We start from the raw sequence: 72,089 nt of genomic DNA, 5'->3' as shown, positions 1-72,089 counted from the left end.
GTCCATTTTTGAATAAATTTTCTGAACTACATCCCCAAGACATTGACAATACCTGAAAAACCGGGCATTCAAATGTTTAATTAAGCTGTTTCACATTCTTCTCTCTCGAAATGTTGACCATACTCGCATCGTAATATGGATAAAATAGTCTCAGGAGGAAATTATTAGTAGTAAACATTAGACGTACACATACATCTAAACGAATAGACTGCAAAGTGGAAAGAAAAATATACATAGACACTGCTGACTTGAGTTGTGATTAAGCTTAGTCAAGTTAGATGAAAGAACACCACATTAATCTCAAGTGTTAGAACCTATTATGCATACAATTCCTGCATTAAGATGTTACAAAGTGTACACATTCTTTGGTGTTAAGATAATATTTAACAATAGCCATCAACTCCCCGGGAAAGAGTAGAAAGAGAGCTATTATGGGACATAAAATGCATTACAAACTTATGATCATTACACTTCAACCGGGTTATTCTATTTCAACCCTTGTAAAGAAAAGAACTTAAATCAAAATACTTAATAGCATGGGATACATTCCATCAAAAAAAAAAAAAAATAGCATGGGATACATTTTTATAAAACTTCTACCCCGAGCACACACAATGGAGACGTAGATAGTCAAGTGAAATCCAATAAACAAAATAATTTGATCTATGGACAGCATCACTGTGGACTGTGGTAAAGGTGATGAATATAATTACCGCAAGGCATGAAGGGGGAGGTCATAAGCGTCTATACTGTAGAATAGATTTTCAACAGAATGAAAAAGACATATTTGATAGAATCATAACCATAGAATACGATCCTAATCATAATGTATATATACCACGATTCTCACACAAATAATGATACTTTCCTCCAGCACTTGGCCTTCTGACAACAGCACAGATAGAACAATATGGTGTTTGTGAAAAGAATTGTGCAATAGCCGGGATGATGTCCATGAAATTGCAAATGAAAGAAATCAATTACAAACAACAATTGAGCACCTTCTACAGTTCAAAGGACGCTATGAAGTGCTCCGAAAAATGATGTCAAAAGTGAACTTTAAGGAGCTCTAGATACCTGCTTTTTATGACCTTCGCCACATATTTATCAAGGCTCCAATCACCAAAAAAGCCTCCCTGCAGCTGACATTGAATGTTCTCCAGCAGCAAGCAAATATGCTTGACAAATTTTTGTTTTGTGGACTCCCCAAAACTCGCTCCAACCTCTGACTGGAGCATTTCCAAGCGAAATAAGATCTGTAATTCATATCTTAAGCAAATTAAGGAAAATGGCATCACCAACAATGAGAACCTCATAAAACAAGTTAAAGGGCGGCCCGGTCGCACTACGCGTCCCTGCTGAGCGAGGGTCCGGGGAGGGGTCCCAGGGGTCCCACCACAAGGGTGTACTGGGGGCAAGCCTTTCCCTGCCAATTTATTTGGCAAGAGGCCGCTCCTAAGACTCGAACCCGTGACCTCTTGGTCACACAACAACAACGTTTACCGTTGCGCCAAGGCTCGCCCTCTCATAAAACAAGTTAAATGATTAAAATAATGATAGAGGAAAACATAATTAATAAATAAAATTAAGAGGAAAAAAAACAGAAAAAGTAGGATACTGTCTAACTATATCTTCTGAAGCAACATCAGTAGCACTTGGATTCGATGCCTTGCCATTTATGCACATAGCAGCCAAGTCCTTGGGATCTCTAAGTAAGAGTTTTGTTAGCTCAACACATATTGTACTAGAAGAATGACCATCAGATTTCATAACATGGTTTTGACTGTCTGACGTGGATACCATCTCAAACTTCCGGTATAACCAATAAATTGATGAGTTAACAAGTCGATGTGCCAAAGATTCCAGGTGAACTTCTTCAGATTCAAGACCTTGCTGGATTTTCTGGGGAAGGTTATTGAAGTAACTTTCCAAGGTTTCAGAGCGAAAATCAAGAGCAACTTCATCTTGTATTCTAGAAGCCCCAGTCAAAGAATCGTCTCCCACTGAGGAGCATGAAGCAATTGGTTGTTCAGATTCCTGGGGCAACTTGGTTAATCTATCATCTGTTTCTTTGGGGATTTTTTGATTTTGCTTTGATCCTTCTGGAGCAAACAGACTAAGGTTGCCAGATTTCTTGATCTGTTTCATCCAGCATTTCAGAAATTTCAATTTCTTTGACTTGTTGCATGCCCTTGCAAAGTAAACATCTTCCAAGTTTACCTGGAAGTTCTCGAATGCTGCCTTACAGAAAGCACTCCATGTCAATTCCAGAAGCATATTTAAATTCTTTCTATTCCTCTTCCTTGAACAATCACCAACATCGGTGCAATTAGCTACAGGTGAAGGACCAGATTGAGAACCCACAAGTCCAAAGTGGCCCAAACCAAATTCAGGTTTGGATTTCTCAGTATCTGTCTTGGGAACAGATTGATCTAAACATGTTCCACCAAACTCATTTATGATGCTGCTGGTTTGGGATGGATCCTCTACAATTGAGAGGAGTGCTGATGATACTGTAAAAGGCTTCAAGACTCCAGCAAGAGAATCACCATTGCTATTTGAAAGAGAAACCAAAGCCCAGTAATCTTCTCTACAGAGAAAACTTGAAAGAATTTGCCAAATGGGCACAGATTTTCTCAACACCATTTCACCCTTTTCCATGCTCAAAATTTCTAGAACCCTATCTTCAAAATATTCGCTGCAAGTTTCTTTTTGACCCTTTTCAGAATGCACTGAGGACTCACGCACAAGGATGGGATCCGCAAATTTGCCCTCAAATTTTACAAATTTATCGTATCTTCGAACTGCCTTAACATGTACATTCACAATTCCATGACTAAAGTCTCTCCAAATTCTTTTCTTTTGTTCAAAAGAACTAATTCCACAAAGCACGTCTAAATTAACTAATTCTAGATCGCAGCACTTGCATTCTAAAGGCTTTCCACTTACATCTGCTATCTCCAGACTCAGTTGCGCGCCAATTGACTCGCAACTTTTATCCAAATTCCCAAATCTAGGAGAAATGCCGATCCGTGGAAAGATTAATTCAAAAGGGATAAGCGCAGAGCCCAAAATTATAGACTCACTTGAACAAAAACCCCACCCCAAATCCCTAATCCCGCTTTCAAAAAAACCACATTCCAACTCGGTCTCAACAGAATTAGCTCGACATGTACCAGACTCCGTCTCATACTTCACATCAACCCAACTAAAATGAATGTCTCGGCTAACAAACGCATCATTGACACTCTCAAATAGGTCATGAAACTTTTGAACAAAGCAATCAACATTTATCAAACATTCATCATCCAATTCCACACTGAAGAAATCCGACAAGCAATTACGCGACCTGATAACTGGAGAAAGCAAAATAACTAAATTCGACTTAACAAAAGAATTGCAATTCGAAAGCGTACCCGCAGCAGTATCAGATATCAGCGAATCCCAAGCGTAATCATGAACAAGCTGTCGCATGGATGCAGCAAGGAGCGAAGCCCGAGAGAACGGAGACGAAATCGATGTTGTATCGATTGAAGAAACGACAGAATTGAGAACCTTAGTGAGAGACTCTAGGGTGGAGTCGGGGTGATTGAAAGAGAGTGAGAAAGAGGGAATTGAGAGCTTGGAAGAGGAAAGGAGAGGAGAAAGAGAAGAAAAGAAGGGCTTAAAGGAGAAGAGAGAGGATGAGAGTGGAGGGAAAGAGAGAATTGTTCTAGCAGTGGAAAGGAGAGATTTAAGGTAGCCATTTGGATTTTGAAGGTGGAGAATTGGGTTAAGGTCTATGAGGAGAACTAAGCGTTCCGTTTGGCTGTAATCTGTAACTGAGTCTATCGCCGTCATTGGCCGGAGAAGCGACGATCAGGTTTAGGAATTTCCAGATTTACAGATGATTTTGGCGGCCGAAGTGTGAAAGAGGAATAAAGGGTTGAAAAAAAACAATAACAAGGTAAACGATGACGTTTTGGGTCAAACGATTCTACATACTGGGCGGGAATGCAAAAACAGAGGGACATTTGGCGGGACATGTTCCGGATAGGATAGGACCACGTGGTTGTAACTTGTATACCAGCAGAGGCAAAATCGTCTATGAAATGGATAAGTTCAGCTAAACCCTCAACTCACTATGAAATTTCAAATTAGTCCAGTTTCAAAAGGATAAGGTACAAAAACATATCCCTAATGTTACCGGCAAAAAAAAAACAATTTAACCCTTAACATCGTAAACATTCCAATTGAGAGTTTGATATGGCAAGTTTGGTCAATTCTATATAATATTAATAGATTAGCATTGGATTAACAAATCATTGTAATTGAAATCACAGGATCCAATGATAAGTGTTGGACACGCATCTGTGATTATAATACCGTTCAGTTAATTGGATGAACTGTTTAAAGTTAAAATTGGATCAAAAGGTTTTGTTTTTAATGTTTTAAAATCACCAAAAACCTCGTTTTGTTATGAAATTGAGCTAGTACTATTTTAAGATACAAAATATTTTAGCGTCATATTTTCAGTTAATCTCATTAAATGAGGTGATCATTAGATAATAAAATAGAATTTAAAATTATGCAATTTCACAAACCGGTCATTATTACTTTGATTGGAAACTATGTGCTTGCTTTTTTTGTGTGATATACTTGTTTATTTGCTAATGCATTGAGTTTTAACTATCTAGTTTTATCTTCAAGGAATGTAATGTCTAAATACGGGTATGCGCACCATTTTCTTTATTTTGTATTTTAATTTTCTTAGAATAGGAAATTTTAATTTTATATGTAATTGTAGAAAGATTGAGTCCATATGTTGAGGCCTAAACTCACTTGACGATGGAGTCCCAATCTTAGAGATGAAACCTTCCTTTCGTAAAGTTTAGGATTTTATATTAGAATGTACTAGGAAAGCCTAATGTCATATCACATTTATATTTCGCTTTATAACATGTTTATTTCTGTATGTATATTTGATAGTACATTTTAATTAATGGCCGTATAAGCCGTTAATTAAAATAAATCCCTAAATAGTAAGTCGAACCATATATAAACCTTGTCAAGACATCGATCATCTGAATAAGGGTCGTACCAAAGTCAAGTGTGTTTGGGTTATCTTCGTGAGGCAAGGGTTAAGAGCATTGTATCTTAATATCGGGTTGGTGGTTTGACTTAACATAGACTCTAGACAAACCCTAACCCTAAGTATGGGATGAGATGTGCCATAATCTTAAAGACTAATCCCTCTAAACTAAGATGTGCACCAGGTTGCAATTGGAAGTGAGTTTCCTATATAACCAACCTAGACTTGGGTGTACAAAGCAACAATTGACCAAGTCGAAGTCATTTAAGGCTAAATCAACATGTATATAATAGACTTAATTGTTAGCATTTTAATATGTTTTTTTTTGCAACTGTGTTAGTAACATATTAAGTATCTTAAAAGTAATTAATATTTGGAAGGTCCGATGCAACAATTAAATAACAGTCAAACCAATTTTTTCAAATTTTCGGTAACGTAAGACTAAAATTGATCTGACTTAAAAACGTTAGATTAAATTTAAACAATTTTATATGTTAGAGCTAAATCAACACTTCACCGAAAAATATTAGAGTAAAATTTGACATTTATTCCATAAAAAAAGTTAAAAACATTCATTGAGGAAAAGTATTTAGTGGTTTTGTTAAAAAAGCATGATAAATTAGAGGATGAAAGGTGAATTTGGCCGGTATATAATACAGTACGACTGGACTTACCTGTTACTACCACGTTTAAAAGAACCAACGGAACAAGATTTGGTTGAACATAGGTACAGAAAGCAACAGAAAACTCGCCACGTGTCAAGATGGAGAGCATCAGCGCTTAACCAGTTGCCCCCAAACTCCAACATGAAGAAAAGATAATGGATGTCAGCCTGAGTTCCGTCGAATTTCTGGTCCCAAATTCAGCAAGAACCACGATTAGATGAATCTCTAACCCTAACAAGGACAACGAAAATGTCTTCAATTTCAGCTTCTGCAGTCTTTGGTAATCATTTGTTATCTTTAACGAATTTAAGACCGTCTCTTTTCCCCTCTTCTTATCCTTCACGATTTTCTAATTCTACCCCCTTTTATCTCCACCACCTCGGCTACATTCGGAGAAAAACCAGTGCGGTTGTGCCAATTAAATCCTCCGAGGCGGAGGAGGTGTCATCCACAGAAGATGAGTGGCTCAAGAGACTTCCCGACAAGAAGAAGCCTTTGTATTCTCACAGTTTGCCTTGTATTGAAGCTTGGCTAAGGGAATTAGGGTTTTACCTGATGTGATATCAAAAGCACAAAAGCATGGAACAAAGGAGCTTGGAGTTAAGGAGCCCAATAGAAGCACGAGGAATCTATTGGAGCTGTCAATTGGACCTATGACGAAGAATCGTGCAAAGAAAGACCAACAAATGCTTAATGGACTCATCTTGAGCTTCTTTAAGCAAGGAATGGATTCTAGCGAAGTCATTAAAGATGGTGTGTTTTTGTGTTGTATCCAAACCCAAGCCCATAATAGTGATATGTAAAAAGGTTGATCATGTTTTAAGAGAAGCTTTGGACTTACATGTGTTTGGCATGTGCAAAACCCATTGGGACTCATTAAAATTAATGCTATAACCTTATGGGTTTGATTGGGCTTATTATTAGCTAATTAAAAGGCCCAAATAATGTTAATTAGTGGGCTGAAATTTAATGTTTGCCCTTGTCTAATTAGGATTTCTTTTACCTTGGTGCATTAGGATTCAACTTCCTTTTTAGTTTAGGTTTATGTTTCTTTTGTAGCCTATATAAAGGCTTGTATTCTTCCTTATTTCATCAATCAGACATCAATATTTTTATGAACAAAAGTTCTTTTTTTCCTTTGGGAATTATTTTCAATCTGGGATTGAATTCTTTATTGTGAGCTTGAAAGACCGGGTCATCATTCTTGCAATATTATCTTGATCGTGAACAAGTATTTTGGTAAAGTACTTGTTAATCGCCAAACACTCAGGTTCCAATTTAATTATTCGAAGGTGTAAGGTTAGAGCTCCTTTCATTGTCTTTAATTCTTTGGGATTGGTTTGTTATCACCAATTTATGCTTGTTATTTGATGGTATTAATTCTTTAAGATAGATCGGGAAAAACTTGTTGATTTGGTTATTATTTATCTTTCATAACCAATATCACATCAATTGGTATCAGAGCTTTGGCTCTTAAGGAATTTGTTGTTTTTATTTTGTTTGTCGAAATAAAAAAAAAACAAAACCCCCAATCTATAGTCTTTAATTATTGATCGAGTTCCTCATACCTTGCATCTAGTTATTTAGGTTCTTAGTTGTAGCGAATTGATTTTTGAATTCTATTCTTACTAGCCAAACCTATTTATGTGTGTGAATTTATTCAATTTTTTTTGCATGCTAAATCATTAGTGCAAGTTTAATTTGTTAATCAATTTCAGCCTAGTTTTAGAAAAAAAAAAGAAAAAAAAATCGGCTCATTGTTTGTACTAAAGTTACAAGTTTTCTAGAATTTGCATGCTAAACACGCATTCTTAAAATTTCTTTCAAACCTTTGTCTTTTCTTCGAAAATCGTCTTTTATTCTATTCTTAGTGTGCTAAACTTTGGTTATCGTTACAATATTAGTCTTCTTTGCTTCTAGTTTCTGCCCTACTTTATTTTGTCATTCTTTTGCTTCATTGGCATTTATATTACCCGAGATAATCCTTGTGATCTATCAAGATAATATAAAAGAGTGATTGAACAGATTGTGAGGTACTTCTTTTACTTTCTTTTTCTTCTTTTCTTGCTTTAGACTAGATTTCACTTCTCTTTCATTCTTTATATATTTTGTTATGTCTAACGGACCTAAAGAGGACAACATTAACGACGTTGATTCTAAAGAATGGCAACAAGCTATTGTAGGTGAGATGAAGAGGTTAGGGGCTATTGTGGCTGATTTGGTTTCAAACCAAAAGAAATCAAGCCAAAAGAAAGGAGGGCGGGGGAGATTGAATTTTGATGATGAACTATCCGAGTCTGAAGAGGAGGAGCAGTTTGGATACCGAAAAAGGGGTAACGATCGAAAAGATAGTAATCTTAATGCTATCAAACTTAAAATGCCTACTTTTCGAGGAGCTAGTGACCCAGAGGCGTATCTTGATTGGGTACGAAAGGTTGAGACCATCTTTGACATACATGAGTATTCGGAGGAGAAAAAGGTGAAACTTGTAGTATCCGAACTAACTGAATATGCGGCTGTTTGGTGGGACCAATTAAAGCGCACAAGAAAAAGAGATGGTGATGAACCCATAAGAACATAGGGTGAATTGAAGAAGGTCATGAAAAAGAGATTTATGTCGGCTCACTATTATAAGGAGCTGTTGAAAGAACTCCAATCTATGTCTCAAGGTAACCAATCTGTTGAAAATTATCATAAACAATTGGAGATAACACTAATCCGAGCTGATATACAAGAAGATGAGGAAGCTACCATGGTTAGATTTCTCATGGGAATGAAGAGGGAGATTCGCAACCCTCTTGAGCTACAAACTTATTTCCACATGGAGGAGATGCTCCATAAAGCGATAAAAATTGAAAGACAACTTCAAGAGGTTGAGAAGGGGAGATCAAAGTTCAAATGCACTACTTCCACTCCATGGAAGTCAGATCCAAGAGGTAATTTCAAAACTAAATCCGAATTTAGCTCTAAAAGTGATCAAAAGCCTCAGGTTGATTCAAAAGCATTTGGAAAGTTGCAAATTGGTGGAACTACTCCAAAATACAAAAGTACTGAAAAACCCACGAGAACTCGTGAAATTGTCTATTTTAAGTGCCAAGGGAGAGGGCACTATGCAAGAGAGTGTTCGAATCAAAAGGTGATGGTTATGAAGCATGGTGAGTTAATATCCGAAAGTGAGTCTGAACATGAATCAGATGATATGCCCGTCTTGGAAGATTGTAGTGATATAGAAGAGGTGGATAGCAAAGGAGGACATGGAGTTAACTTAGTCACTCGTAGAACATTGAAGATGGGAGTGAGTAGTGACATTAAGCAACGGGAGCACATATTTCATGCTCATTGCAAGGTACTTGGAAAGACATGCTTACTAATTATTGATGGAGGAAGTTTTTGCAACGTGGTGAGCAACGTGTTAGCAAGCCGATTGGGAATATCAACAATTCCACATCCCAATCCTTATCGGTTACAATGGTTGAATGATAGTAACGAACTCAAAGTCATTAAACAGGTGCTTCTGAACTTTTCTATTGGTTCTTTTTCTGATGAAGTATTATGTGATGTAGTACCCATGCAAGCATGTCATGTGTTATTGGGGAGGCCTTGGCAATTCGATCGATCAGCACTACATCATGGTCGAACAAATAAATTTACTATTGCTAAGGATGGGAAGAAGTATATTTTACCACCTTTGTCACCTGCTGAAGTGTTTGAAGATCAACTCTATATGCAAAGAATGTTACAAGAACAATCTGTGAGAAGGGAAACGGTTAAGGCGAGAGAAAATAAGAGTGATAAAATCAGTGAGGGTGTGAAGAGAGAAGAGGTGAGTGAAAAGGCATTAGTGAGGTCGAGAAATGAGGGTGAGAGGAGAGAAAAAGATAGGAGCATTAACAAAAGCCAAAATCTATCTTTATATGCTAAATTGAGGGATGTAAATCAAGCTGATTTTGAAAACAAAAATTTATTACTATTTTATTGTAAGAGTTTTTGTTTATCATCTGTAAGCCAGTCTAACCTTCCTTCTAGTATTTCCCCTCTTTTGCAGGAGTTCAAGGATTTATTCCCCGAAGAGATGCCTAATAAGTTACCCCTGATTCGAGGAATTGAGCATCAAATTGACTTTGTTCCCGGAGCACAAATTCCAAATCGACCAGCCTATAGAAGTAACCCTGAGGAGACAAAAGAACTTCAAAGGCAAGTGGATGAGCTAATGGCAAAAGGGTTGATTCGTGAATCTATGAGTCCATGTGTTGTACCAATCATCCTAGTACCAAAGAAAGATGGAACTTGGTGGATGTGCATCGATTGTAGAGCCGTCAATAAAATCACGGTAAAGTATCGTCATCCTATCCCTAGGTTAGATGATATGTTGGATGAACTAAATGGGGCTGTTATTTTCACTAAAATGGATCTTAAGAGTGGTTACCATCAGATTCGCATGTCATTAGGAGATGAATGGAAAACGGCTTTTAAGACTAAGCATGGTTTATATGAGTGGTTAGTTATGCCTTTTGGTTTAACAAATGCACCTAGTACTTTCATGAGATTAATGAATCATGTTTTGAGAGAGTTTATAGGTAAATTTGTTGTTGTTTATTTCGATGACATTCTTATCTATTCTAAATCCGAGGCAGAACACATAGAACATGTTAAAGCTGTATTAAATGTTTTGAGAGAACAGAAATTATACGCTAACCTTTCTAAGTGCTCATTTTGCATGGAGAAAGTTGTGTTTTTGGGTTTTATTGTTTCAGCACAAGGAGTTTCTGTTGATGTTGAAAAGGTGAAAGCCATTCAAGAGTGGCCAACGCCAAATTCAGTTACCGAGGTGAGGAGCTTTCATGGCTTGGCAAGTTTCTATAGGAGGTTTGTGAAGAACTTCAGTACCATTGCCGCACCACTAATCGAGGTAATAAAAAAGAATGTTGGGTTTAAGTGGGGCAAAGCACAAGAGGATGCTTTTGAGATGCTTAAAGCAAGACTAACTTCTGCCCCCGTTTTAGCACTTCCAAACTTTGATAAATCGTTTGAAATTGAGTGTGATGCGTCGGGAGTAGGGATTGGTGCTGTTTTAATGCAAGAGGGTCGACCTATAGCCTTCTTTAGTGAAAAACTTAGTGGTGCAACCTTAAACTATCCCACTTATGATAAAGAACTATATGCATTAGTTAGGGCTTTGCAAATGTGGCAACATTATTTATGGCCTAAAGAGTTTGTGATCCACACCGATCATGAATCCTTGAAACATCTTAAGGGTCAACAAAAATTGAACCGAAGACATGCCAAGTGGGTGGAATTTATAGAGACGTTTCCTTATGTGATTAAGTATAAGCAAGGGAAGGAAAACGTAGTTGTTGATGCATTAAGTAGGAGAGTTAGCTTATTGAATGTGATGCATGCTAAATGTTTAGTATTTGAGTATATCAAAGAATTATATGTTGATGATCTAGACTTTGCATCTATTTATAAAGCTTGTGAACTTACTGCTTTTGGAAAATTTTATAGACCTGAGGGCTACTTATTTAGAGATAATCGATTATGCATGCCTAAATGTTCACATAGAGATTTTCTTGTGAGGGAAGCCCATGGTGGAGGCTTGATGGGGCATTTTGGAGTTGGTAAGACTTTGGAGATGATTTCTGAACATTTCTTTTGGCCTCATATGAAACGTGATGTGGAAAGAATATGTGCTAGTTGTATTAATTGTAAGAAAGCTAAGTCTAGAGTTATGCCTCATGGTTTATACACTCCATTACCTGTGCCGAATGAACCTTGGACTGATATATCCATGGATTTTGTGATGGCTTTACCTAGGTCTAAGAGAGGTAATGATTCCATATTCGTGGTTGTAGATCGCTTTTCTAAGATGGCACATTTCATACCATGCCATAAAACTGACGATGCTATTAATATTGCTAACTTGTTCTTTAGAGAGGTTATTCGTCTGCATGGGATGCCAAGGAGTATAGTTAATGATAGAGATCCTAAGTTTTTAAGCTATTTTTGGAAGACTTTGTGGAATAAATTGGGGACTAAACTGTTGTTTTCTACTTCTTGTCACCCCCAAACTGATGGTCAAACCGAAGTAGTAAATAGAACTTTAGGACAACTTCTTAGAGCAGTCATTCAAAAGAATCTTAAGTCATGGGAAGAATGCTTACCATTTATTGAGTTCGCTTATAATAGGGCTATGCATTCATCTACTAACTTTTCACCATTTGAAATTGTTTATGGTTTTAATCCTTTGACACCATTAGACTTGATCCCTTTGCCTGTTGATGAAAGGAAAAGTTTAGATGGAAAGAAAAAGGCAGAAATGGTGCTTAAGTTACATGAACAAGTGAAACAACAATTAGAGAAGAAGAATGAGCATTATGCAAAGCAAGCTAACAAGGGTCGACAATGTGTGCTATTTGAACCCGGTGATTGGGTGTGGTTGCATATGTGCAAGGAAAGGTTCCCCGCTCAGAGAAAATCAAAGCTACATCCTAGAGGCGATGGTCCATTTCAACTAGTCGCACGAATTGGGGATAATGCATACAAACTCGACTTGCCAGGTGAGTATAGTGTGCATGCAACTTTTAATGTGGCCGATTTATCTTTGTTTGATGTAGGAGATGAAGATTTGACGACAAATCCTTTTCAAGAGAGAGGGAATGATGTGATATCAAAAGCACAAGAGCATGGAACAAAGGAGCTTGGAGTTAAGGAGCCCAGTAGAAGCATGAGGAATCCATTGGAGCTGTCAATTGAACCTATGACGAAGAATCGTGCAAAGAAAGACCAACAAATGCTTAATGGACTCATCTTGAGCTTCTTTAAGCAAGGAATGGATTCTAGCGAAGTCATTAAAGATGGTGTGTTTTTGTGTTGTATCCAAACCCAAGCCCATAATAGTGATATATAAAAAGGTTGATCATGTTTTAAGAGAAGCTTTGGACTTGCATGTGTTTGGCATGTGCAAAACCCACTGGGACTCATTAAAATTAATGTTATAACCTTATAGGTTTGATTGGGCTTATTTCTAGCTAATTAAAAGGCCCAAATAATGTTAATTAGTGGGCTGAAATTTAATGTTTGTCCTTGTCTAATTAGGATTTCTTTTACCTTGGTGCACTAGGATTCAACTTCCTTTTTAGTTTAGGTTTATATTTCTTTTGTAGCCTATATAAAGGCTTGTATTCTTCCTTATTTCATCAATCAGACATCAATATTTTTATGAACAAAAGTTCTTTTTTTCCTTCGGGAATTATTTTCAATCCGGGATTGAATTCTTTATTGTGAGCTTGAGAGACCGGGTCATCATTCTTGCAATATTATCTTGATCGTGAACAAGTATTTTGGTAAGGTACTTGTTAATCGCCAAACACTCAGGTTCCAATTTAATTATTCGAAGGTGTAAGGTTAGAGCTCCTTTCATTGTCTTTAATTCTTTGGGATTGGTATGTTATCACCAATTTATGCTTGTTATTTGATGGTGTTAATTCTTTAAGATAGATCGGGAAAAACTTGTTGATTTGGCTATTCTTTCTCTTTCATAACCAATATCACATCATTACCAGAGCAACGACGACCGTTCGATTTGGTTGATCGAAAAGCCTGAATGGCACGCTCAATTGTCGCTTGACATCACTGATCTGTATATAAGGTAAAATTTTGTTCAAGCTTTGTGGATTCTGCTCTGATTTTGCACTTTGGTTAATGCGGTTTTCTTAATTTAATACAATCATTAAGCACCATAAGTAGCGTTAGCTATAATATGATGAGCCAATCAACGAATTGTCATATAGTTCAACAATTTTTGGGTATGTTCTAATTCCGAATGCGGTTTGCATACTGATATTCATCAGCCGGATAAAGTTCATGATTATAGTAATAGTATGATCCAATACCATATAGATACTTTCCCAAGACTCATTCCTTAGTACCATGTAGAAACTTATCTTACTAATACTGCCTAGTCACTCCATTTCTAATGCGGGATATAGTTCATTTCTGTCCCTATGGCTATCTTTTAGGTCATTCCTTGCTCAGACCTTCCACCCGGCGTCACCCCTCGGGACCAGGTTGTTAGACTTACTGTCTATGTGATTAGTAAATTGGTATTTCCTCCAGACTCCACACAGATCAAAGCTGCTTTTGTATTCCAGGCTACCAGCCCAAGACTGACTGACTCAAAAATGTTAGTCAATGTCTAAATTGTTTATTGTCTTAACTGTCACATTCATAAGATCTCGGTGGCAGAGATGCGTATGTTGAGATGGATGTGTGGTCATACCCGAAAGGATCGGGTGAGTAATGAAATAATTAGGACAAAAGTAGGGGTTACATCTATTGAGATTAAAATGATGGAAAACTGACTAAGGTGGTTTGGCCATGTAAGACGAAGAGCGCTTGATGTGCCGGTTAGGAGGAATGAAGAGTGGTAAAGGGATGTAGTGGTGAGGAGTAGGGGAAGATCTAAGCAAACTGTGAGGAGGGTGATCGAGAGTGATATGAGTAGTAAGTCGATCATTTGAATAAAGGTCGTACCAAAACTGAGTACGTTTGGGTTATCTTCGTGAGGTAAGACTTAAGGGTATTGTGCTTTAATATCAGGTTGGTGGTTTGACTATGGACTCTAAACAAACCCTAAGCATGGGATGGGAGGTACCATAATCCTAAAGATTAATCCCTCCAAACTAAGATGTGCACCACGTTGCAATTGGAAGTGAGTTTCCTACATAAGCAACCTAGACTTGTGTGTATAAAGCAACAATTGACTAAGTAGAAGTCATTTAAGGCTAAATCAATATGTATATGACAGAATTAATTGTTAGCATTTTAATATATTTTTTTTAACTGAGTTAGTGACATATTAAGTATCTTAAAGGTAATTGCTATTTGGAAGGTCCGATGCAACAATTAAATAACAATTAAACCAATTTTTTTTAAATTTTCGGTAACGTAAGACTAAAATTGATCTTACTTAAAAACATTAGATTAAATTTAAACAATTTTTTATGTTAGAGCAAAATCAACACTTCACTGAAACTATTAGGGTCAACTTTAACATTTATTCCATAAAAAAATTAAAAAACATTCATTGAGGAAAAGTATTTAGTGGTTTTGGTAAAAAGCATGATAATTAGAGGATGAAAGGTGAATTTGGTCGGTATATAATACAGTACGACTGGACTTACCTGTTACTGCCACGTTTAAAGGAACCAACGGAACAAGATTTGGTTGAACATAGGTACAGAAAGCAACAGAAACTCGCCACGTGTCAAGATGGAGAGCATCAGCGCTTAACCAGTTGCCCCCAAACTCCAACATGAAGAAAAGATAATGGATGTCAGCCTGAGTTCCGTCGAATTTCTGGTCCCAAATTCAGCAAGAACCACGATTAGATGAATCTCTAACCCTAACAAGGACAACGAAAATGTCTTCAATTTCAGCTTCTGCAGCCTCCGGTAATCATTTGTTATCTTTAACGAATTCAAGACCGTCTTTTTTTCCCTCTTCTTATCCTTCACGATTTTCTAATTCTACCCCCTTTTGTCTCCACCACCTCGGCTACATTCGGAGAAAAACCAGTGCGGTTGTTTCAATTAAATCCTCCGAGGCGGAGGAGGTGTCATCCACAGAAGATGAGTGGCTCAAGAGACTTCCCGACAAGAAGAAGCCTTTGTATTCTCACAGTTTGCCTTGTATTGAAGCTTGGCTAAGGGAATTAGGGTTTTACCAGAGCAACGACGACCGTTCGATTTGGTTGATCGAAAAGCCTGAATGGCACGCTCAATTGTCGCTTGACATCACTGATCTGTATATAAGGTAAAATTTTGTTCAAGCTTTGTGGATTCTACTCTGATTTTGCAATTGTGTTAATGCAGTTTGCTGAATTTGGTACAATCATTAAGCACCATAAGTAGTGTTAGCTATATGACGGTTGTCATTAGGCCATGTTTGTAGCTTTGGTTAATGTTTGTGGGCGTTGCAATAAGATGATGAGCTAACAAACGCATTGTCATATAGTTCAACAATTTCTGGTTATGTTCTAATTCCTAATGCGGTTGTCAAATTGATATTCATCAGCCGGATGAACTTCATGATTATGGTAATAGTCTGATACAATACCAAGTAGATACTTTTCGAAGGCTCATTCTTTAGTACCATGTACAAACTTATCTTCCTAATATTGCCTAGTCACTCCATTTCTAATGCAGGATATAGTTCATTTGATACGGATTAATATTGAACGAGTTGATTTTAATCTTAAATCAATAAAGAGGTTTCTTCTCTAGCTAAACTAGAAGATTTAATCCCAATATTCACGAGCTAAACCTGTAGAAAATCATGAAATCCCCTATTTTTGAAAGAATAAACCTTAACAAAAACTCTCAAAAGAAAATAGAAATTTGATTAGTGAAAAGTTGATTCATCCTTACAAATAAGAGGCTTAAATAGCTCTCCCAATTAATAAAGTAAAAGACTAAACTAACTTGGCTAGGGTTACAAGACAATAAGGAAAGATAGGGATAAGATGGGAAAGGGATGCCAAATGGCATTTAGGGAACTAAATCTAAATGGCATGAAAGTAAATAAAGAGTGACATAAACAGTAATTAAAAGGAAATCAGAATTCTGGCAGCTCTTGTCCCTCCTGTCCCATTCACATTTTCTTGCTGGAAAACAATGCCACACTGCATGTGGCCTCCAGCAGTTTGGTTCACTCGACGTGTGGGCAGGGCACACGCCAAGTGAATTAACTCAGGAGCTCCCCCTGCTGGCACATGAGCTCCGCATGGCGTGTGGGTGTGTGACACGCCGTGTGCGGCAGTTTTGGGCAGTTTTCCCACACGTTCGCCCCCGCTTCGTATCTCAGACGACTTCCTTCGCGTTGATTCGGGATCCTTGAAGGAGATGTCTGCATCATCATTTCTGTCCCTATGGCTATCTTTTAGGGTCATTCCTTGTGCAGACCTTCCACCCGGCGTCACCCCTTGGGACCAGGTTGTTAGACTTGCTGTCTATGTGATTAGTAAATTGGTACTTCCTCCAGACTCCAGCCCAAGACTGTGACTCAAAAACGTTAGTCAATGTCTAAATTGTTTATTGTCTTACTATAGTTCTCTTCTCTGGAGTGAAACTATCTAGTGGTGAATTTGGTGTTTGTTCTCTTACCAGGCATGCATTTGGAGATCAAATATAGCATGGTATGAAATCTTAGGATTTAGGAGTCATTATCAATATCTGTTTGCATTAATTGTATTCATATATTTACAACTTGGAAACTCAATCAAATAACTTTTCAATTTTTCTTTTGCATCATGCATTGCATTGAAGTATCTAATGGGTTTATGAATCATCAATGAAAGAGATTTCTATTGAATTATGCCTATAAAACAGAGACCGGCACATTTCTGGCTTATGTTTAAATGAATAGGTGATTCATGTAGGTGCAGTTTGACTGAATAGTTCTAGTAAAATAGACTACTACATATATAGTCGTTAGCATAAAAGCTGAGTGCTCCACTAAACATTGAAAACGATCAATTAACTCTTTAAACTTGCTTAAAGTGATGCACGCTTCTACTTGTCAGAAGCTCCACTTACTATGCTACGTACAAGTTAGGGGATTACTCATGTCACGGGCTAATGGATCGTTTTTAAAGTTGGAGGGATTATTAGACTTTTCTGGACAAGTTTGGGTTGTATTTGGCCAAAAATATATATTACAATGTACATTACAAATGGCATAGGTTGTGATGGCATTCAGTTATGTTGCTTAGAAGTTGAAGTTTTACGGATGAAGCACATGACCGTGTGTGGATGTCTTTTACATACAGAAGAACTAATAGCGCTATATTTTTAACGTGACACTGTAAGGTTGTTTTGTGGCAAGTGGAAGGATATATTCTGCAATTTAAAGAATTTGACAGATAGATAGAGAACATGCTCTGCTCAAGCTAAGCCTGAATTGATCGGAACATGATTCTCAAACTAATAATTAAACTAAGGAATGAACTCCGAGATGTCAGATGTATACACTCGTGTAAGCTAAGATCAGGAAGATTATCTGTTAGACATTTTTTAGTATTGTTCTGTATGATGCTTTAGGAATGCGATTATGAACCTTTATATTATGTAGACTGATAAAGAGGTATTTTAATTCAGGTACTTGAAGAGTGGAGCAGGGAATCTTGAAAAAGACATGGAAAGGAGATTCAGCTATGCATTGAGTAGGGAGGATATTGAAAATGCCATTCTTGGAGGACCTTAGAGACAAGAAATCATTCTTTACAGTGTTTGTTTTTCTATATCAGAATCACCTTCATTGGAGAACTTTTATAGGCAGTTTTCTTTTTTAATTAGCATAGAATCTTTGTATTTGTGATGATCTTGGGATAGAGTGTTTGTACAATCTTTGATGAAATAGCATCTGTGTTATAAAAAAGCCTATGAAAGCTATGACGCGATGTCAATTAAAATCGGACAACTTTCATTTTCCCGGAATTTTTCGTTGAAAGCACTTTTCCTTTATTCACTGGGCCAGGAGCCCTAGTACATAATAGTAAAAGCTTCTACAGCCGGTCGAGGATCCCAAAGTGCATGAGCAATTGGTCTTACATGTAAACTTGAGTAGCTAGGGGTATCAAAACGGGTTGTGTCGATTTATTCTTGTGATTCATTAAGCGTTAATTTAACATGATCCGAACTGACACAATAGAATCCATATTGATACGAGTTGATTCGTTTAACCTGATAAGGTATCTATTTTTTCAGCCCTAAATTGGTGGGGGTGTGTTTTTTGTTCAATACCCTAACACAGATTCATGCATGTTCTGCTGCTCTCTCTGCCCATGACAGTAGCATAATCTGAAAGCAAGGGTCATCCCTGGTGCGCAACTGATTTTATTTTTCCCTTTTGGCCAAGAATATTGGTAGACTGGTTTGCTAATTTTGAAATGTTTTAATCGGAAAAATCTTCTGTTTTTGTCTTCAAAATAATAAGAATATAAAATATTTAGTATTTAATTTTGGCGGTTCCGAGCAATTTTTTCCTACTATTATAAATGGTAGAGTTATATCTTGGTTAGTATTGTAAAAACGATGATTTTGGAAAATAAAAAATTTGAGATCATTTTTCAATTCTCTCATACTTTTAACTCTAAAGACAGTTATGAGAAAGTGATCGTAACAAACAACCACGTGATATTGTCTCATCTGAAATTTGAAAGACAACTTTATATATATGCAACCAATCAAGCAAGAAATGAAAATTGACTTAAATTAAAATATTAAGTTAAAAAGCACTTATTTTGGTGAGTCAAAATATTTAACTTAACATTTTAAGTTAAACATTATCAACTAATATTTTTATAATAATTATATAACTCAATATTTTCGGCATTTATAATATTCAGCACTTAAAATTTAGTATTTATTTTTTCAGTACTTATTTTTTCAGTTTTATCAAACAACACCTTAGTTACTTATCTCAAATTTTATGCTTCAAATTTGCCAAAAAATTAGGCAAGGATGTAATAAGATAAAAAAAAAACTAAAATGATAAAAACAACTAAAATAAAATAAAATGCGAAGGAATTAAAAAAACTGCTAATTAACACTAAAAATATTGTATAAAACAGAGATAACAAAATATATCCTATTAAGAACGAACCGGAAAAAAACATGAATTATAAAAATATAGCTGAGAAATAAAATAATTTATTAAATTAATTTTTCAATATAATCATATGTTGAGAACGTTGGAAAAAATTGAATAAAATTATATATTAATTTAAATACCAACAAACATCTCCTTTCATGAACAGTCGTATCCGTCGTGAACAGTCGTGTTTGACCGTGTACAGCCGCGTTCGTTCATGAAAAGACATATCCTTTGAGTTCTATTTATATAGAATGGATTGTCAAATTCATAAGTTGCTGATAAGTTGTTGATAAAATAAATATTCTCTGAATGTTTATGTTCTCTATCTATTCATAGTGTTCTTGTTTTCCTACTCCGGTGATAACGAGCCTACACACGGTTTGAGTTTGCTTGCGTAATCTGTTGTATCCTGGGAGACGATCGTCAATAGCGACGACATCGTCTTAAGGAACTGCTACATGCCTCAGATTTGTCTAACTCTTTCCTTTTAATTTCTAGTTTTATTGTTTATACGTTCTTCTGTATTCAATTTGTTTTTTGGTTAATCACATCTAACATTTTTAAGATAAACGTAATTGTTTGTCTAACAGAAAACATGTTTTACTTTTTGCGTGATAAATAAGAAAGGAAGTATGAAAAAAAATAGGTAATAATATAGTGGAAGATATTATATAGATGGTCTCCGCTATAGTTACTTTGTTTTTTACAAAGTACCGTTACTTGGTGCTCATATTCACCATTGGATTAATTTTATGCTCCATTAATTTTATGCTCATAGCGGACACCTTATATAGATTAGATAACAACACCAAAAAATAAAAGAATTGTGTGATTATTTTAATCTAGCAACTCTAATTTGAAATAAATCCAACTCAAAATATTTAAAACTCAATCTAATTTTAAGAAAATATAAAACTTAACAAAAATTGAAATAAAAGTAACTCATTTTTATTCTCATTTAAGAAAATAATATATTAAAAAGTAAAAAAAATGGAATAAAAAAAATGGAATTAAACACAGAAAATAAGATAATATTACTTAATTTTATTGGCATAAGATGTGATTGGGTACACATTATTACATTAGAAAAAAAAAAAGATGGGATTTTAAGGATGCCATTGTTCACAAATATCGAACTGAGAGGTTACAAGATTAAACAGACAAGGTCCATCATTATTGATTTTCCAACGACAGACATGATCATGATTACAACGATTACGATCCCTCTTATCAATATAAATATCAAACCAAAAGCCTTTAGCACATTTAAAGAAACAATAAAACTCAGTGGTTTTATAGATATTGGGTTGAAAACTGAAGGAGTACGAGTCCTTATAATGGAGGATATGTCCTCCAAGATCATCATCACCGAATTTACAATGGATAAATAGAGTTTTCGCCGCCGGATCTATCTTCGGATCTACATCGTTTGTTATTTGAACCGTTGTTGCATCGCTGCTTTCTGTAAACACCATCAATAATGTTATTGCTGTTACCACCCACAATTTCATTTTATTTTTTATTTCTCCTAATCTCCTATGATGTGGAAGAGTGTTGCTACTTATTTATATAGTCTTAACAATTAATGTATCATTTAATTTGCAATCAATTGGAATTTATTTGTTAAGTTAGTTAATTACCCAATTTATCATACACTTATTATTTTCGTTGATGTGTTTGACATTATTTTGTAATTATTGATTTGGTTTCCTGATATAGTATACTCCATACTTTTATATATTAAGGTTATGTTTGTTAAGTTAAATGACTCATTTAATTTTCATTTAGGACTCTTACTTTTTATATATATATATATATATATATATATATATATATATATATATATATATATATATATATATATATATATATATATATATATGATTCCCCTCAAAATTGTGTACAATCATTTATTTCTATTTGTTGTTCTATTTTCAATATCCTATCCTTGAAAAATATAATTTTTTCTTACTAAGTAATTTAAAGAAAAAATTAACTTTACATCTATCTTGACACAATATGAAAAAACATATTTATCTTTATCTGACATCGAACATTCAAAACAAATTTGTTAATATATTAAAGTAATTTAACATATTTTGATAAATTATTTGTAATTATATTGATAACATATTAAATATTTTAAGCAATTTTTATGATGAACTTTTATTTATATATATATAGATATGGTAGACTTGATTGTCACTATTTTGAATTTTTTTTATATAAATTATATTAGTAATTGATGTTTAGAAGGTGACAATTAAATAATGAGTTAATTAATGATAAACCAATATGTTTAGATTTTCTTTCATATAGCCTAGAGTTAATTTGACTTAGGGTAAAATTTTACTATTTCACACGTTAATCATAAATCTAAAATTCCTAAGATAAAAAAAATAAATCTAAAATTCCCAAAAACAATAAAGGTAAATTTGCACTTTATCCTTTTTAATTAATTTTATTTTGGCTTAATATATTATCCACCCCTGAACTTGTCCAAAAAGTTTGATTGTCCTCCTGAACTTTCAAAGTGTCCTGATAGCTCTCTCAACTTGTTTAAAATATAATCAATTAATCACTCGATTGTAAGAAAAATAAACTGCATGTGAAAAGTGTGTTGCACGCCGCTTGAAATGTTATTACATAATTTACATAATAAATTAAAAAATATTTGAAAAAAGTTATTACTTGTTCGACCGTAAATCTTGTCATCTTTGATATTAGAACTCCATACCACCGACCTTTTTTTTACAACCGAGTAATTAATTAACTACATTTTATGTAAATTAAAAGAATTACCCAAACATTTTAAACAAATCGATAAAGCTATTATGCCATTTTGAAAGTTTAGAAAGTCAATCAATCTTTTTGTACAAGTTCATAACACAAATAATGCATGGGTAAATGGCACCAATGGCCACTGAATTTTAATTTTTAGCGGTATGACCACTAAACTTTACACTTTTTAACACCAATGGTCACTCAATGCCTCAAAACGACCGTTGACGGTCTCAAAATAAAAAATCCGAAGAGTTAATGATATTTTAAGGAACTTTAATTCTTGAAAATTTCATTTTGAGGTTATTTATGTGTTGTTTGGTTAGGAAAAAGATAGAATTTTTAGAGAGAGAATGATTTTGGAAAATAAAAATTGTGGTTTCATGGTAAATGTCGTTTTGAATAACGTTATTTCTTGAATATTTTCATTTTAAAGTCGTTAACGGTCATTTTGAGGAGTTAGTTAAAGTTGAGTTGCCACCGATGTTAAAAAAAGGGTAAAGTTTAGTGGCTATACTATTAAAAATTAAAATTCAATGGTCATAATGTTAAAATGGATAAAGTTCAGTAGCCATCGGTGCAATTTACCCAATAATGCAGTGAACTTTTTATTTTCGGCTTCTTTTTCTTTCCGTTTGTGCAACTTTTTAATATCTTAAAGTTCAGTAGTGATAGGTTACCAAATTCATTGGAACATGATTCTCAATATTATTAACAAATAAAAGTAATTGGAATAGAAATCCTATTAAATCAGAGCATCTTGTTTTATAAAAAAAAATTATAAATTAATTTTATAAGAATCAAATAAACATAAACTTTTTCTGGTAAAAAAGTGTTAATAATTCTTGTTTTTATTATCTGCATTTTTTGGTGTAAAAAGCTAAAACCAATTCTGAAAGTAAATTTTTAATTTGATGAAATAAGAAAATAATAATATATGGAGTTAAACACAATGTATTAATTTTAGGGTGTTGTTAAACCCAGCCCCAAATTCCCACCCCTAGCCCCGTGAAAGGACAAAAATACCCTTTCATGGGTTTTGGGAGGGGAATTTCTATTTTTTTTGCCAATCCGACACGCGGGCGTGTGGCCATCACGCCTCACCTCGCGGTCGGGCGTATAGATATCACGCCTCATCGTGTGGTTGGGCGTGATAGCCTCACGCCTCACCGCAAGGTCGGGCATGTGGCTGTCACGTCCGACCACGCGGTGAGGCGTGAGGCTATCACGTCCGACCACGGGGTGAGGCGTGATAGCCACACGCCCGCGTGTCGGATTGGTAAAAAAAATAGCCTTTTAAACCCGTAAATAGTCCGTTAAACCCGTAAATAGGCCGTTAAACCCGTAACTACAGAATTGTACTTAAAACCTAAAAATAATATAAGTTAATTAATAAATATTATTAATCACAACATATAAAACTAATATAATCTAGTCCAAGCCTCTCTCCTTTCAGCGTATAGATTCTCCAAGTGACGAACACTCTGATGACAAAATAAACGCCATTGGGTGGTAATGGGAGGCACTGGAAACGCAGGATGTAAATAAAGACGTATGTAGTGACGATAACTCCCCAAATGACAAATCACAATCTCTCGCTCTGGTGGTCTTCCATCGTCCGAACGCATCGACAGTATAGTGCAACATCCTAATTGTTGTGTAGTAAAGAGGAAAATTACTGCGTTCAATACAGATGCAGCAGCAAATAAGTCATCCGGACTCACCATCCAGTGGGACTCACCACAACCCGCTCCTGCCCATTTAATACGTGTGAGGGCAGCATCAAATCCGTTCCCGTACACTAACGCATACAGATCACGGTTTGCGCGCATCTCATTCTCTATGAGCACTCTCATCAGCTTCTACTCCTCTTGGTTATAAATGATGGCATCGGCTAAAACACGAAATCCACAGTTACCATCTGCTACAACATCATGGAATCCAGTAATAAATGGTACGATGAGACATTGAACCCGATGTAAATGGTGGTAACCGGCGATATCCGCATCAAATCCGACTGAAAATATTAATATATGAAATTTATCAATAAAAATATATTTCCTTTAACTTCAACATATATATAAATGAAATAAAATATACCCGGCATCTGGCTGTTATGCACAGATGAGGATGAGGAACGACCTCGACTACGACTACTCCTCGAACCTGAGGACCGTGCTCGGCCTCGTGGTGCCTGACTGTACTCCCACGCACTCGGATTACGTTTTGTTGATGAATTTCCCTTTGGTCTACCCCTAACAGTGTCTTTGACCTCAGGTTCTTTGAAGCCACTTTGTTCCGGGTTTATCTGATCATGAATCATCATCGATATGCTACGCACCATTGAAGGATCTAATTTTTCAACCTTTTCCACAAGAGATTGAAAAAATCGGTGATCCTCAGACCCGTCAGCATATACTGGAGCAGTAACTGGTATGTCACTCAACCCTTCAAACGTAAGAGATCTCAAAAAAAGATGGATGCGGTCAACACGGACCGATTCATTTGTGTCAATATATGTTTTAAGCTCATATGCACACGGAATGCCATGAGTCATGGGCAACACGCATCTGCATTCACTTACCACATCCATACTCAATCCGTGCATACACTTGACCTCATCATTTAGTACAGCCAAGCAGTAATGTGAAACGTGTAAGTCAAGATACGTGAAAGGTTCTCCACAGTGATTCACCGCAGATCTTCTTCTCGAGTCCTCGAGTGAGTATCTGATTATATACAGTGAAGGATTACAAAACTCATGTATTAAATTTTAAAAGATTAAAGCAAATAACAGAATAAATGTCTTACTTGATCGCCTCGATCCGAGCCTCAATGTCCTTGTGCACCTTCGCCCACACTGTATCGAGTGCACCAGTAGATGAATTCAACCACTGTTTCAACTGTGCATGTGAACTCTCCACTCGACAGGTTGTGGTGTTTCCTAAGTGCAACACCTTGTTCGTCCATGCTCGACAAAACTTCTCTTTATGCACTAGCCATGTGGTCTACGTAATCTATCACATGAGGCCAGTTGCCAGTAGTATTCTTCATGGCTACCACTGCCGCCTCATATTCGGCTACTGTCGGGGCTTCAATTATACGTTTCCATTTGGAATTCTTAAAAATTTCACCAAACTTCTTCATTCCACTCAACTTGCCTACTCTATCTTCCACATCTTTATTAATATGCCATGTGCACAATAAATGATGACTATGAGGAAATACCTCACGAACCGGCCTCATCAGTCCTAACTCCCGATCTGTAGCAATGGCTGTCGGATGCACATCAGGTTGGAGCAAAAGCTTCAATTTTTGTAACACCCACATATAACTACCCTCAGTTTCATCCTTCATGATTGCATAGGCGATCAAGAAGTTTTTGTTTGAAGGCGTCATTCCAATGATTTCAAAGAATGGCATCTTATACTTGTTTGTTTTATATATTGAATCCATACCAACAAACAAGTAATAAGATCGGAACAGTGTGATCGATGTTGGATGTGCCATAAATAAGTGAGTCACGACATTGCTGCCCGGCACCGCTTGCGTCCAATGTATGTAGTCTTTATCTATAGCAAGCCGATAAAACTGACCGATTACATCCCGACCCTCAAAGCTCTCAGTCCTGATTTTCTGCCTGTAATTATAGATATGTCTTTGTGTCGGGCAATCCTCCAGATGTTTTTCTTTGATTGCAGCAAAAATAGCACAAGGCTTAGCTTGAGCTGAACTTATTTCACGAACAAGTTTTTTGGAAGCCGGGCTTAGTCCGCTCATATGTCTGTAGCCCTGACGATATATAGCCAACTGATGACAGTGCTGTCCTCTATCTCCAGGAATCCCATTCACCACCCAACCGCCCCATTTAGCGATTTCCATAACCTTTATCTGGAATTTGCAACCACAGAACTTTGTTTTTGTATTCTTCCGTAGTATAACATCCATATCCATATCCTTTTTCCTTTTATAATTCTTAACACCACGAACACATTTAACCAATATCCACTTGGACTTGCGCCCCGTCTTATGCGACGCTGTGGTTAACTCGAACCCGATCCCAATTGCCGTCTGTTTTGCCCAGTTAACAGCTTCATGATATGTTTGAAACGTTTGTTTGGGAAAAAACTGCGAGCTGTAATCTATGCCGTTTTCGTCAAATTTTTCCCACGAAACCTCCTGTAAATGATAAATAACGAACATTACATTCCAAAACGTGACATTTCTACAGCGTTTCGGTGTCTAAACCCGAAAAACAGCCACAAATATGCTCAGGCGTGTGAGCATCACGCCTCACCTCATGGTGGGACGTATGAGCATCACGCCTCACCTCATGGTGGGGCGTATGAGTATCACGCCCCACCTCATGGTGGGGCGTATGAACATCACGCCTCACCTCATGGTGAGGCGTGTGGCTATCACGCCCCACCACATGGTGGGACGTGATACTAATACGCCCCACCATGAGGTGAGGCGTGATGCTCACACGCCCGAGTGCCGAACCAGATTTTTTTTTCAATTCAAATTACAGAAATGCAAGGAAGTTAAATCGGAAAAATACCTCAAATTCGGACACAGCATCACTCCCGTCTAATCTCGGTGATAACGGATTGTCTTTCATCAAACATGTTGTCTTTGATTCGGATGAAAATGTATTTGGGAGACTTTGAGAGAGTTTGGGAGGGATTCAAATTTTCAGTTTTTGTTCAAAGGGCGGTTAGGTCTTTTTCCGGGGCTGGAAGTGTGAATATGGGGCTGGTTTTAGTAACCCATTAATTTTATTAGGCATAGATCATGGTTTGATACACATTATTACATTAAAAGAAAAAAAAACAAAAGAAAATTAAGAGAGAAGGGATTTATTCTATTAGTACTAATAATACATTTAAAGTCTTTTTATTCCATAATTCATTAGGATAACATTTCCTATTTTAATGATTACTCTTTCAATCCATCTCATATTAGAAGTCTTTCTTGTATACCTATTTAAAGGTTTCTTCACATTAATTGAATTAAGTGATTTAATCCAAAACCCTAACTCACCATTTAATCCTCCCCTTCCTCAGTCAACTCTCATATCATTGATGGTGCAAATCTGGTTGAGGTGGAGTCGGCTTTATTTACAACGCACTTTGTTCTTTTCCAAATTTACATTCATTACTGATGATGTTTCCTCATTTCCTTAATCTGCTCTGCATAATTTCCGATCTCTAACACCCTCTGATCAAAACTTTGCACCGCCACACACTCATCTTGCTAGTACTGATTCATACAATTGGGATTCCTAGAATTCCAGAATAAATCGCTCACCCTTCACAGAGGCAGTCATAAACCCCTTTCGGCCTATGACATCAGAAACCACCTTCGAGCCATTCAACATAAATTATTCTTGACCAACCATGGTTAATACAACTCGACCACAACCCGCCCGACCTCCTCCCTATTCTGCTCCTCCGAGCCCTCAGGTTCAACCTCTCCTCAAACCTAATTTCAGAGGTCCTGCTCCCTTTCATACAAAAACTACTTTCCCCAACAATTTCTAAGGCTCTACACCGCAATCCTAGCTTAACCTCTCAACCTTTCCTAATAACAAAACTTACCTTTTTACATTCCACCCACTAATTCTGCACCACCTATCATCAATTCTGCAACACCTGTCATGATGTCTCCTCCAAATTTACTGCACAACAAAGACACCTCCAGCCGACAAAATAACCTACCTGTGATCAATTCAACAACTCCATTGGCCAGAAATTTAGACATTGGCGCAAACAAGTCTGCTGGTTTTGCAGAGCAACATTACTACAATAATTATGTCTCATATCAGCAGTTATCCTTCCTCAACTCCAATGTGCCTTGTTCCGCATCTCAAATTCTTCACGATGCAGGAACATTGTCGGTCGCATCTTCAACTCCTTTAACACACAACCATAGACCTCTTCATGATGTCTCATCAGTCTCCGAAAAAGTGCAAGAAACATGCACTGACTCACCAATCATCAACACTACACGGTCGGAATCCTTTATAAACTCTCCCAACAATAATATGGTCTTCAATTTACTTTCTCCTGTTGACTCATATATTAATTCAACACCATTACTTTCATTGGCTGCATGCACCTCTAATTCACCACCTCCTTCCCTTTCCAAACACTTGGACACATCATCCCAATCCGTAACTAAAACAACACATACTGCTCCAGATCGTATTCATTCCATGTCCCTTCTATCTTCAACCTTAAATTCTAAGGGTAGCTTTGCAACTCTATCAACTTGTCTAGAATCCAACAACGATGACCCCACCTACTTTTCCAAGGCTCGCCAATTAAATGAATATCACGAGGCCATGTCTAGTAAGGTCAAAGATCTTCTGGACAACCAAACACGGACGCTTGTCCCACGACCAAGCAATCGCAACATCATCATGCGTCGTTGGCTTTTTCGAACTAAAAAATGCAGATGGGAGCATTGAAAGACCCAAGGCACGCCTTGTTGCAAGGGGCTTCACTCAACAATATGGTATTAACTACAAGGAGACATTTAACCCTCTGGTCAAAGAAACCACTATTCATATCATTTTCGCCTTATCTGATCACAAATGGTCTATTTGTCAATTAAACGTTTCCAATGCCTTTTTGCACAAAAATCTGACAGAAACCATCTACATGCAACAACCACAAGGATTCTGGGACTTAGATAAATCATATCATGTATGCCTTCTTCAAAAATCCTTATATGGTCTCAAACAAAGCCCCCAAGAACGGTTCACCTGATTAAAAACCTTTTTACGATCTTTGGGATCTCTATGTCTGGCACAGACAATTCACTATGCATTCATCATACAAACACTACAAGATCTTCATTCTATGCTACGTCGATGATATTCTCATTACTTGTAGTAATATCTCCCCCATACAATGTACCATTCAAGCTATTGAGTGAGAATTCCCAGTTCGAAATCTTGGACAAGCTTCTTACTTTCTTGGCATTGAAATCAAATATATCAACCGTGGGATTCACTTATCTCAGATGAAATATGATGGCGACATTCTTGATAGAGTAAAAATGACTGAATGTAAACCCCGCTCCACACTGATGGCTACCACACCAAACTTGTTAAGAGAACATGGTACTCTTCATCAATCTAGCGATGAATATAGAAGCATTGTTGGTGCTCTTCAGTATCTCATTTTGACTCGTTTAGATATTGCATTCTCAGTCAACCAACTATGTCAGTTTTTGCATTGTCCAACTTATGAACAATTCAAAGGAGTCAAATGAGTCCTTCGGTTCATAAATGGCACTCAAGACTTTGGCGTAATTTTCTCCACCAAACTAATTTAGACTGTTCACTATTACTCTAATAGTGATTGGGGTGGGTGTCTAGATGACAGACGGTCAACTGGAGCTTTTTGTATCTATCTCGGTGACAACTTGATCTCCTGGAATACTCGCAAGCAACCCATGATTGCACATTCTTCTATGGAAAGTGAATACAAAGCGGTTGCTGATGCTATTGTTGAACTTTTTTGGATTCAATCCTTATTATTTGAATTACGCCTTCCCACTCCTCGTCATGTTCAGCTTTGGTTGACAATGTTGGAGCTATTTATCTCACCGCCAATCAAGTTTTTCAGGCTCATACCAAACACATTGAACTTGACTATCACTTTATGTGTGAACAAGTCTATAATGGTTTTCTTTATGTTCACTTCATTCCGACTGAAGATCAAGTTGTAGAATTGCTAACCAAGCCTCTTTCGAGCATCCGTTTCCCATTCTCTGAGATCGTCTTAATATATGCTATCAACATCGGTTTGAGAGAGACTGTTAGTGTTAATAATACATTTAAACTATTTTTATTATGTAACTCATTGAGATAACACTTCCTATCTTAATGACTAATTTTTCAATCCTTCACCTATTAGGAGTCTTTCTTGTATGCCTATTTAAAGGCTTATTCATGTTAATTGAATTAACTGATTTAATCCAAAGCCCTAACTCACAATAACACCATACTTCATAAAAATCAAACTTAGAGGTTACGTAGTTAAAGAGAGAAGAACTAGAAGCTTTAATATTCCAATGGAAAAAATAATCACCATTGACACAACGAGTATGATACCATTCATCAATGTAAATATCAAACCACAGATCTTAGAATCCCATTTAAAGGACCAATAAAAATCAGTAGTTCCAGTAAAAATGGTTCGAAAACTAAAGGAGTACGAGTCTATATAATGGAAGGTATGTTCTCCAAGATCATCATCGTGAGATTTACAATGAATAAGTAGGTCCTTCGATCTAAATTGTTTGTAATTTGAATAGTCTCCTTCGCAACACTACTTTTTGTAAGCACCATCAACAATGTTATGACTGTTACCACCCACAATTTCATTTTGTTTTTTTTTTCTCCTTCTTCTAATCTCTTGATGATGTGGAACAAAGTGTTGCTTCTAGTTACGTATATAGTCTTAACAATCAATACACTGTTGTATATGTAATTAATTGGAATTTATTTGCTACGTTAATCAATAAAAAATGAAATTATACTTTAATTTATTCCATTCAATACTATAATCAATTCAAGAAGAAGAAAAAAAAAACTAAAATCAAAGAAAGAAAGAATAGCGTAATAGAAGAATGGGGATGAAGCGTAAGGAAACTCACAACTTGTCTACCAAGGGAAGCTCATCACTAAATTGGAGAGTATATGATGGAACAGAGATGGAGAATCTATAAAACGTGATTTGAATGGAATTAAGCATAAAGCATAAGATAAAATTACTTAATTTTATTGGAGAAAGACGGGATTTAGGATTCCATTTATCACAAATATCGAACTCAGAGACTAGGGGGTCAAACATACAAGGTCCAGAAGCTTTAATTTTCCAACGACAGACATTATCATAATTACATTGATGACGATCCCTTTCATCAACATAAATATCAAACCAACGAGTTTCGGAATCCCATTTGAAAAAATCAGTAGTCATAATAACATTGGGATGAAAACTGAACAAATACAAGCCTTTATAATGAAGGGTATGTCCTCCAAGATCATCATCGCCCGACTTACAATGGATGAATAGATCTTTCGTCGCACCTAAATCGTTTGTCACTTTAACTGTTGTTGCATCACTGCTGTCCCTAAACACCATCAACAATGTTATGAATGTTACCATCCACCATTTCATTTTATTTTTCTATTTCTTCTAATCTCTTATGATGTGAAATGAAGCGTTGCTACTGTTTTACCTACTGTTTGTTGTTGCTTTGCTGTTTACTGTTACGGCTTGCTGTTACAGTTTGCTCTTTGTAAAAGGCTGCTTTTCTGGTGTAAAAGGCAAATAGGAGACCATTAACCAAACACCTAATGCTGCTTTTCAATTGTAAAAGGCAAATAGGAGGTCACTAACCAAATACCTAAAACACTCCATTTTGAAGTGAAAAGGCAAAAGAGTCTGAAAATGAGCAACCAAACACCCCAATAGTCTTAAAAGTTAATGTACCATTTAATTTGCAATCAATTAGAATTTATTTACTAAGTTAGTTAATTACCCAATTTATCATACACTTATTATTTTTGTTGATGTGTTTGACGTTATTTCGTAATTATTGATTTGATTTCCTGATATAGAATAATGCATAATTTTATATATTAAGCTTATGTTTGTTAAATTAAATGATTAATTTAACTTTCATTTCCTTTAAGACTTTTATATATATAAAAAAGATTCCCTTTAAAATTGAGTAGAAGCATTTATTCTATTTTTCTTCCTTTTTTCTATCTTTTCTTAACCTTTTTTTATCCAAATTTATCGCTATATTTTTAGAAATATACGAAATGTTAAAATTTTACTATTAATGTTTAAAAAAAAAAAATTCAAATTTACCCATACCTCAATAGAACATTTGAACAACATGTCTCGTCGTTATTTGAGTGTCATATTGAACCTTCCAAACAAATTTGTTGATATATTAAAGCAATTCCGTATATTTTGTGACTATATTAATAACGTGGTAAATATTTTAGACAATTTTTTTTAGTGAGCTGCTATTTACCGCAATATTTTTTCCACCTACCGCACTTTTTTGACAATTTTGCCCTTCTCATAATTTAAACTCAAAAAATCAAAACTCTTAAATCCTCTCTATCTTTTTGGATTTTCAAAAAACCCGACCTAAAACGACATGCCGCCAAAGGCATGAGCGGGTAAAGGCTTCATGAATGCTCCCGTAAGGTTTTTTTTAAAAAAATTACTCCGAAATCACGGGTTCCGCCTCCGAAACGGAGGTGGAATCCGTATGAATTTAGCCTAAATGGACGGGACGTGCCGTTTCCACCACAGGTGGAATGGACGAACTGCCCGTTCCACCCGTGGTGGAAATGGCACGCGCCGTTCGGTCCACCGTACGGTGGAACGGTGCGCGCTGCCCGTTTAGGCCAAATCCATTTTTAAAAAAAATTCAAAAAGAGAGAAAAAAAAGTTTTGGTTTTTGAGAAAAAATTATGAAAAGGGCATAAATGTCAAAAAGAGTGCGGTAGGTGGAAAAAATATTGCGGTAAATAGCATTACCCTTTTTTTTATGATTAACTTATATGTGGAAGACTTGATTGTTGGTATTTTAGTATGTTTTTTCTTTTTAAAACTATATTAATAATAACCTTTAAAAAAGTAATGCATCAATTAAAGTTGACTTGAATGGTTAAATATCTCAAATTGCTTAAAATTAAACTAATTTGTACAATTTTATTGTAATAAATCTAAAATCCCCAAAACAGTAAAGATGCACCTTATCATTTTTTAATTAATTTTAGGGTTAAGGTGTAAAAATACCTCTAACGTTTTGGGTCTGGCGTAATTTTACCTCTAACATCTAAAATGATACAATTTTACCCTTAACGTTGAAAGCTAAGAGCAATTTTACCCCTAACGTCGATAAATTGGATCAATTTGAGAAATAATTCATCAAATTGTCTTCTCGGTCATGAATCTTGTCATCTACACTTCACACGTGCGTCATTTTATTATTAACAAATTACAAACATATGTTGGGATGTGAAAAAAATTAAAAAAATATACTGTCTTTTATACGAATTGGACAACAAAAATTCAACGAATTTATAAATATTAATCTTCAATTCTATTATTAAATTATAAAAAACATGAAATCTTTTTTTAAAATGAATTGATATGCAATTGGTGGAGAATAAGGAACAAAAATATACGTGTTTTATAATAGTGTCTAAAATTGACCCAAATTATCAACGTTAGGGGTAAAATTGCCCTTGGCTACCAACGTTAGGGGTAAAATTGCACCATTTTAGACGTTAGGGGTAAAATTAGTCCACTCAAAATGTTAGAGATATTTTTATACCTTAACCCTTAATTTTATTATCAATTTCTTTTCTCGTATTCTTTCCATCTGTACAATATTTTTTATATTTAAAATAAAATAAAATCAAGCTACCTAATATTGTGATTTGTGGTATTAGTAGTAGTGATTTAGGTTACCAAATTGATTGGAACATGATTCTCAAGCTAAGAATTAAACTAATCAATATTAACAAGGAGAATAGAAATCCTATTAAACAGAACCACATGTTTTATAGAAATATTATAAAATAATTTTATCAAACTCAAATAAATATAAAATAATCATAAAAAGCTCTAAAATGTAATTTCTGTAAAAAACTTTAAACATTTTTTTTTGTTTTCATACCAAAAAAAAAAGAAGCTAACCATTTATTGTTCTACAAAAGGGCCGGTCTAAGGATCCCATTTTGAAGCGACATTTGCATCGTCCACGTCACACCCGATGATGATTCGAGTGAGCCCCTGCGTGTGAGAGAACATTTTCCCTAGTAATTTGTTAAAGATTTATAAATGTCATTTACTTATAAACTAGTTAAGATTCTCATTTCTTTCATACGTGGGGATGAGAATGCTTAGTTTACTTTTATCTTCTTTCAAACCATTTCAAGTGGTTCACTTTGAACATCAATTTCTCATTCACCACTTGTCCGTTTTGAGTTATATTATACCGTTAAAAAGATCTCAGGGCATAGAATACGTTGACATATTTCAAGTTATTCTAAACTTCATTTATCCTTTATATATTTAAGCCCGAAGTTGACGAAAATAACAAATCAAAAATTGTTTATAATTTGTTTTGGATATATATCATTTATAAAAATAATTTAAAATTAATTATATATATTTAATATATATAAATATTATTTATTTATTTATTTATTTATTACATCATCCGGTTCGATCAATCCGAACCATCCGATCTAACTAAGTGATCCAGTTATAAATCCGATTTGATGTCCGATCCGATTCTAATAACATTAATGAACGAAATCTTTTTAATTAGGATGAAATACGGAAAACAAACATATGGAATTAAACATATTCTTCGCCGCATCTAAAATCGTTTGTCATTTGAATTTTGAACAATCTATCACTATTTTTGTAAATACCATCAACAATGTTACTATTTTGTAAAATCTATCACTATTAATCCATTTACATTTCTCACACATCAATAACACCATTTACCTGTAGATTGTAACAATGTTCAATGAACTTTAGATTAAGTTTTAAAAAGTTACTATATTTCATTTTGTTTAAATAAAGTTATTAAACTACGTGATAGTAACATTTATGTGATATATAAGCACACGATGATACATATCGGTGTAGATTTTAATCTTAAATCAACAAATAGTATTCTTTTCTAGCTAAACTAGAAAGAGTTAATACCAGGTTTTACAAACTAAATCCGTAGGAAGTAGAAATTTCCTAATTGAAGGTTAGGAACCTTAATAAAGTTTCATAAATAAGATAATGGTTTTTTATTAATAAAAAAAGTTAACACATCCTTACAAATAAGAGGCTTTATATAGCTCTCTCTAATCAAAAGTAAAAGACACAAATAACCTACTAGGGTTACAACTTAACAAAGATGAGTAGGGGTAGTATAGGAAATGGATGCATAAATGGCATTTAGGGAAATAAAACAAAGGTACAAAACAAGAATATGAAAGTGGCATAACCGTAGTTAAAACATGTCAGAATTTGGGCAGCACTTGGTCCCCTTGTCCCCTAAGTCCATTTGACCCTTCTTTGGCAGATTTAGCAAGGCCACAAGGCGTGTAGGGGTGCCACACGACGTGTGGCCTTCGGGAGCTGTAAGCTCACTCGGCGTGTGAGCAGGGCACACACCGAGTGGACAAATAACAGAAGCTCCCCTAGCTTCTGCCTGAGCTCCACACAGTGTGTGGGGGGTTGACATGCCGCGTGGGGCAATTTTGCCCATTTTCTCCACACACTCGTCTATGCTTCGTTCCTCGCCCGAGTCCCTTCATCCAAACTCAAACCCTTGAAGGAGATGCCTGCATCATACACTCCCTCTTGAAAGGAACTTGACTTCAAGTTACTCGTTACATATGGAGGAGACTTATTAGTCTTGAGCGGACTCCAAGCTCTCAAATCGAACCAAGGTGTTGTTTGAAATGAATTCAAAAAGCCCATTCCACACATTTTTGGATTCGCCTCCACACGAACTTCACCCCTAAAGTTGTAAAAGACGCTAGGCGCTAGTCAGACGGACATGGTCCTTACTAATTAATCAGATTTGTATTTTTTGTATTTATTTATAAAATAAAGAATCATATAAACACAATTAATATAAGAATTATAATATGTAAAAATAATAATATAAAATATTTAGGATAGAAAAACATACATATTTTAATATTATTTACATTAATATCCTTAAAAAAATAACAAATAGATCAATAAAATAACATTTATAATAAAAGGTATCAAAATAAAATAAAATTAATATTCTTAAAAATACATTTGATAGTTTAAGGTTTTTTTTAGTCTTTTGTTATTTAATATTTTATTTAAAATTAAAAAAATTGACATAAAATTTAAGGACCAATTTTTTCAAAAGGATCGTTTGGGAGCCGTTTGGGACCGCCTGAGACTGCCTAGTAGGCCAACAATCGGTTACCGATTTATATCGCCTGATTAGTGAAAATCGGTACGGTGTTTTGAAAATCACCGCTTAGGCATTGGCCGATTTTTATAACACTGTTCACCCCACATTTCAACTTGGGACTTGCCTCGGTTCTCATCCTCATTGACATCCGTCATCCACTTTCTACCAGTATCAAATGGGATATCTCAGCGAAGCTTGTCAAACCCCTTCCCCACAATACCTTGCATTCTCTTCCAAATTCTCACATTATGTCGAACAGACCAACCCCAAACCTTCTTGGTCTCTACTCCATTAACTTCAAGACTCACCACGACATTCTTTCTCTCATAGACGACATCAAATGGAATATCCCGATGGCACTTGTCGACCCACTTCATAGTGATTCCAAGAACACTCGCGTTAGCTCCTCCCTTATCTTGAGCTAGCAATCTTAGAACTTCTAAATTCGCGTCTTCACTAGTTTGGGCACTATCCTGCAACTCTTGAATATTTCTCATTGTATCAACATCACCCGGATGCCATTCACATTCATAAGATACTCCATGAAGCTCACATTCTTCACCACAAAGCTACCTCTTATAGATTCCTAATAGGATAGATTCTTCCTCAACAAACACATCATAGATCCCAACACATATATTTCAACAAAGCACAAAAGAATAAGTTCATTTGTGTCATGCATGTGCTAGGAGCAGTGGTTCTTTCAACAGGCGTCACAAGGTACCCTTCATCTTACTCTCTAGAGTTCAGTTTACCGTGTGTAGGAATATGTGTACTATCTCCCGGATCCCATGCTATGTCATGTGGTATCTTCCCTAAAGGTGGAAGCCCTCGAGGTTACTCGTTCAAAGACACATACTTGTCACTTTCAGACATTTGTTCAACTCCCATTGGAGTAGTCTCCATGAATTTACTGATGCACTCATTCAAATTCAACTCCCAAGTTGGATAAGCACTCAAGATGACCTTTCTTTTTCTCAATAGGTGAACTCTTCAAAGGTGTAAAGATGTACATGATTCCTCCTTTGTGTATAGTGTACGTGTTGCTTCTTCCCATATGGGATGCATCATAATCAAATTGCCATAGCCTTCCTAAGAGCACGTGACAAGCATCCATCTCCACAACATCACATATAGCTTCATCTTGATAAGTCCTAATGGAGAAAGGAACCTTACACAATTGAGTAACTTGAAACTAAGTATCGAGTTCTAAATAATTGATCTCGTGGACTATGCTCCTCTTCACTAGACATTAGCACTCTCGTCGCCAAATACACTTTATGCTCATCGCCATCACCCTCACCTTCATAAGTATCTTCATTTTGGCTCCACTTAACATCCTCCAAATCATCATCACAATGTAATCTATCTTCATCATCTTCATAAGGAGCCCTGTGTTGATTCCACTCAATGTACCGAAGCTGATATTCATCATGATAGAACACATCTTCATCATCTTCATAAGCGGCCCCATGTTAGTTCCACACAATTTTCCGATGCTCGTTCTCATCATAGTAAATTCTATCATCTTCATTATAATCATTTTTATTCACATGACGATAACATTCACCATCCTCACATGTCTCATCCTCGGAAGCGTGCTCTCTCTCTCTTCAACCACATACTCAAATTCATTATCATAATAGCCAAGATCATCATTTCTTTCTATTTCATTCTCAGATTGGTTCTCCTCTTCATCAATCTCCCCTTCTAACTTATCTTCCCCATGATCATATTCAAATTCGTTCCCCACTCCGTCAACAATCCATTCTTTACCATTACCTCTCGTTTCTTCCCACTTCTCCTTATAGTTCAAGCCGGCTAATCCATTTGAATTGTTACCCGAATCAAATGACATGTTACATCCCACCATGGTTGAACCACCAACATCTTTCCCATCACCATAGCCATCAACCTCCACACATAATGTGATTTCCTCATCCTCCTCAAAGAGTTTGTCAATCCTAAAACCACTCTCCCCCTCTTCAAGATAAATAACCTCACTTTCCCAAAGCATACAAATTAAGTTGTGTCTAAGGGGCATTTTATCAAACACATGGGAAGCACCCTTTTTAACATGAGTTCCCCCAATGTCCTCGTCTACAAACAATCTTTCCTCCTTGTACATACATGAACTCACATTCTCATTCACAATTTCATTATCAATAAACTCCCAATGAGAATCTAATCCACAAACAATATCACAAACATCCAACTCCTCCCTAGTAATAGGATTACCCACAACTTCAATATGAGAAATTGAAAGTTTAAGATTTACCTCGTCAATGTGTAATTGGAGGACCTTAGAGAGAAGAAACCATTTTATGTTGTAGGTTCTTTACAGGAATTGCAGTGTTTGTTCTATATTAGAATTTATCCGTATCAACACCTTTCATTGGAAAACTTTTATAGGCAGTTTTTTTAATTAGCATCAGAAATTTTGATGAAATAGCATCTGTGCTATAAGTAAGAATGCATCAGGGTAAATTAGTAGGAAAAGAATCGTAGAAGATGCGTAAACTTCAACGGAATCTGATACGATAATGTGGTTGATATTTCATAGAAAACACTCCAGTACCACCAAAAATGCTTCTTCTACATAGTGATTAAATTACATCCCTCTCTAAAAGAGGCCTATGAAAACTATGATGTCTTTTCTTTACTAAATTCCCTAGCACAGATTCCTACATGGTCTGCTCTGCCCAACAGAGTGGCATAATCTGAAAGCAAGAGGCATACCTGGTATGTTTCTTCCCCGGTTAATACAAGGTGCTACACGTTATTTGACCGTTGCACGATGAATAATCCAAGTGTTTGTTTATGTCACTTCTGAGCTTTTAAGTATTCAAATTGGATTATAGAAATAACCTTTTGAATTGGTTACTTTCCGCCTCCAGTACTATACATCTTTAGCTACTTCCTAACTGAACATTCTTCAACTCGCAATTTATGCTGCTGAGCTATATGTTCAGTCAGCTTCAATGTGATTCTGCAGACTCGTACTGTGACCAGTATTCCTTGACAAGCAGGCCAAAGAGGGAACCTTCCTTCTTAATCAACTTCATTGGCTCATCATACTCCACTATTTTACCTGGAATGCAAAAACTTGCCATCAATACATTCCGAACTTCCTCTTTATATACAGGATACAACCGTATTTTTGAAAGATATTCTGTAAGTAATGAACTTACCATCACTGATAGCAAGAACCATGGTGCAATCCATCACAGTTGGTATCCTGTGAGCTACTGTGATCACCGTGCAATCTGCAAATTCAGAACGAATAGTTTTCTGCAAGATCGAATCAGTTGCATTGTCAATTGATGCAGTTGCTTCATCAAGCACCAATACTCGACTTCTCCTCAGAAGTGCACGCCCCAAGCAAAACAGTTGTCTCTGCCCCATGCTCCAGTTTGCTCCGTCCTCCACAACTGTGTAAGAGGCAGTCAATCATCTAGTAGTGTTTTTTATAATCAAAAGTGAAAACACACCATGTTGTTTGGCATTTAAAAACCTACCCAAGGAATCTAGTCCCTGCTCTTTCTCCTGGACAGCCTCTCGAAGCTGGCACTTCTCTAAAACCTGGGAAATGCAGTGGAGAACATTAAACAGAATGAGAAGCCACTTCTATGTAACTAATCATAGTTATTGAAGGCGCATTGTGCACTAGGGCGCAAGGCAAAGGAGCGTGACTAATTGACACAAGGTGCACTAAAAGAATAAGAACATATAAAACCATAAATGACAATTCTAAAATCAAAACGCAACAAATACTAAATCATGACAATATTAATCATCAATCCTAATATGCAATAAAACTCATATTCTAAAAGTTAAAGACTTCAACTAAATATTAAATCTTAAGTTGACTCATGAGAAGTCTTCAAATTTATCAATCACTCATCACCATCACTCTTCTCATCTCCAACATCATCAAATTATTCTTCAAGGATTTGATCCTCGTCATACTCATCTACAAAGTCAGTTTCCCATTGTGTATATGCGTCTCTGCGAAGTTTTTCATTATTATTATTTTGGACTCTTGATGTAAGACGAAGAGCGCTTGATGCGCCGGTTAGGAGGACGGAAGAGTGGCAAGGGGATGTAGTGGTGAGGGGTAGGGGAAGACCTAAGCAAACTTGGAGGAGAGTGATTGAGAGTGATATGAGTTTATTAGGGATTGAGGAAAATATGATAGTGGATAGGACAGAGTGGAGGGAGAGAATTTGTGTCGCTGACACGACTTGATTTCACGGTTTTATATGATGGTTCATGTTAGCCGACCCCGAATCATTTCGGGACTAAAGCTTTGTTGTTGTTGTTGTATGTGTCTAATCCAATGGTGGAGATCAAAACCCTAAATAAAAACCATGTGACATATAGGCGCCCGTGGTGCGTCCTTTATAACCATGGCCAGGCGTGTCTTGGCGACAACGTGTGCCTTTGGGGGGTGCTAAGGCGCTTGGCGTAGTGCCTTGTGCGCCTGGCTGGAGCCTGTGGTACGCTTTTTAACAACTATGTAACTAATTGTTTCAAAAGTCAATATACAAATAACATATAAACGAAATGGAAATTACCTCCCAAATATCTTGATCAGTATGTTGAGATAAAGGGTCTAAATTGTATCTCACAGTCCCGTTAAAAAGAGTAGGATCTTGAGGTATTATTCCAAACCGGGACCTGAGATCATGCAGACCAATTTTGGATATGTCAATGCCATCAACAAGGATCTTTCCTCCAGCTGGTTCAACTAGACGAAATAGAGCTCCAATAAGGGTAGTCTTTCCACTGCCAGTACGGCCGACAATACCAATCTTATGCCCTCCTTGAAATGTGCAACTGATCCCTCGAAGAACCATCGGTGCATCAGGTCTGTATCTAATCTGTATTAAGTCAAAAAAATTCAGTATGTTAAACTTACTGATTCTAAAAACAAGCGTCAAACCGAAAAACAAAACTCACCTTCAAATCACAGATGTCCACTTTACCCACTTCTGGCCAATTGGGTGGGGGACGGCTATCTTCTATCACCTCAGGGGCTTCACTTGGTATATACATGTATTGATTAAGCCTTTCAACAGAAATGATATAGTTCGCAATAGTGCACTGGTTTTGAATGGAAAAAACCAGGGACATGTTTAAAGAAAGACCATAAGAAAGTGCCATGCCAATGAATCCTGCAATGGTAAAATCACTTATTACACTATCTATCGGATAGAGAAGATTCAGAAACATCAAATTTTAATATTTAAAGATACATCACAGTAAATGTTAGATCCTAATCAGAATGATCAAGGTGGATTCTAGCAGACAAACAATATAATATGACACAGAAGTTCATATACTCACCGGAACTGAAAGTCCCAGGAGGAAGCAAAACCATGCAGAGTGCTGCAGAAGCAAGAACAGTTGCACTGAGTGTTTCTAACCGTTGAATCAACCACTCGTTTGAAGAAAAACTGTGAAAGAAAGGACTAGCATTTAAGTCAATGAGGTATAGACTCTTTGCAAAAAAGCGTTCTTCCTCCTCGAAAGCTCGTATGGTCACAGCACCAGCTACAGATTCAGCTAAATGATTTGCCACAAAAGATTTGGTTGTACCATTTATCCGCATCAACTCTTTTGCTGTGGAAAAGTAATATCTCTGCAGATTTGGAAACAATATACTCTTTAAAATTCTTGGAAGGGAAGATCTGGAGAGTGGAGAGAAAAATGAAATATTGGCATTTTCACAAAATCATCTAAAAGATAATGATACTGAGAATTCTCATTCAAATCATATTAAAGTTAACATTGCATGGCTGTATTAGCTCATACTGCACAAGATTGAAAAATTCTTATGGGTGATTTATAATGACAACGTAGAAACATATCTCCTGCAGAATATTACTCAGGAAAGAACCTTGTAAAATTTACCTGTAAACGAATCGCGAGATAAATCATTGGTATGGAGACAAAGAGGACTTGCCAGGTGATAAAAGCTAATACTCCAAGATTAGCATAAGTATTTGTTGTAGCTCCCATTGCAAAGACTAAACTGAATGGAACATCAAGATCAACGATACTCAGATCAGCTGATACCTACGAAACAACAGATGCACATATGCAGAATATTAGTTTATCATCTCTCTTAAAATCTTCCAACATTTTCTTAATCAAGATGCTTACCCGACTAAGTATTCTTCCGAGTGGCGTGGAGTCATAAAATGACATAGGAGCACGAAAAAGGGAGTTTAGCAGTTGTGAAAATAGAGACTTCGATGATTCCAGACCCAAAAGGACTGTAGACAGTGATCTGCCTAGCAAGAAGAACGTTGAAGTAACTCCAATAATCAAGTAGACTGCTATCAACTTCAATGGACTGACATCAGGCTTGTCAACATTAGCTGCCATCCAAGAATTTTGTGATACCTGGCCAATAACAAATGTAAGTTGACAAAGAGCAGCCAGGGAGAAGTACAAGTATCCTTTGTTCTGACTCAGATACTTAAGATAAGGCCTAGCTCCTGTATCCCCTACTTCTCTCTCTTCTAGTTTGATCAGTTGATCTCCTTTGGACACTTCAATATGCTTCTCTACATAAGTCTTTTTGATCTCTACTTGAGATGATTCTCTTTTCTGAGGATTGCTGATATTGGTCAGCCTTTCAGAACCAGCTGTTTCTTTGTGAGCATTTACTAGGTCCTGAAATTCTTTGCTTGAGGCCAACAGCTGATGATAAGTAGCTGCTTTCAGTATTTCTCCATCCGACATCAACTATGGACAAAGTAAATTGATGAAACAGTTATTATGTGGAAGAATTCACAAATTATGATAAAAGTAGAATTGGCTTATTGCCCAAACTATATACATAAATAAAAATACTGACCAAAACAGAATCAAATGCTGGCAGGAAATCAACTTGATGTGTCACAAGTATAACTGTCTTCTTTGAAAGCGCTCCCATTACATATTCCTGCCAAAGTTAAAGTCAGCTTCATTGAACACTAAGAAACCAATAATGATTCTTGCTATTAGAAATTGTAGTTACATTAAATAAGCTTGTAGCAGTATGTGCATCAACAGCACTGAATGGATCATCCAAGAGATATATATCAGCATTCTGATAGAGAGCACGAGCAAGTTGAATTCGCTGCTTTTGACCACCACTCAGATTTACTCCTCTTTCTCCTATTTCAGTAAGATCACCATAAGGAAGCAATTCAAGATCCTTTACCAGTGAACATCTCTCAAGTGTGTCGTGGTATCTTTGTCTATCCATGGCAGATCCAAATAAAATGTTCTCTTGTATTGTTCCGGTTTGGATCCAAGCTGTTTGAGAAACATAGGCAATCCTCCCACTTATATGAATCTGCAGGTCAAAAAATTGGAGCAAGATCCTTAATCAGTAAATAACTGCTACGTTTAGCTCAAAAAGAAGTAAATTCAGTAACAAATATGTGTTTTATAGTAATAAAGAGTGGACGAAGATGGAAATAACAAAATATATCTGGTGAAATTGGAGAAAGAGAAAGGTCAATGATACTTACAGTTCCCTGAGTGTTTGGAATTTCTCCAAGAATTGCTGCTAAAAGTGTTGATTTGCCAGAGCCAACTTCTCCACACACAGCAATCTTTTCACCAGGTCTAACCTCCAAAGTTACATTTCTGAGGGTAGGTTTCAATGAATTCTCTTCCCATGAAAAAACAGCTGATTTAATTGAAATGGAATACTCCTTATTCTCCGTCCTTAGCCTTTGACGGACATTTCTATTCTGCAATTCCGGTGCCTCAAGGAACTTTACAATACGTGCAAAAGCCACATTTGCTTGAATGACAACTCCTATAACATCAGGGATAGTTCTAATTGGATCTTGAACAAGGCGTAAAGTTGCAACAAAAGTGAAAACATTGTTAGCGTGAAGAGGAATTTTGAGGAAATAGCAAGCACCGAAGGTGGCAGCAGAGACCATAACAGGGGAAGACCAAAAGAGAAAGCTATTATATGCTTTTCGTAATTGTACTGCTGATAACCATTTTTCCTCTACTTTTCTTAAATTTTCGATAACATTCTTGAAATGGTTTTCCCATGCATATAATTTCAAGACCTTCATGTTAACAAGAGACTCAGTACATGCCTTCAGTCTTTCATCTTGCGCAACCATAAGCCTAGACTGAAACTTATGTTGTAACTTTGCAAGTGGAGTATTGCATAGCACAGTGATTATAATAACAATTAGTGCTGCAAGAGTTGCTAGCCCCACTGCATTGAAGAGAATAAAAAGAGATATGAAGAGTTGAAAGATCGTTGTCCATGTCTGATGAAACCAGAAGGGGAATTCACCAATTCTATAGGCATCCACCGAAACATAGTTCATTATCTCGCCTCCTGAATGCATCAACCTGCCTGCATTGGACAATCTCAATTGCTTCTTATAGATTGTAGCAGTGAGCAAAGACCTTACCTTCAAACCAATAAGCCTTGACCTAAAATACCACTGCCTTTGTGATAAGGACTCTAAGCTCTTTGAAATGAAAAGTGACAAGGCCAATACATAGCCTTCATATTTGAAACCTGCTTTTCCTTCAACAACCAAGATGAAGTTGTTAAGAAGCAGAGGACCTGCTGACAAAGTGACTATCTTCAGCAAAGCAAAGATCCCGGAAATGAGAATTTCTTTCCAGTGGCATAATATGATTGTTCTCAACAATGAAGGTTGAGAGGATGGCTCAGACTGTTTTTGCTTATCCAATTGCTCTAGGAACAGCATATAACAGCTTTCTGCTGTATCAGCCTCCCGCAACTTTGGTATGTCCTCATCCTCTAGAGTCTTCTCTCTGCCTTCTTTCATCATAGCATTCAACCACCAAAATGACAGCTTACTAAATAATCCTGCTCTAGCAAATGCAGTAACTTGGACAACAGAGTTGATTTTACTAATGCCACTAGCCTCGCCATTTAGAGGAGCATAAAGACCACCCTCACTATCATCAATCTCTTCCTGTTTGTATCCCTTGTAAGCGCAGAATAATAATAATATTGCTCCCGGAAAAGACAGTACATCTAAAGTTATCTTGATCAATATTCCATTACCTAAAATGCCAGCAAACAGGGATAAAGCACATACAATTCCAGAAAACAAGAATGTAATAACAGAAAGCAATCGCAATGGCGTCCTTGCCAGATGCTTCCCTCTGAGGCTTATGGTTAAACTCACCAACAACCATGTGAACCCCTGAAACACTGGTAGTAACCACCTGTTTAAGGGCAAGGCAGTTTGGGTTTTCCTCAATTTCTCTTCTAGAAGCCATATGCCCAAGCACAGGTAGACCAATCCAATACAGCCATTCAAGATTGCAGAAGCTATCTGCAAACCTGAAAAGCCTTGAAATCGAGGAGGAATTTTATTCATTTTGGATGATTTTTGTGTAAACTTGTACAAAAGCATGATCAAAAGCATGATCAAAAGCAATAGATCCAAGAATAAGATCGAGGCATGATTGACACATGGAGTGGGTTGACTTAACAACATGACATATGAATCTCCACCAATCTTTGAACTGTCTGATTGCCCACAAACCATCGTCCATAAGTCTGCCATATGATTCGCCTTTTGCCGGTTCCTTCTTTAATTTAGCACCTTTCACTCTCCGGAGTTCTTCCTTCTAGGCTGAGTAAGGACATAACCTTTTATTCTTCCTTCAATCTTCGAACACTAAATGGAATGAAAAAGTTTTTTGTCGTCAAAGAAAATTAATCAATCAAAGAATGGAACAAAATTGGATATCGTTCAACCCTTCATAGAGAATTTTACAAATTTCAATTGACTTAGTAGGTTGATACTAACCACCACAATTCACAAAGACACACTATAAATTTTAATGATAAGTTTAGTTATTAGCTAAAACGAATATGTACTCTGTCCCCACGAAATAAAGAGAAAATGAAGGTTGGTAGCTGAAAATTGCAATTAAGACTAACTATCACTTCCTTAATACGAAGAGACAAAAAATAAATATTAATATGCATACAAACAGAAATAGTGAAAGAGCTTAATTACATTGATACGATGTTCAACTTGCAGAAAATAAGAAGTACCTTATATATATATTGGGTATTTTGGAATATAATAAGTTAAGATTCAAATCCAGCAATTGGTTCACAGTTCACATTCACATTCACACACACATTCAATCATATTCTTATGAAATAAACGTCACCAAATTCATCACTACCTCTCAATTCAATTTCTGTCACCATCAAGTAGATAGAAAAAAATTATTGTCAGAAAGAAATAGGAAAAAGTTACACAAAAAGCAGTAGGGACTGGCGTCTAGCAATCAAACAACTCAATCATTCAGTTACCATCAAGCAAATAAATAAATGAATAAAAAAAAAAGTACGAAATCGTCGTATTCATACGATTACTTCAAAACCTTCATTAGCAATTTAAATCAACCATTTCCGTTTTTGAAAAAAAAAAACGAAAGGAGAAACGTATTTCAGGATTATTCACAAAAGAAGATGAATGAAAGAGTTCTACATTTACAAACATATATAATCCTTCCAAAATACTTGAATGCGTATAGAAATGAAGGAAAAACGATCATTAACTAACCTGTGCAAGCAAAGTTTATTTGTGGAAAGTTTTTGGCAATTACGAATTAATGGATTGCACCGAATTGCAGGGATACTATAAGTACATAATCAGAGGAGTTTGTATCTTTTAGTATGGGTTTTGTCGAGTATGAGCAAAATAGATCATAGAAAGAGAAAGGGAAGAAGACGAAGAAGAAAAAATGAAAGAGATGATTACAAGAAAAATGAATTAAAAGGAGGGAAAAATGTGAAATATAGATGAGGGCGATGCGAGTTTGAGGAGCCCGATGTCGTCATGGCTCACGCCTTTCTGTGGCCTTTATCGTAATCTTCTGCCTCCATACAAATTTTCCAACTTTTTTGTATTTCAATTATTCATCATTATTTATTTATTTTTACTTTTTTATGAAAATAAGTACATCATTATTATTCATTATTACTCACGTGACAAACGAGCCATCACAATTTTAATTGATAAATTCCCAATAATTAAGCTGTTTAATTACTATTTTTTTTTTTTAATGAAAGTGGGTTTGAGCCAGACCAAAATCCCGTGTGCCGTTTCAACTTTTTTAAATTTCGGCCAGTCAACTCCTACCAAATGGGTCTATTCTCTTTAAATGTCTCGTCAATACATTTATCGGTATTCCTTTCGGAGGGTCCATGTAATTAAACCTCGTCTTAGAATGGGCACGCACTGCCAATAGTGTCCATAGAGTTTCCTTCTATGGAGACATCACGAATAACGTATGTCCGATTCTCCTGTCCCCAGTGAACGAGAGTAGATCGCTTAAACCAGTTCCGATTAGGGGTGGCGGAAATCCAACGTCGATTCTCTATAGTGTTCTTTATACCAATTCCGCATCTTCCATCAGCATAGATTGATATGTTCCATTCATCACTCTATACTGAAACCTTCTCGTAGTTTTGTCAATACTTGGATTGAGTTTGCCTTTGTCCCAAACTACCTCTTTACACAAAACTATACAATAAACATGCCAACTAGGTTGCCACACATCTCGCAAAACAAAATCCAAAATAATATTAAAAAAATTACTTATTAAAATATTTAATTTAAAATTTAAATTAAATAATATTCATTAATACTTTTAAATTTAATGATTTTTTTTATATTTTTTATAAATAGACACATCATTTAGTATTTTAATATTTATAATATCAACTTGATGCGCCGGTTAGGAGAACCGAAGAGTGGCAAAGGGATGTAGTGGTGAGGGGTAGGGGAAGACCTAAGCAAACTTGGAGGAGGGTGATCGAGAGTGATATGAGTTTACTGGGAATTGAGGAAAATATGGTAGTGGATAGGACGGATTGGAGGGAGCGAATCTGTGTCGCTGACACGACTTGACTTTCACGGTTTTATATGATGGTTCATGTTAGCCGACCCCGAATCATTTCGGGACTAAGGCTTTGTTGTTGTTGTTTATAATATCAACATTTAAAATTCCTTTAATTTATCAAAAATTACCTTAAGGTGTCCCTGTCTCTACTTAATTATTGATATTTGTCTTCTGTAATAAAAACAAAACAGAAGAAATATATTGATACTAGCCATTTAAATTTTAGATAACATTTTTCTATTTTGTAAAAATGATTACATAATTTGCCAAGATTTTTTTTTTTTGATGAAAATTTGAAGACATTTATAAGAATATGATTATGAAGCTGCTTAAGTTAAAAATCGAGTTGGAATTCTAATCTATATAATGGATTTTAATTAGGAGATATATTATCTAAAAAAGCAAAACCAAGCCGTATCTTCAATAATTTGTATTATTGATGATCAACACTTTTTACACTTTTATCAAAAAAAAAAAAAAAAAAAATCTCTTTTTACACAAAGATTTACATATTCAAATCTATTTCTCTTTTTTATGTATATCCCGTACATATATTACAATAAATACATGCATGGTGATCTTTTTTTTATTTTGATAAAACGTTTAAAAAAATAGAATTTGTTTGAATTTCTCTCCTACTTATTCTTTTGAAACAATAATAATTGAATTCTTTTAGAAAATTTAATAAACTTATGAAAAAGTAATAATTTAATCTAATTCGAAAAACAAATTTCAATATAATAAGTCAAATTTATATATATAAAGACATATACATGTTTTTTATTATTGTATTGCTAAGTTGTCGTTTTATTTATTAATGATATACGTATATAATAAGAGATGATGCAAATAAAATTAAGAATAAAATGGAAATGTATTGTTTATAATAGAGAAGACCAATCACAAAAAGATCTGAATCTGTATGTAATTCTCTGTCGGCTGGCTTAGTGAGATTTGTCGAATATTAAATAATTTCATGAAGTCAAATGTAAGAGAAAATATTAGAAAAAGGTTTAGAATATATTAATTAATTAATTAATCAAGTATTAGATCCACACCAATTAATGCAATTATGTAACCTCGTCTCAACTCTTTTAATTTTAGTTTTTATCAAAAAAAAAAAAAAAAAAAAACTCTTTTAATTTTAGTGTATTTAGTAGTTTTACTCGAATCCATGCACAATTTTTAAAGGGAGAAACTGATAAAGAATATTCAGAAATAATAATATATTTATATTACCATAAACGAGTATTTTTTAACTTATTATTATTATAACCGTGTATCTGAATTTGCTATCGAGTGTAAAATTTATATTAAGCCCTCCAAGGTTTGACCTCTAAAATAGAACAGAAGGTCAGAGAGATGCTGGACTCCGACGAACTCGTACTAATGCCTAAGTTAGTAGGTGTTTGGAAGGGTTGAAGAGTGAGGACTAGTTTATGACATAGTAGTGTTAATGTATCATTGTGTGTGACGATACCTGTCTATCTATAAGGTCAAGGACGAACTCTTCTTCTTTTAGAAATCTCCATTGTTTTAGGACTCCTTCCATTAAAAGTCTGGTTTAGGGAGAAATCATCTATGATACAGAGTCTCTAACCTAGTCGCATGAGCGTTTTTCTACATGGAGGAATTTCCATGGTAGTCCTTGGCAGATCCGGAGGGCTAGATCACTACACGTGGCATCTAATCTGAGGGGCCCTAGCATGCCATGTGTTCTGAATTGTTATGTATGATAACATATGTTCCCATGTTGAAACACATTTTCACATGATTTTGATTTGACAAAATTATTTAAGTAAATCTCCATGATAAAAATATATATATATATATATTGCTTGCTAAATATCACTCAACAAAACAATAACTAGTATACGCTGTGTTGAGTAATCTGAATGTTGAGTTGTGTAATCTGAGTGCTGAGTTGGAAATTAACTTAAACATTATTTCCTAACTCACGATTGAAATAGCTCTAGTCGGCAGCTGACTAAATCTGTCTCGTATCATACTTAGCGGTGCTGACCTAAAAACTGAGTTAAAGTGTTAAACATTCAAAATAAGACAGCATTACTGTTTTAAAAGTTATAATAGTTCCTAACCCCCCCCCCCCCTTTGGAACTAACACTATCACGTTACACGGGACCAATAAGTGGTATCAGAGCCTAACAACTCACTAATCAAGATAAAACTATCTTTAGCTGATCCCTATAATGGCTGAGAACAGCACTCGTTTCCTTCTAGGAAATCAAACAACTCAGATACTCCCTGAGGGATTATCTATCTCAAGGCCTCCTCTGTTCTTCGGAGCTAACTATACCTTCTGGAAGAACATGATGAAAAATTTCATTCAGGCAACAAATATGAGTGCATGGCTAGCTATAGTCCAAGGCCCTTTTGTTCCATATGAAACCATTGACGGTGTAAAAACTGTCAAAAGCGAGGCTAAATGGTCAGAAGATGACCTTAAGAAATTACAAAATAATGCTTCGGCTATAAACATGCTTCACTGTGCTTTAGATGCTGCAGAATACAATAAGATTTCAGGTTGTGAGTCAGCACAAGAAATCTGGAAGAAGCTGGAGGTTACCTACGAAGGAACCGATAAGGTTAAGGAGTCCAAGGTGAATCAACATATGCGTTTGTACGAGCTGTTCGAGATGAATGATGATGAAGGAATCTCTGAAATGAATGCAAGGTTCACTAATATAATCAATGAGCTCAAGAGACTCGGCAAGAACTTCACTGAGGAAGAACAGGTGAAGAAAATTCTAAGGAGTCTTCCCAAAAGCTGGCAGGCAAAGAAAACAGCTGTTGAAGAAGCTCAGGACCTATCCACCTATAAGTATGATGAGCTTATTGGATCCCTGCTGACCCATGAGATCTCTATGAAGAATTTCAAAACAAAAGAAAAGTCTGAAGATAAGAAACAAAAATCTTTTGTCATGAAAGCTGACTCAACTAATGCTGACTCATCAGATGACGAGGAAATGGCCATGTTCACCAGAAAAATGAAAAAGTTGTTTCAAAAGTATAACAGACACAGCAGAAAGTCATTCAAGAAAAACGACAAATACAAAGCTGAGTCAAGCGACAACAGACACAGGAAAGACAGCTCAAAGCCCGTTACTTGTTTTGAATGTCATCAAACTGGACACATCAAGTCAAGCTGTCCTACTTTGAAGAAAGATAAGAAGGGCAGTAGGAAGGCAATGGTGGCAATGTGGAGTGATAGTGATGAGTCAACCTCATCTGAAGCTGATGTAACTGAGTCAGCGAACATCTGTTTCATGGCTGACGAATCTGCTGACCTCTGCTGTTTTGAGCAAACTGGCCTCTCTGGTGGGTCTGACCATGAAGAACATTCAACTGAGGTAATGTCTCTACCTTTGCTCAGAAATGAAATGATAAATGCTCTGAGTGATCTCTACACACTTATCAAAAAGTGTAACAAGAAAATACGAGCACTCAGCAGGCGATGTGATGAGATTGAGGAGGTCAAACTTAGTGACCTTCGACATCTTCTCCAATACAATACCAGGCAAGATGAAAATTTAAAAATCATGCATAGGTTTGTCTCTGAAGTCCAATCAGACTCTAAGAAACTGAGGAAGGACATCACATCCATACGGAACCAGCTGAATACATCGGCTAAGAAAAGGTTCTATCCAAACACTGAGTACTCGGGTACTAGTCAGCGAAGACGGAATACTCAGCAGAATGGTCAATGTGACTTTTGTGGAAAGAAAGGACACACCACAAAAGTGTGTTGGTATTCTCAGCACCAAGGTGCTGACCAGCAAGTAAGGTATCCCCAACGGAAGGTCTATTGTGACTTCTGTGGGAAGAATGGCCACACTATCAATGTGTGTCGTCATAAAATTAAGTATGATGTATCACATGCTGACTCTAACAAATGAGGACCCAAAAAGACTTGGGTACCTAAAGATAACTAGTTATATTGCAGGTAGGCCTGAGGTGTGCTGAGAAGTCAAAGTTGTGGTACATTGACAGCGCATGCTCAAGGCATATGACTGGTGATGAAACTCAGTTCATCACACTTATGCATAAACGAGGTGGAAATGTAAGTTTTGGAGACAACAAAAAGGGTAAGATAGTAGGGTCAGGAACTGTTGGTGGTAATCCTACTATTGAGTCAGTCTCCCTAGTCAGAGGATTTGAATATAACCTACTCAGCGTAGCTCAGCTGTGTGACAGCGGTAGAAAGGTTATATTTGATGCCACTGAGTGTAAAATACTCGAGGGCAAAACAAATGAGTTGATTTTAACTGCACCTCGTGTTGACAACGTTTTCATGCTGAACTTAGAAAAGAAGTTTTCAAAGAATATATGCTTAGTGTCAAAGGAAGATAATTCTTGGCTATGGCATAGGAGACTTGGTCATGTAAGCATGGACCTCCTTGCCAAATTAGCAAGAAAGCAATTAGTTAAGGGATTGCCCAAACTCAGGTTTGAGAAGAATCAATTATGCAATGCTTCTCAGCAAGGAAAACAAACTAAGAAATCTTTTCAAAGTAAAATGTAGTCTCAACCAAGCGTCCATTAGAGTTACTACACTTGGATCTTTTCGGACCAGTCCAGCCGCTGAGCTTGGGTGGTAAGAGATTTTCCTTGGTCATTGTAGATGACTTTTCTCGATACACTTGGGTCATCCTGCTGAGTAGCAAGGATGAAGCTTTTGAGATGTTCTCAACATTGGTTAGAAAACTTGAAAATGATAAAGACCTAAAATTAGCTCACATCCGAAGTGATAATGGTGGAGAATTAAAAAATCAACAATTTGATGAATTCTGTGAAGCCAGCGGCATTGACCATAATTTTTCTGCTCCTAGAACTCCTCAACAAAATGGGGTAGTTGAGAGGAAGAACAGAACCTTGGTTGAAATAGCCAGGACAATGCTGAGTGAAAATAGGCTTCCAAAGTATTTCTGGGGAGAAGCTATCAACACAGCATGCTATATAATCAATAGGGCTCTAATCAGGCCTATACTAAAGAAAACCCCCTATGAACTTTGGAAAGGACGAAAACCCAACATAGGATATTTTCGTGCCTTCGGTTGCAAATGTTTTATTCTAAATACTAAGGACAACCTTGCTAAGTTTGATTCAAAAGCTGATGAAGCTATCTTCTTAGGGTACTCAACAAACAGCAAAGCATATAGAGTTTTCAATAAACGAACTTAGGTCTTAAAAGAGTATGTACATGTTAAGTTCGAAGAAACTGACCCTGCAGGAAAGGTAAATCAATCAACTGAGGATGACCAATGCTCAGCATCTGCTGACCAAAATGGAGCCGTTGAGTCACTACCTCAAGGGCTAACCAAAGGTAAAAATGAACCTCAAATCATTTTCACTGACCAACTTAAAACTGCAGAGATTGTTGAAACACGTACTCCTGAAGACACTACATTGCCAAAAGAGATCAAGGTTCCAAGAGGACACTCTGAAAGTAGCATTCTTGATGCCGCTGAGAACACCCTGATGACCAGAAATCAACTCAGAAGATATCTCAGCAACGTAGCTTTCATGTCAGCTCTTGAACTAAGAAACTTCTCAGAAGCTGAGAATGATGAGTTCTGGATAAATGCAATGCAAGAGGAGCTTGATCAATTCAAAAGAAATGAAGTATGGGATTTAGTGCCCCATCCAATGAGTCAGAAGATCATAGGAACAAGATGGGTATTTCGAAATAAGCTAGATGAACAAGGAAATGTAGTCAGGAACAAAGCCAGACTTGTAGCTCAAGGCTATAGTCAGCAGGAAGGTATTGACTATGGTGAGACCTTTGCCCCTGTGGCTAGATTAGAAGCTATAAGGATATTGTGTGCATATGCTAGCTTTATGAACTTTAAACTATTTCAAATGGATGTCAAAAGTGCTTTTCTTAATGGAGTTATACATGAAGAGGTTTATGTTAGTCAGCCTCTAGGGTTTGAGGATCCCAAGTTCCCAAACCATGTTTATAAACTCAAAAAGGCTTTGTATGGCCTGAAGCAAGCACCACGTGCTTGGTATGAAAGACTGACCAGTTTCCTGCTGACTGGAAATTATGTCAGAGGAAAAGCTGACACAACCTTATTCATTAAGAAAAAGGGTAAAGATACCCTGCTGGCAAAAATATATGTCGATGATATTATTTTTGGTGCTACTAATGAGTCTATGTGTAAAGAATTTAGTAAGCAGATGCAAACTGAGTTTGAGATGTCAATGATGGGAGAACTCAACTTTTTCCTTGGACTTCAAATCAAACAAGGCAAGAATGGCATCTTTATCAGCCGGACTAAGTATGCCAAGGAGATATTGAAGAAATATGAAATGGAAAATTGTAAGTCAATATCTACCCCAATGGGTACTGACACTGTGTTATGTGCTGACGAAAACGGTAAGTCAGTAGACAACAAATTGTACCAAGGCATAATTGGCTCTCTACTCTATCTAACTGCAAGTAGGCTAGATATTCAATACTCAGTATATTACTATGCAAGATATCAATCTAACCTTAAGGAATCTCATTACATAGCTGTAAAAAGAATCCTTAGATATTTGTAAAGCTCAGTGAATGCAGGTTTATGGTATCCTAACACTAATGATTTCACACTCATTGGATACATTAATGCTGACTATGGACGAGACAAGCTAGAAAGGAAAAGCACCTCAGGAGGATGTCACTTTCTCGGAAGCTGTCTTGTATCTTGGTTTAGTAAGAAACAGTCGTCAGTAGCCTTGTCAACCACTGAAGCTGAGTACATTGCTGCTGGAAGCTGTGTTGCCCAAGTACTATAGATCAAGCAACAGCTGGAAGATTATGGAGTTCAGACCAAAATGATTGAAGTCAAATGTGACAACAAAAGTGCCATTGACTTATCAAAGAATCCAATCCAGCATAGCAGAATAAAGCATGTCAGCATTAGGCATCACTTCATCAGAGATCACGTACTCAAAGGTGAGATCAAGCTGACCTATGTTCTAACGGATGAACAGCTTGCAGATATCTTCATGAAGCCGCTGGCTCATGAACAGTTTAGCATATTAAGGGAAGCTATTGGTATGTTTAATCCTCTTCACTAATTTTCCAAGTACAATAAATGCTGAGTGATTATTACATGCTGAGTGATTATTGTATATGTTGTGTAAACATCTATGCTGACTAATCACTATATGCTGAATTGCTAAGTATGTTGAGTGATTATTAAGTGCTGAGTTACTTTGCATGCTGAGTAAGTACTACATGTTGAGTTGATATGCATACTGAGTGATTCACTATGCAAATATATAACTCTGTTTTACACTCAGAACTTCAAACGTTGAGTACCTTAGATACTGAGTAAAACAACTTGCGTAATTAATGCTTGCACGCATATTCAAGTAGCTAACTAGGATGACATAAGCGTCATGATTAGAAAAACCATGCGCCAAACATGTCATTAATGTCAGAATTAAATGACTCTGAGTGGTTGAAATTCCCACCGTTATCCTGACCTATCAGATCAACACGCACCGGCTATAAATAGTGAACGATTTCTCACTATTCATCTTTACGCTTGATATTCGCACTTGATCTCTCTCTCTCTCTCTCTCAAATCCCTAATCTTCTGCATTTCCCAAGAACTCCTCAAGAACACCATGTCGAACGATTCCCAGAACAACTCCAGTGACCAATACGAGGACAACAGATCCGACATTAACCCTTCTTCCCCAGTTGAGCAGGAATACCAAGAAACCTTAGAAGAAGAAAACCTACTCACGGTCAGCATGACCAGCCAATGGGCAAGGTCAGCATCCTCGGTGAAAACCCTCGCACTAAACACTCAACCCCCTCTAAGAAAAAGAAGAAGAAGAATAAGAAAGAATCCGCAAAAAGAACCTTATCCGCTGTGTATAACAAACCTTAAAAGCTCAAGGTACATATCTCCAGGTGGTTCTCAAAGAGCTTTGTAGAAGCTGAGAAGCCCTACTGTGAGTGGATCTCCAAGAATGGTTGGACGAAGATGTTCTCCTTGTCAGGACTAACCTATCCAAGCCTTGTCAAAGAATTCTACCAAAACTTGACCGTCGACAACGAGGACGTAGATTACATGGTGACTCATGTTAAGGGAACAAAGATAACCATCACTCCCTTATACCTATCCACGCAGCTGGATCTAAAAGAGGAAGGGACAGAGCTGAGAAAAACGAAGGATATCAACTACATCGATTATCCCACTAAGTTCTGCAAGACAAAAGATTACGTAGGTGAAGTCTCATCATATTCACTTGGTCAACATCAACGGCAAGCTCACTATATACTGACCAATTTCCTGTTCCCAAATATCAACGCTACCTCCTCCGCATCTAATTTCGAACAGTGCTTCATCTGGCACATGTTGACCTATCAACCGCTGAACATGCTCGTGTTTCTTATCGGTGCATTCCAGCTAAGTACTGGCATACTGAGGCTGGGCTCCTTGATCACCAAAATCCTTCGAGACCACAAGGTAAGCTTCAAAGGAGAAAGCAGTGAGTTGGGTTCTGAAATCACAACTAGAATTTTAGAAGGCTTAACACACAGCCTACCATTCAAACCCAAGAACAAGAAGGGAAAGGATGTTCAGGTCGAAGAAGAGGAAGAGGAAGCTGAGCTGCCTTGTAAAGGAAAAAAGAGAAAAGCTGACCCCACTACTCAGCTAAAAGCTAAGCCTGCTGTCCAGGCAGCTAAAAGAATTAAGGTGGTGCTGACCAAACCTCCTCTAGCTGAGTCAGCCAAGAAAAAGGCTGAATCCACTGAACACAAAAAGAAAAGACCTGCACCGGAAGAAGAAAGTGAAGGGGAACCTGAGCAACCCCTAAAGAGGAAGAAAACCTCTGGGGTGACACCGTTGGACGCAGCTCCACTCAACTTTGTCATCTCAAAGGATTCCCACTTCCTGCGAGCTTAGGGGATCGATCTTGAGAAAACTCCTCGTGGTCAGGAAGAGCAACCCATCTCTACTAAAGAACAGCATGAAGCTAACAAGACCCAATCTGCTGAACCCAGTAACACAGCTGCTGCTGAGCACGCTGATGAACAAGGAGCTGAGACTCCAAAGACAAATAAGGTTGTTGAGGACCTTTATGCGGATTTTGGGCTAAACACTTCCCCTGAGTCTAATGAACCCGCACCTGCTGACCCTTCACCCAGATCCAACCATCCCAAAGACAGCAGTGAGAAGAGGTTCAAGAGGAAGTCGAAGAAACCTAAGTTGATCGACATTTTGGATGACTCACCGGTGAGGGACCCTATTACTGACCTAACTGGATTAGAATTCAATTTCTTCACCAATATCACTGAACCAACTCAGGATAAAGAAAACCAAGCCTCTGTTCCTAAGACTCATGAACATGCCGAAACCACTATCCAAAAGGGTCCAACTTCTGCCGACACTGAACCAGTGATCGAAGTTCCTGCTACTCAACTCAACGAGCAAGCAACGAAAAACACTCCTGCTAAAGACAATCTTGAGTTGCCTCAACCTCAAGACTCAACTCAACTCCAGGTTGACACTGAGCAGGTGAATACTGCTGCTGAACAAATTCTTCCCATTCCTACTGAGCAGCAAGTACACCAGTCAGCTCTTGCTGCTGGCCTCAACACTGACCAGGAAACTCCCATTGATCAATCTGCAACTAATCAAGCTAGCACCTCCAATTCTGGTCAGCTCCCTCATGTCCAAACACCTGCTGCTACCCAGCGTACGGTATCTGAGACTCATGCTGAAGCTGATCCTTTCAACTTCCTCGATGCCTCTAACACGGTTCGAAGGATTATCTACTCAGCCCATGCTCTCTTAGAAGAAATCCGTAAGTCTCAAACGGATGCTGCTGGATCCGCCTCTACTGAGCAAACTCCAATTACCTCCATCACGCAACTTTTGACCGAAGTCAAGGGTCTTAAGGAGCTGATGAGTATCCTGACCTCCATGGTCTCTCAACAGCCTAAAAAGGAACTCCTCGTTAAGTTGGCTGATCTTCAAGTAATGATGATCCATCACATGGATACCATCGAAGGGAAAATCAGTGCCCTATCCATTGCCAACTCAACAACAGCCACTTCTGCTGCAGTTACTCAGCACTTCACCCAACTAAGCATTGAACTGACAGCAGATCGAGACCTCATTTCCTCCACCTCTCAATGCACAATCAAACAAGGTGTTGAGGCTATGCGTCTCCTCAGCTTGAGCCGAGAAGAGATGGAGACTGACCAGGTTAAGACCAACGACATCCTGCACTGCACCCGATCAACTCTTGAGCATGTCCGTCATCTTAACGCTCAGCGCCATATATATGATGCCTCAATGCTCAAGATGTATCATCAATCATATGCACAGATGACTGATTCTATCACCTGGATGGGGAAGTCACTGGAATTCATACTCAGTGTCATTAGTGGCCATATGAACATTCCCGCATCCAGAATGGCCGGTGGTCTCGAGGTCTTCAACGGTCTCAAAACAAGTACGAGTGAAATGCAACACTATTCAAATCTACTTACTCGTGCTATTCAGAGAGGCCAATTCTATGCTTCCTGATGGTTGTCGAATCCACCAAAAATAAAATATAACTTCACAGCCCTCAGGCTTGCACAAGGGTAAGCAAAGGTCGTACCCAAAGGACTAATACTGATCTAATTTGTAAATATAACCAAGCAAATAAATAAAAAGTAAAAATGGGGATTGGAATAGATGTTTGCTAAATTAACAAAAGTATTGAAGTTGAGTTGAAATTGAATAAAATGATTAATTAGAATTTCAGCTAAGCGATTCTCAGGCAAGGAATTTAGTTAGTCTTGATCATTGACAGAAATGATATTTCTTCTAAATTGCATATCAGACTAGTTTGGTGTATTCTTCCTAAATAATGAATTAACCAAGTAAGACTGTAGTTAACTCCTAATTAACGAATAACCTTACCTCAGCGGCTAAGATTCAACCCGTTAACAGCGTTATGAATTAGAAGAACATAATCTAAGCTAACCGATTCTCAGCGATATCGATTCAGAAACTTAATTACTCATTCACTTGATGTGATAAAGTCGAAAATAGATGTATTAATGTCACATGGAGAGTTCTCAATTTGTCAATCTGATTATCCCCAAATACAATCTAGATTTCAACTTTATAGCATCAATTGCTACTAACTCAGATTTAACTAAATAATGACTCGTTGATTATCTAGTTTAATCAGACAGCTATATGCCAGTTTAATCAAATGAACAATCGGCCGTATCATTCAAAAGAAGACTAACAATTGAGATAAAATCTCTAAACACAGTGAATAAACAAATGATATGAATAAAGAGAAAATACTAGAAGAGAAACGATCTCACAATACTTGAAGATTCCTGCCTTTGAATTATCCCTTAACCGAAATAAAGAAGTTTAGCTACGAATAGCCATAAAGAACAAAATAAATGTTTCTGAGTTTTTCCGTCTGAAAGATACGTTCTCTGGGAATGTAAAAGTCTAAGAAAAAAGAGAGAGAGAGATAGTCCAATCTAAAACCTAATGTTTTGTAGGGAAATATATCCCTAAAAATTAGCTAACAAAATAATATCTTTCCCAATCACAAATCTTTTCTAATCTTCCATATCTCCTAATTTCGTGAATGTTTAGTCATTCCCAACTGTCCAGGTTCATTCTTGATAGAATAAGGGAGAGTCATGATCAATTCTGGAGTCTGCGATTCCCGAAATCCTTAGTATTGGGCAAGACTAACTCCATTTTCGTTTCAGCTCCTCTGAATCAGCTCCAAATTCCCTTTTAGTCCAAATTTGTTTCAAGTTAAATCCAATTCCGCTCCTTTTAATCATTTGAGTCCTGTGGAGACAAATCATACCAAAACAAGCAATAATATCCGAAATAACACTAAATTAATTAAATAACCTAGCACTAAAGTGGACATTTGAACGTTGAATTGGACACTTATCAAAACACCCCACACTTACCCAATGCTTGTCCCTAAGCATATCAGATCATGTCAACAGTTCTTTACTCTTATGATTTCGTGTTTACCAACCTTTCCCGATCCCCCCTCATAATGTAAAGATTATCAGCCATCAACTCTTAAAGCCAAGATATTATTCATGTTTAAACATACAATGTACCCACTTGAAAAATCTCAGCAAACAGGCTTTTGATCATGTACATAAGGTATGAATTAAAATCAACAACACCCTCACGGAAATCGCTCATTGCACTCAAGTGTTTAGGCTATAATTAATTTCAAGAAATCACTCATGTCGCAACCTAGAATGAAATTACCATAAGCTTGCCAATATATCAAATCTCCACCACTTAGTATGAATTCAAGACACTAAATTAAAGGGACTTAAAACATGGTGTAGCGTAGGCTGGGGTTAAGGTTTGGAAAGGAAATGAGGAAGAAAGGGAAATCGAGAGTAATAAAAATGTACATTTACTCTGAAAATGGCCAAAATGGAATCAAGACACGATTATTTACAAACGACTCACAATTCTTAAACTTCAGCATGAATGAATGTTTAAGACAAACTTAAAAAAAATTATAGACATACTGAAATGAATAAGTTAACGAAACATTTTTTTTTTTTTTTTTCTTTTTGCTTCTGTTTTTTCTCTTTTTTTGTGTGCCTCTGATTTGTTTCTTTTTCTCTTTTTTTTTCTTTGAGGCTTTTTTTTCTTTTTTTTTTTTTTCTAAAGATAATATTTCAAACTAGAATAAGAAAGCTACTACTTTCCAAGCTAATGTCCATTTAGACACCTTTTGAAGCACAACCACATATAAGCAAAAGGCTTGTGCTAAATCCTCATACTTTGATGAGCTTGTGGTTAATTCGAATATGGAGATTGCTTAAAGCAACAACTAAACACATAAATAAGCGAGAGAATGTATAGACTCTGATGGCTAGAACATCCCTGGCCAAGGGATTTGAACAGGGATATGTCAAGAATGGGGAAAGGCTCAAATGTGGCTAACTAAGGGCTGGTACTGTTATTTTTTGTTAGTCCTGGACAAGACTAAGGGTGCAAAGTTTATTTTGAAATGGCTAACAGAAAAAAAACCTACTGCCCTTATCATTTTTAATACTCGAATACATCAATGTGGTCTCGAAATGCATAACATGGCAAGTTCTAGAATTTCAAACTAGAATTGGACAACACTCAGAAAAATATAGAACAAAGTGTAATATTTTGTTCTTGCATTTAGGATCAAAATCTTTCCAAAAATTGGGGTAAAATTGGTGTTGTTTCATTCAAAGCGTCTGTCATGTAATGGGAAATTAGTCAAGTGATTCATATGCATGCTCAAGACAATTGTGCAACCCTGACCTTTTGAAATCGACAGCTTTACTCAAAACAAGACTAAGGGGTTTCAGTGCTAAGTTGGCAACCTAGTTTCAACCGAGTGCAAAACTGAGAGCTAGCATTGTTATTTCTAAACAAAACAAAGGGTGGACACCCCACACTATTGCAGACAAAAATAGACAGAAATTTTGGAAAGAACAGGCATAAAATAAGGCAATGAAACAGTATATCTCCATGAAAGTTAGACAAAATCAAAACAAACAAAAAAACACACTTCTATATCAAAAAACCCTCCCCCACTTTCTCCTCGCACTGTCTCGGTGCGGAAATCACACAATTAGGGGCGAAGGGCAGCAAACAGGAGAAAAATAAAGTGAAAGAGAAATTGTGCTTACTGCCCTTTTTGGAGGAGGGAACCTCGTGCCTCATCTTTCTATGGGAAGGTTTGAAAAAAGTTCACATACTCGAAGTAAGCCTCTTGATTTGCACGTATTTCCTTGATCTCATTTAACATTCCTGTATCAAAAAAACAAAGATTGCCCTCCTCGGCGTAACAAATGCATATTTTTCAAAACTTCTATATCAAGAGGTGGTGTGGTACAGGCTATGTGTCTATCAGTTTGTGCAACATTCACAAAGATTCACAGCCAAAGACGTGATCAAATATCCCAAATATAAATAGTTGGGTCTTTGTATCCTTATTTCTAGCTGAGTAATTAATGGCGAAGAAATGGTGCATCAAACGAATAGCAGGATTGAGAAAATAATGAGCTTTAGTCTTAGATGGCTTAAATTTAGGTGCAGACTCAAGTGTAAAATCCTTGAAAATAGGTTCATCATCAAAATTTGTAGGAAAATTACAGTATATGTCAAAATATGCATCAGACTTAGAAAATTGACTATCTATTAAAACCTAAAGCTATATTGAATTCAGTTATGGATAAATCATGCTTTTGGTTTAACATATAAAAATGAATGGACTTGGTCCCTAAATCAAAGTTGCCATCAGCAAAATCAAAGGTACTGTAAAAATTCATGCAGCAACTTATCAAAAATGGGATAATTCATAGTAAAGAATTTCTTCCAACCTATTCCACGAACAAATTTATCAAAATTAGATCTCAAATTTAACTCAACCAAACCAAAATAGCATCATTTACACAAAGTGAACTTTTAAAAGGCTTGGTTTTCAGAGACACATACCTGGCTTGGTGGATTGAGTCTGCAAATTGTAGATTGGTGCTGGATGTGGAACCGATTGACGCTGCTGTGAAGTTGCAAGATGTCGTGAATTGAAGGCTGTGGCTTGAAGGATGCGATTGAAAGATGAAATTGAAATGGGAATTTAAAGGAAGTGGCTGTGGTGTTCCAATTTGTGGAAAATTGAGGGAGTGAAGAAAAAGAAAAATGAGTGGGATGGTGGGTGAAGTGAATGGCGGGTGAATTGTGAGGGTGAAAGAAAGAAATTTGAAGTGGCGGTGGTGGAGTGATTGGGAGTTGAAAATGGTGAAGGTAGAAAATGAGGGAAAGAAGTGGCGATGGTTATGAGTGAGTGGGTTCAAAATTCATTTGGGAGAAAGGAAGGCGGTGGTGAGGGAACGAATCGATGTTACGGCGGACATAGGATAGGAAGAGAGAGAGTGAGTGGGGCGGTGGGTATATAGTGCTAGGTTATTTATTGATAAGTGGTTTTTTTTTCTCTTTTTACCCCTTATATCTTTAATTTTCATGAATAGCACTCTTGGACTTTAATTAACTCCATAACTCATTCTCTTGGGCCTTTATTCCTCCATTCTTTTCCTTCCTTCACACCTGAAAATCAAAACTCCACAATTAAAATCTTTGAGGAAGATGATGTTAGTTAAGTTAGTTGCTGCAAAAAAAAGAAAAATAAATAAATAAATCAAATGAAAATGAAATTATGAACACTAGTCTTGGACAAGACTAAAACTGGGCTGCCTCCCATTAGCGCCTCTAGTTAACGTCTTTGGCTAGACGTTCTTGAGCTCTAAGGCTAGTCTCCTGGATCAAGATATTGCACTTCTTTGAGGACTCCAATTGGGATATTCTCATAAAACGGCTTAAGTCGGTGGCCGTTTACTTTTTGCACATTCCCATTCTTCAAGCTCTGAGTTTCCACTGCACCATCAATATTCATGTCACACTGCTTAATCGCCCATAAGGCTCTGTGTTCTGGTTTTGGTGCCTGCAAAATAGAAGGTAATGGGCGTTGATTAGCACAAGAAATTGTTTTAACATCAGAATTTTCCGGTTTTGATTTCAGCACTGCCATTTCTAGCATGACTTCCTGCACATCTTCTCTAAGCTCCACGTCCTTCTCCTTTATTTCATCATACACATTCAGACTTTCCTCAACAACCACCTGCAACTTATCTTCCCTAAAAATCTCAAAAACTTGCTGAGTTATTGGTTCGACAACATCTATACCACAAACAGAATGCACTTCATTAGGAAATTTCATGGTATCATAAACATCAAATTGAACAATTTTACCATCAAACTCCATAGTCAGTGTTCCTTTGTGAACATCGATTTTTGTCCGAGCTGTTGTTAGGAATGGTCTACCTAATAGGATTTCTGATGAATCTGAAGGGTGATCTTCATCTTCCATGTCTATAACATAGAAATCAGCTGGGAAAATTAAACCATTAACCTGAACTAGAACATCTTCCAACAAACCTTCGGGATAAACAATAGATCGGTTAGCAAGTTGAAGCACTACTCCCGTTTCCTCAAGAGGTCCAGCATTTAAGGACGAATAAATAGACATAGGCATGATATTTATAGACGCTCCTAAATCACACATTGCCTTCCTAATGCTAGTATTCCCAATTTGACAAGAAATTGCAAACATACCTTTATCCTTACATTTTTAGGGCATTTTGCCTTGGAGTACAGCAGACACATTCTCAGCCATGACAATCTTTTCATATCCAATTTGTTTTATCTTGTTAGCACACAATTCTTTGAGAAATTTAGCATATCGAGGGATTTGTCTAATAACATCAAGCAATGGAATATTTACCTCAACCTTGCGAAACGTCTCAAAGATGTCTTTCTCCTCCTTTTCTTTCTTTGACTTGGCTAAACGATCAGGGAAAGGTGGTCTAATTACCAAAGGTGTGTGTTGATTCATGGTTTTCTCTCCAGATGACTTACCTACTGAATCTTCCTTTTCTTTTTCTATTACCTCCTCTCTACTCGTGGACTCTCCCGACACAGCTTGTTCAGATTCAGGAACAGATTTAGTCTTGGGAAAGACTAATTCTTTTCCGCTGCGAAGCGAGATTGCACTCACATTTTGCCTCGGATTCGTCTCAGTTTGCGAAGGTAACTTCCCCTGGGACTGTATTGCACTTAGAGTGGTTGCTATCTGACTCATTTGTTTTTCCAAGTTTTGGAAGTTTGCTTGAACATTGGCATTGACCTTGCCTTGTTCTTCCTGAAATTTCAACAAGTTAGACACAACAGACTGATCAATAAAACTAGACGCCATACCTGAATTTAGATCCATTTGAACAGGACTATATTGTTGAGGTCTTTGGTACTGTTGGGGAATATTCAGTTGAAGCACATTATTTTGCTGCTTGTAGCTGAGGTATGGATGATCTCGCAGTCCAGGATTATATGTATTTGAGTATGGATCATACTTTCTTGGGGGATGTCCCTGATATCCGAGGACGGCATTGATCTGTTTCGGTGTACCTTCATGTAATGTGGGACATTCATCTGTGGCATGTCCAGTAACTGTACAGATCCCGCATGCCTTAGCTTGAACCGCTGTCCCTACAACCAAATTTTGAACAAGAGATGTCAGTGCATTAAGTTTCTCCTCAATGGATGAGGTGCTTACCTCGTATGCTTTTCGTGGAGGCTCTTGTTGTTTCCCAAACTGTTGGGATGTGGCTGCCATACTCCTAATTAGCTCTTTAGCTGCAGTTGGTGTTTTATCAAAGAGGCTTCCCCCACTAGCAGCATCTATCATCTTTCTTTCCATACCCAACATTCCCTCATAAAAATATTGAATAAGAGAATGTTCGGTTATCCCATGTTGGGGATAGCTTGCACACAGTCTCTTAAACCTCTCCCAATAGTCGTGGAGTGTCTCAATATCCTTCTGCCTTATACCACTGATCTCCCTACGGATCATTGCTGCACGCGAGGCTGGAAAATACTTTTTAAGAATGCTTGAGCCATGCCGGTCCATGTTGTGATGGATCCGGAGGGTAGGTTGAGAAACCAGTCTTTAGCTGCATCCTGCAAAGAAAAAGGAAAAGCTCTCAATTTCACTTGTTCCTCAGTAATTCCTTGTGGGCTCATACCTGAACAGACAGCATGAAACTCTTTTAGATGATTGTGTGGGTTTTCACATTCCATCCCATGGAATTTAGGCAAGTAATGGATCAGCCCTGACTTAAGCTCGAATGCCGCATCCAGGTTTGGATATGCAACGCACAAGGGTTATTGATCAGCTTGAGGTGCATGAAGTTGCCTCAATGTTCGTTCCGCCATCGTTTCTACTTCAGATGGTTCACTTTCCTCGCTGGAAATTTCCTCTTCTTCACTAGAACTGGAAGTTTCAGCACTTTGTAATTTTTGCAACCTCACTTCTTTACGAAATCTTCTTGCTAACAATTCTATTTCTGATTCAAAAAGCAGTTGCTTTGAAGTTTCAGACCTGGTCATAAATGGCTTTAAATCAAGTTAGATTAGTCCCCGGCAACGGCGCCAAAATTTAACGGTTGTCGAATCTACCAAAAATAAAATATAACTTCACAGTCCTCAGGCTTGCACAAGGGTAAGCAAAGGTCGTACCCAAAGGACTAATACTGATCTAATTTGTAAATATAACCAAGCAAATAAATAAAAAGTAAAAAGGGGGATTGGAATAGATGTTTGCTAAATTAACAAAAGTATTGAAGTTGAGTTGAAATTGAATAAAATGATTAATTAGAATTTCAGCTAAGGGATTCTCAGGCAAGGAATTTAGTTAGTCTTGATCATTCACAGAAATGATATTTCTTCTAAATTGCATATCAGACTAGTTTGGTGTATTCTTCCTAAATAATGAATTAACCAAGTAAGACTGTAGTTAACTCCTAATTAACGAATAACCTTACCTTAGCGGCTAAGATTCAACCCGTTAACAGCGTTATGAATTAGAAGAACCTAATCTAAGCCAACCGATTCTCAGCGATATCGATTCAGAAACTTAATTACTCATTCACTTGATGTGATAAAGTCGAAAATAGATGTATTAATGTCACATGGAGAGTTCTCAATTTGTCAATCTGATTATCCCCAAATACAATCTAGATTTCAACTTTATAGCATCAATTGCTACTAACTCAGATTTAACTAAATAATGACTCGTTGATTATCTAGTTTAATCAGACAACTATATGCCAGTTTAATCAAATGAACAATCGGCCGTATCATTCAAAAGAAGACTAACAATTGAGATAAAATCTCTAAACACAGTGAATAAACAAATGATATGAATAAAGAGAAAATGCTAGAAGAGAAACGATCTCACAATACTTGAAGATTCCTGCCTTTGAATTATCCCTTAACCGAAATAAAGAAGTTTAGCTACGAATAGCCATAAAGAACAAAATAAATGTTTCTGAGTTTTTCCATCTGAAAGATACGTTCTCTGGGAATGTAAAAGTCTAAGAAAAAAGAGAGAGAGAGATAGTCCAATCTAAAACCTAATGTTTTGTAGAGAAAATATATCCCTAAAAATTAGCTAACAAAATAATATCTTTCCCAATCACAAATCTTTTCTAATCTTCCATATCTCCTAATTTCGTGCATGCTTAGTCATTCCCAACTGTCCAGGTTCATTCTTGATAGAATAAGGGAGAGTCCTGATCAATTCTGGAGTCTGCGATTCCCGAAATCCTTAGTCTTGGGCAAGACTAACTCCATTTTCGTTTCAGCTCCTCTGAATCAGCTCCAAATTCCCTTTTAGTCCAAATTTGTTTCAAGTTAAGTCAAATTCCGCTCCTTTTAATCATTTGAGTCATGTGGAGATAAATCATACCAAAACAAGTAATAATATCCGAAATAACACTAAATTAATTAAATAACCTAGCACTAAAGTGGACATTTGAACGTTGAATTGGACACTTATCACTTCCGCTCCTCAGCCTGGTGATGCTGGCAAAACGGGGGAGAAAGATAAGCAACCAGCTGAAGGAACTCAAACTCAACAGTAGAAGCCTCCTAGCTCAACTTCTGCTGACCCGGGGAAACAAACCCAACAACAAGGAACTACCAAGCCTAGCCAAACCAGACCCAAATCCAACCAAGTTCAAGTCAACATCAAGAAGTAGAACTAGAAATAGACTTAGCTTGTAACTTGTGTTTTGTAACTGGCATGCTTCCTTGTTGTGCTGAATATTTATACAATCATCTTTTCACATACTGTCTTTTATCTATAAAGCTTTATATGCTGTGTTAAATGCCGACCTTTCTCATATAACTACTCATTGAACACAATAAATGAAAACTTGTGAACATTAAAATTATACAAGTACTTGGCCACTGAGTAAAACTACTCAGCCCCAAATTAATATACTCAGCTTACCTTAACTCTGATATCTGAACCTTATTTTCAACTTGACTAAGTGTTAAAACTGAGTAATAACAAAATGTTCCAAGTACTGACCTACTTCTGAAGCTGACCGTAGACTCACTCGATTAGATCTTAAAAGTTTTAGAGTTGAACTAAGTCAGTGGACTCAACCCTTACGGGGGAGCATTTTCAGAAGTTTAGAAAAGGTCAATTATCATGGGGGAGCTCAACACTGAGTTCCTTATTGAATATTTTTTTTCCAACATCAAAATGGGGGAGTTTGTTGAAACACCTTTCCACATGATTTTGATTTGACAAAATTATTTAAGTAAATCTCCATGATAAAAATATTCCAACACAATTAAGTTTAATTGCTTTGATTTAATTGTGCTAATGAGTTTGTTCAATGTTGAGTAAGTTGATTAATAAGAACAGGAATTAAATATCTATAAGAGAAAGTCAAGACAAAGTCAGCAGATGCAAATCACACAGCCGGAGCTGAGTAAAAAGCAACTCAGCTTTGAGAAATAAAATGTCTTCTTCTCAAAAAAGCTTGAAGGCGAAGCCGCTGTGTCAAGCTGAGTGGTCGTCAGGTCAGCATCAATGATCGGTCAACTTGCAAGACAAAGTCTGTCCATTTTTTGAAGTATTCAGAAGCCACAGAAATCTATCTGGAAGACTTTTCGAAAAGGAGCATGGACCATCTGACATCTACAAGAAGACAAACCTGGAGTCTGATGAAGACAAAAGACAGGATTGGCCTGCAGAATTAAGTGCTGACCAAGTGATGACAAAAGAAGAACGTTTCCCCACAACGACTATGTCGGGATGCAAATAATTGATGCCTCAAACATCACTATAAAAAGGCCACTTCATATTTGAATCAATACAAGACAGACAAGCAAAATCTTCATCAAGTCAATTCGTTTGGAAAATCCAAAATAGAAGCTGTATGAAAAGAAAAAGCAAGCTCTTACACCAACTCCTATTTTTGTGTAAAAGTCTAGATTGATTTATTCATCTAAAGTGTTCTTTGTTGTATTAAGAACAAATCCTTATCATTTGTAAAAGGTTAGAAAAGAGAGGCTGAGTACTCGGTTATAGTACTCAGTGGTAGAGAAAGGTTGAGTACTCGGTTATAGTACTCAGTGGTAGAGATAGGATTGAGTAGACGAATAGAGGACGACACTCTTGCATACTTAGTTGCTATTGTAAACGGTTTGTGCTCTACCTTTAAAGAGCTCAGTAGAGGATTCAAAAAGCTCGGAAGGATTTCCGGGGACTGGACGTAGGCGGAGAGGCCAAACCAGGATAAGTCTGCTGAGTAACTTTTAACCCTCTATCTTTTGATATATATATATATATATATATATATATATATATATATATATATATATATATTTATTGCTTGCTAAATATCACTCAACAAAATAATAACTAGTATACGCTGTGTTGAGTAATCTGAATGTTGAGTTGTGTAATATGAGTGTTGAGTTGGAAATTAACTTAAACATTATTTCCTAACTCACGATTGAAATAGCTCTAGTCGGCAGCTGACTAAAGCTGTCTCGTATCATACTCAGCGGTGCTGACCTAAAAACTGAGTCAAAACCTTAAACATCAAAATAAGTCAGCATTACTGTTTTAAAAGTTATAATAGTTCCTAACCCCCCCCACCCCTTGGAACTAACACTATCATGTTACGCGGGACCAACACCCCCTTCTTTTTCGAACTCTTATAGGGTTTGGTAAAGGGGAATAAGAAAATATTATTTGGCTTCGGCCATATTCATTCTGTTCTTTTATATGGATGCCAGCTTCATTGTTAGCACGTGACATGAATGCTTTCTCGAAAATTGTTTTTCCATGTCCTTTTGTGTGGCACACGTTGTCCCAATGGCTAGCATTCGCATGTCTATTTCTTCGCATGTGCCAGGTTTGTGAATCGACGGTGAAATTAATGATTATAATCATTAATTATGCCGATTTCTGCCATTTCTTCCTTGCCGTTTTTTCTTCCTCTATTACAAAGGTGTTACCACTGTCTCTAATTTGTTTCTGCTGCTTTTGCATCCTAAGAGTTCTTCCTTCCGTATTTTCAAGCTTTTGTTTGTCCTAATTTCTCCCGTAAGTTTCTTTGAGTTTCTTTTTCCAGCTTCCTTCTTTTTTTTTTAGTTTTTCATATACTTATAATGGGTTGTAGAAGCCACAAGTTGACGAGGCTTTCGATTCCAAAGATACAAAAAGGGTTATCATTACAAAACCCAGAAATTTCGAACACCATTCCACCATGAATGACCTTTCTCCAACGGAGCTAGTTTCGCAATATCCAGAGTTTGAACATTGGTTTTGTCGTACCTAACTCCGACCAGGTAATAACCAATGCTCCTAAAGGACATTAGGTCTAAAGAATGGAGTTCATCTTCCCATTTCCTCATGCATTCTTAATGTGCTGAATGAGTTTGATATTTGCCCTACCCAGCTATCCCCGAATGGTTGGATAAAACAGTGTAGCTAGAAGAAAAAATAAGACTCTTAAGGAAATGATGGATGCCATGTTGATTAGTTTTGGTTTGTCTGATAATATATTGGGGGAAGCGGTCTTATCTGCATATTATATCTTGAACATTGTTCCACATAAAAAAAATAGACAATACTCCTTATGAACTTTAGAAGGGGTTTACACCTAATTTGAATTTTCTAAAGGTTTAGGCTTGCCTTGGCAAGGGTTCCCTTGCATCTTTTAGAAAACTGAACATAGGACCTAAAATCTTTGATTGTGTTTTTATTGCTTATGCTTCTAATTGTGTTGCTTATAGATTTATGACACTGAATTCTTATACCATATGTGAATCTAGAGATGCCGAATTTTTTGAAAATATTTTTCCTTTAAAGAAAGGTGTAATGTGTGACGATGTTGATCCTTCCAAATTTTTACCTTTATCTGCTTCTATTGCTTCTAGATCTATCAAAAGTCATGATGAACATGAACCTAGGAGAAGCAACAGGAGGAGAATAGCAAATAGTTTTGGACCAGACTTTATCTCTGCTTTTCTATTAGAAAACCTAGATAACATAAATGAAGAAATTATGTCCGCTTATCTAATAAAAGAAGAACCAAAAACGTATAAAGAGGCTATAACCTCTAGGTGCTAATTTATGAAATTAAGCAATTAAAAGCGAACTAGATTCCATTATGATCAATCATACATATGATCTAGTTGATCTACCTAAAGGTTCTAGAACTATAAAATGCAAATGGATCTTTAAAAGGAAAATAAGACCTGATGGATCCATTGAAATATTTAAGGCTAGATTGGTTGTAATAGGCTATAGTCAAAAGAAAGGAATTGACTATTTTGACACTTATTCTCATGTTTCTGAAATCTCCACTATTTCAGTTTTGATTGTAATTGCATCAATTCATAACCTTGTGGTATATCAAATGGATGTAAAGACGACATTTCTAAATGGTGATTAGAAGAAGATATCTACGTGCAACAACTTGAGAGACATGTTGTACCCGGCCAGGAGGATAAGGTATGCAAACTGAGAAAGTCCCTATATAGGAAAAAAAAAAATAATGGAACCTTCTGGTTACATTATTAATGTGTTTGATAGATGTGTCTATTCCAAGTCTTATAAATCCAGTTGTGTCATTATATGCTTATATGTGGATGACACGCTTATCTTAGGTGCTAACTTAAAAGTAGTAAACGACACTAAAGTTTTCTTGTCCTCTCAATTTGACATGAAAGACATAAGAACAACAGATGTAATGCTTGGCATTAAAATCACCAAAACTGAAAATGGTTTTTCTTTAGGGCAATCACATTCTGTTGAAAAATTATTGAAAAAATTCAATAACGTTGATGTGGTTCCATCTAGAACTCCCTAATATGTCTTACTATTAACAAAGGAGGAAAGAATGTTTATCAAAAAGAATATGCTAAGATCATTGGTAGTGTAATATTCTTAATGGACCATAGTAGACCTGATGTAGCCTACACGGTGAGTAGATTGAGTAGATATACTGTCAATCC

The 72,089-nt window shown here is 36.6% G+C and overlaps 3 protein-coding genes across 3 annotated transcripts in view; 1 reads left to right on the top strand and 2 right to left on the bottom strand.

Moving 5' to 3' along the window:
* The window catches only part of LOC136224350 (uncharacterized), a 4,633-nt gene extending 644 nt beyond the window's left edge, over positions 1-3,989 (bottom strand). Inside the window, exons 1-3 of the mRNA XM_066012680.1 lie at positions 1,619-3,989; positions 1,078-1,269; positions 1-52 (exon numbers count right to left, since the gene is read on the bottom strand). The exon at positions 1-52 is cut by the window's left edge and continues 644 nt beyond it. Coding sequence (XP_065868752.1) covers positions 1-52; positions 1,078-1,269; positions 1,619-3,840 — 2,466 coding nt within the window. The 5' untranslated portion in view covers positions 3,841-3,989. The remainder of the gene's footprint in view (positions 53-1,077; positions 1,270-1,618) is intronic.
* A 10,980-nt stretch (positions 3,990-14,969) lies between these two features.
* LOC136224345 (uncharacterized) lies at positions 14,970-18,224 on the top strand. Its single transcript, XM_066012668.1, has 2 exons — positions 14,970-15,549; positions 17,892-18,224. Exons 1-2 carry the CDS (start codon positions 15,158-15,160, stop codon positions 17,995-17,997), a joined length of 498 nt encoding a protein of 165 aa, XP_065868740.1. The 5' UTR covers positions 14,970-15,157; the 3' UTR covers positions 17,998-18,224.
* A 20,498-nt stretch (positions 18,225-38,722) lies between these two features.
* LOC136224337 (ABC transporter C family member 10) lies at positions 38,723-47,036 on the bottom strand. The gene is made up of 12 exons (XM_066012656.1): positions 46,788-47,036; positions 43,719-45,884; positions 43,220-43,540; positions 43,058-43,144; positions 42,358-42,945; positions 42,106-42,270; positions 41,539-41,833; positions 41,152-41,366; positions 40,767-41,072; positions 39,708-39,771; positions 39,381-39,620; positions 38,723-39,280 (listed from the first exon to the last, which is right to left on the bottom strand). Exons 2-12 carry the CDS (start codon positions 45,768-45,770, stop codon positions 39,168-39,170), a joined length of 4,446 nt encoding a protein of 1,481 aa, XP_065868728.1. The 5' UTR covers positions 45,771-45,884; positions 46,788-47,036; the 3' UTR covers positions 38,723-39,167.
* Positions 47,037-72,089: the final 25,053 nt, after the last annotated feature.

Source organism: Euphorbia lathyris, chromosome 1 (assembly GCF_963576675.1).
Source record: "Euphorbia lathyris chromosome 1, ddEupLath1.1, whole genome shotgun sequence".
Lineage (NCBI taxonomy): Eukaryota > Viridiplantae > Streptophyta > Magnoliopsida > Malpighiales > Euphorbiaceae > Euphorbia > Euphorbia lathyris.
Note: the sequence above shows the minus strand (reverse complement) of the source record. Positions and strands in the feature narration are given on the sequence as shown.

What these genes read in the sequence shown, in the direction of transcription:
- LOC136224345 (XM_066012668.1), top strand. Translation starts at nt 15,158, where the DNA reads ATGTCTTCAATTTCAGCTTCTGCAGCCTCCGGTAATCATTTGTTATCT. An exon ending in ATCACTGATCTGTATATAAG is followed by an intron (nt 15,550 to 17,891) that starts GTAAAATTTTGT and finishes ATTTTAATTCAG; the next exon opens with GTACTTGAAGAGTGGAGCAG.
- LOC136224337 (XM_066012656.1), bottom strand. Translation starts at nt 45,770, where the DNA reads ATGGCAGACTTATGGACGATGGTTTGTGGGCAATCAGACAGTTCAAAG. An exon ending in TTCCAAACACTCAGGGAACT is followed by an intron (nt 43,541 to 43,718) that starts GTAAGTATCATT and finishes TTTGACCTGCAG; the next exon opens with ATTCATATAAGTGGGAGGAT. An exon ending in GCAGGGACTAGATTCCTTGG is followed by an intron (nt 39,621 to 39,707) that starts GTAGGTTTTTAA and finishes CCTCTTACACAG; the next exon opens with TTGTGGAGGACGGAGCAAAC.